At 40.4% G+C, this 72,089-nt stretch overlaps 1 non-coding gene across 1 annotated transcript; it reads left to right on the top strand.

Moving 5' to 3' along the window:
* The first annotated feature begins 38,966 nt into the window (after positions 1-38,966).
* Trnai-uau (transfer RNA isoleucine (anticodon UAU)) lies at positions 38,967-39,040 on the top strand. Its single transcript has one exon. It is a non-coding gene; the product is annotated as a tRNA-Ile (tRNA).
* Positions 39,041-72,089: the final 33,049 nt, after the last annotated feature.

Raw genomic sequence — 72,089 nt, 5'->3', positions numbered from 1 at the left:
ATAAAACAACTCTTTATACTGACAATATTACCAGGGTCCTATACATAATTGTTACTCAAATACATTTGTATCTTAATTACGTCATACTTCTCTATTGTTTATGTCACTGTTAGGTTTGTCACATTAGGTATTTTCTTCACTAATCGGTGGATAGAATGGTTACGGAACTCATGGCTTGATAGCCATGACGGAAAATTTTTGTATTGCAAAGAAGAGGTTGAAATTTCAGGTGGATAGAAAAGATGAAGAATGAGTGAGACCTGAAATGGAAAGAAGATTTCACACAGCTGGGACTGTACAGCTGCCACACTGTGTAGAGGTTACAGAACAACCTCCTCCCTACAGAATTCATTAGTTTATTAAAATTTTCGTATTGGAAGAAAGGGGTCAAAATTTTTGTAGATAGGAAAGATGAAGAATGAGTGAGACCTGAAATGGAAAGAAAATCTTACACAGCTGGGACTGCACAGCTGCCACACTGCGTAGAGGTTACAGAACAACCTCCTTCCTACAGAATTCATTAGCTTAATGCTGGCTTGATAGTCATAACGGGAAATTTAATGTGTTGGAAAGAAGAAGTCGAAATTTTAGGTGGATATAAAAGATGAAGAATGAGTGAGACCTGAAAAGGAAAGAAGATCTTACACATCTGGGACTGCACAGCTGCCACACTGTGTAAAGGTTACAGAACAACCCCCTCCCTACAGAATTCATTGGTTTCAGAAAATGTTCATATTGGAATGAAGGGGTCGAAATTTTTGTGGATAGGAAAGATGAAGAGTGAGTGAGACCTGAAATGTGAAAGAAGATCTCACACAGCTGGGACTGCGCAGCTGCCACACTGTGTAGAGGTTACAGAACGACCTCCTCCCTACAGAATTAATTCACTAGCTATGAACTTTTTTAGGTCGATCACGTTCCTGAACCTAATACCTTTTTTACACTTAGGGTACTCTAGCCTATATGCATTGGCATGTGATTTTCCTATGATCCTGAAAGGTCCTTGGTATACGAACATGAATTTCTTTGTTTCGGCATTTATTTTCTTTGATTTTTCCTTGGTTTTGGCAAGGACTAAATGACCTGTTTCAAAACTGGTGGGTACAGCTTTTGTGTCATGACGCTTCTTCCTTTCCAATGCTCTTTTTCTTATATTTGCCCTAGCCTTTCACTTCTTCTCGTCTGTGGATGTTTGCTTACTTTTACTAAGATTATCACCTTCGTCCCAATACCTCCTATTTTTCAGAACTCGTACAGGCAGCTCCCAAGTTTCATCATTAGTTACTACATGTTTATCAATAAAAGGTACCGTAATCATTCCGGTTATCGGCAAGACAAATCTTAACTGGCTTCTTTCAAAGTCAACAACACTCTGATATTTCGACAAGAAATCTATGCCAATTAAAACCTCAATACTGAGATTATTTACAATTAAGCATGGATGATCAATTAAATTACCATTAATGTTAAAGGGCAGCAAAGCTACTTGTTTTAGCGTTTTTGACACCTTGCCAGTAGCACCAATTATTTTTAGTCCTGATACCCTCATAACTGTAAGCTTGTCTTTACCGGGTAATGCATCAAAGAAGGTCTGAGATATCGCACTCACCTCACTTTCACTGTCTAAGAGACAACGTACATTGTTGCCCAACATATTCACTGTTATTATAGGGTGGCTTATTCTAGGTTGTACAGGTGGTTCCTCAAACTCATCCAAAAGTTCCTTTTGGATTTGTCTCCAACTAAAGTGATCGACATCTGTCTCATTACATTTAGGTCAAAGTGTGTAGTGGTTTCCTGAATTACATTTTCAGCTGCCTTTTCCAGTCGGTCTATTAATTTCAAATAGAAACACCGCACGACTTCATTACACTTAGTTTGCTGAACATGACCCAAATTACTGTAGTCTGAGCGATTCTGCACCTCCAGACCGGGCATAACACTAGTTACAGCTAAACCACTTTCACTATTATCGTCGGGTTCCTTCTCAAGTGACAAGTGGTCACAGCTACTGGGTTCATCGACCCCCAACAGGCTATCCTCTACATTCTCACTTACCTCCTGTCCTAAATCTATTAGTACAGTATCAACATCCTGCACAGGCACTTTAGATAAGAGCACATCATCCTCATCGTAAATATAAGCATGAATATCTTCTGCTTCTTCACCTGACAACTCAGTATTTTGTAGCTCTTCCCTACTGTTACACTGCTGTGCCTTCTCTTTCTCTTCCCACTAAGAAAGCGTCTCTAACACGGTATTTAACAAATACTGTGAGTAATCTAATACTTCTGCTGTATCCTTAAATGCTACCGACCGTTCATCCACATGTTCAGTTTGAGTATTCTGATCTGTCTTACAAATTACTGTAATTACTGGCTTAGGATAAGTAACCGCCTGGTGAGCGCTAGTGTCCTCATAGACGGGAACTAGTTTTCCTGCCTCGGCCTACTACTGTTTCCTTTATTTCCAGTATAATTAACTGGCACAGCATTGCTTTCCGCACTGTTGTTTACCTGCATAATTTTGTTTGGAACAAAATTACTATCATTTAGATGCCATTGTTGGTTCTGATAATTATTTATCCAATTCCTACCTCTCTTAGGATGGCGAACATCTACTGTTTTGATGTTTACGTTGCCATTCTGCTCGTTCTTAAAATTACTACTAGTGTTATTAGCATTTCTGTTATTATGTGCTTGCTCCTCATTGGCAGCCACACGCTCTACACGTTCCAAATATTCAATGAAACGATCCAGATTGTCTCCAGGGGCAGATGTAATTCTAGTTTGCCAATACCATGGCAGTTTGGCTTCAAGACCTAGTATTATCATTACAGGTTTTAGCTTTTCGGCCAAATGTGACAAACGTGAGATCCATCACCTATCAAAATCTTTAATAGATTCCTTGCCTACATTGAAGCGTTTTCCGCTCCAAAATCCTCTCAACACTTCATTTTGCTTATTACTAGACCAATACTCATTAATGAAAGCTGTTTTAAATTCCGCTAATGTTTTACACTTAAACATCAGCTGACCAACGCATGGCGTCACCTGCTAAATGGCTTCTAATAAATGAGATTTTCTCTCGTTCAGACCAAGTTGGTGGAATCACATCTTCAAAATCGTTCCAGAAATCTAGCGGGTGTATATTTTTATCTGGATCGAACTGCAAGAACTGCCGACACCCAATAAAAGCGGCGTGTGCAGCTACAATCTGTTGCATACCACCATCACCAGAAGTTACTAAAACTACTTCACTCTCAATGTTAGCAATGTTAGTACTAATATTTTCTACTCTCATTTCAACATTATCTTCTCTTTGCACAATATGAGTAGTTTTAGTTTTGATTGCATCTACTTCTGCTTGACATATATTTACTTTTATATTAACATCTTTAAACCTATCTGAGCACAGATTAGATTCCGCCTCGATCTTTTCTGTTAACTTGTGCTCCAGCTTCGCATCTTCCATTTGGAAGTCTCTGCGAACCTCAGCAACCTCGGTTTTTACTGTTTTATACATTTCAGAAAATTGTTGAGCAACCTTTTTCTTAATATCCTCATGATTGTAATCAATTTTATAATTTACACTGTCCAGATCCTCTTTCAACTTATTGCAACCAGCCTTTTTCTTAATATCCTCATGATTGTAATCATCTTTATAATTTAAACTGTCCAGATCCTCTTTCAACTTATTGCAACCAGCCTTGAAGGTATTGTCCATTTCCTCCAATCGTTCATTAGAATTAGATTGGCTGGCCACAATCTCATACTTTAATTCAGCATTACTGTTTTTCACCTCAGTTATTTCAGACTTTAATTCAGCATTACTGGTAGTTATTGCTTGTAATATAACATTTAAATCAATAGCCCCAGTATCTTTGGGTTGCTCACTAACTGGCTTTTTATCACACTCAGGCGATGAAAAACTAGCTCCAACACCAGAATCATCAAAACTAAATCAAACTTCTGATTGATTAGTCATATCTAACTTCTCCTTCTTGAACTCTACCACCTCTGATGAATGTTTCGTATTTAACTCATCAGATAAACGATCATTCAATAAATTAACCAATTCTGATTTCTGCTTTACTACAGGGGTCTCTATTATTGAATCATTGCGCCTTTTCACACTACTGTCAGGAGACAATAATTCACATTTCACTTTAACATTACTATTTTCATGCATATTTACACTTGAACTGTTGTCTGGATTTACAGTTCCCTCAACAGACATAGGTGCTGATTTAAGTTTAACCTCGGTTTCTTCTGGCAGTTCCATCGCCGACAGTCTTTTAGTGCACATTAAAAAAAATTTTAACAGCTTTTCACTTAACTTAGTTCCTTCTGCACGACGTATGGCGTTGCTGGCGCGGCGTACCAGGATTACTGATGCGTCACGGCGCGTTGAACTGCAGACAGCACTTCGACGGCTGCTGTGTGGCCCGCAACTGCAGGCGCAGCTCCGGTTGCTCCGGCGGACGACTGCGGTGAGGCGAAACTGGCTTCTCGCGATGCCGGCAGCGCCGCTAGACTCAGTGCCAGCTCCATCAATCCAGATGCATACTTAATCCAATGGCGTCGTCCACATGCACACGTAACACTATCACTGTTCTATTACTCAGTTGCGTGTCGCATTTCACTCCCGAATCCGAATATTTAAAAATCACTTTCACTTTTACTCAATTCCTTTCCCGGCCGATGCACCAATTGTGGGGCGACTGGTGGAATTTATGTTAATTGTTTAAATGTAGAATGTAATGTAGAAAAGATGCATTTCCCGGCCGATGCACCAATTGTGGGGCGGTGGGTGGATTTTATGTTGTTTTTTAAAACGTAGAGTGTAATGTAGAAAAGATGCATTTCCCTGCCGATGCACCATATGTGGGGCGGCGGGTGGAATTAATTGCTGTTTTAATGTTTTGTAATGTAGATGCACCATATGCGGGGCGGTGGGTGGAATTATTGTTATTTAAATGTTCCTATTATTTATGCTGCCTTTTGCCGTTCTAAACACTGGCTCTCTAACTACAATATTGGCAACCAGAAAGTGATCAGCAAAACGTCAAGCCTGTAATTAGAATTCCTAGTGCCCACTTCATCTGAGAAATACACTTATAGCTAAACCTTATAGCTCTGAGGAATTAGAAGATTGTCTGGGATTCATAATCAAAAAAGATTCTCTAAAACTGTTCATTATATTCTGAAAGTCACAGACCAAAAAGAATCCACACAATCCAACTAACAAAGCAGTTCAGAGTCTAATGCACTGATACAACGGTAACTGTTCAAATTAAATGTTTAAGTGAATGTTCGCCATAATTTGATGAAAATGTTCATCAAATGCTACGCTAAATAATGGTAGAATGTCTGTCCCGCGGCGGCACGTGAAAATCAACATACGCAAACTGAAGATAGATCATTAAAGTCATCCCAGAATTAACACTTCGCTCGAAAACGATTTCATTGTTATGCATATCCCAAGTAACTTATTATGGTATCGGAGGCTGTTTATAGCAATGATACCGATGCGACACGACTCCCAGCACAGATGGTGCGCTAATCAGCATCTGGAGAGAACTGGGGCCTTCTTCTCCTCACGCAGCGTTCTTATAGATAAAGCCGCGGTGCGGACGACTAAGGGAACGCCTGATCAAGTCGGCTCTCCCGACTAGCCGCTGGGCTAGTAATGCACCACTTTAAGTTATCGAATAAATCATTGCTTCCTTTGCTGATGGCCGATGAAGCTTTCAGTTTAAATGTGCAATCAGCACACAGGTAAGTAATCATAAAAAAAGTCGGACGTGGCTAAGTCCGGTATTTTGGGCGAGAGAATTAATTTAATTACATTACACGCAGTAGACGAGCTCAGAACTTGCCCTTTGGAGATACGCTAACGCTATAGTTTTATAGTTATTCAATTGAAACTTCTCACATCTTTATGATTATAGCGAAACTCCCTTCAAATTAAATTTAAACATCCTAGCCTTATTTATTCGCCTACTTAATCTATCTTGCTTCCTTAATTTCTAAGACAAAACTAGAAAATCAAGAATTTCAACAAAAATATTAATTTGTGAGATCCAGAATACTGTTTCTACTAAATTATTATGCAAAAGGAATCTAAATACACAGTTTTAAGTTTCTAGCTCTTTTCTGTTGCGCCAATGATTTTTACAGAAAAACGTACAAATTTCGAAAATGGTTAAAGTTATTGAACTGATATTCAACACATATTGATTTAGTATTACTCCTGACATGCTAGAAACGTTTCAGGTTATTTACTTGATTTTTAAAAGTATTGCGCTACATTTATGACGTCAGAGCTAGTTACAGCGGACTGACTGGCACACAATGGAAAGACTGATGTGAATTTTATACGGCGTGAGTAGGCTGCTTCCCTACATCACCCTCTACTCCAATGCTTATTCATGGTAAACACATGCGAACAGAACGTACCAGCATACGAGGCTCAATTCTTTCTCACAGGAGATGTTCAACATGCCCTCCGTGGGCCATGATAACACATAAACCAGCCGTCGTACTGAACCTCGGATGCGCTGATGTTTCCCGGAAGTATTGCATATAATTTCGAAGCCTTCCATATTACGGGCACGGACACTCTGAACATTTTGTACTGGGGATCCATACACAAGCTTTCAAACGCCCCAACAAATAAAAGTCCATTGAGGTTAGGTCCGAAGAGCGTGGAGGTCAGGCAAGCGGTCCTTCTCTACCTATCCATCCGTGAGCGAATCTGTTATCGCCTGGCCCCACGCCCTCTATACCTAAACCCCTCTGAGTTTTGTTTGTGCTAGCTTTTGAAACTTCTTGTGTGTGGAACACTAGTACAAGGTGTTCAGTCTCCGTGCCCTTATAATGGAAGGCTGCGAATCCATAAACAACAAGGATACGTCAGCGCATCTGAGATTCACTGCGAAGGTGGACTGATGCGTATGGAGGGCATATTGAACATTTCCTGTGAGAAAGAGTTGCATGTCGTATTCAGGTGCGTTCTGTACGTATATGTTTCCCATGATTAATGAGTTAGGGAAAATAAAGCGTTTCGAGGTCCATGTTCATATATTACAATTTCTTCGTCTATGTGCGAGAAATGTGTCCTGCATTTTCTGCCGTACGTTTCTATTAAACCCTGCATGTGGCCAGCCTCTGCCCACTCTCACTCCTTAATGAATTACCTCTTCCACTATTGTCTTTGCCAATTCTTTGCCGGTAATTCCACATTGCGGCTTTGCATAAACCCGAGTACTCTTGTTTGTTAGTCATGAAATCTGATGAAAACGTTCAATGTTTGGGGAACACTTTAAGTACTGTCGGCTAGTGTGTTGCGTGGCACACTGGTCCTTCAAACCATCACCATACCACGCCCATCAGTTATCGAGACGTATGTTCTCAGATTAGTAGTCGCTTTGTAACGTCCCACCGGTTAGTGAGTAGTTAAAACGGTATAAATACCTGTGAATATCTTGCCTTCGGTGTCCCTCGACGACTGCATGTATGAGCTAAAATATACTTGTTCAATAAATACAGGGTACCATAATGGTGTGGACTTCAATGATGGCTTCAATGATGTAGACCACAACTGAAGTATAGTAAGTACGTAGATTTGTTCACTTCGAAATCTGTATCTTATGAGCTCATTATCAATTTTAGGTGTAATAAACCTCGTTGTTACTACCACAGCTAACCGATATTAGCACATACGACACTGGCGATATTAAATAGTCCAGATGCAGTAATCTGATAGAAATGCGTGTGTGAGGTCCATTGCATTGTTTAATATTAATAATCAACAAAGTACGAATACAAAGTCACATGTCATTCTGCCTTTTGCAATATTGAATCAAACTATTTAACACTCCGAAATAATTCGTCGTTGCACTATTCTACTATGCTTTTTCTGACAATGTCCAACACAGAATTAGCTCTATAGTAAATCCAAACCTGAATCATGCACCAAGAACTTTTCTCAACTGTACACACAGATCTGTCCTCTAGTGCGTCCAACAATCACCTACCTAACAATACTCGAGGCCGAGTGTTTATACTCTTCCTACAATGTACTACTGGTTATAATAATTCTAAACGTAATTTACAATATTAAATTGTTTAACGACATTATCAAACACTTTGTAATATTCCCTACTTCGCTAGAACAAGTTTAATACATTTTCTAAACACATAAAAATTACATTAATATTGAAATTGCAGAAATAAGCATTCTAAGAATGCGGAATGATCAATTGTTTATATTTTGTTAATTAGGCTCGAGATTTATTTCCTACCATTTACAGATGATGAGAACGAAGTATATTAATTTTCATCTAATCATTTTCGATATATTATTTTCGAGAAACTGATTTTGATTTTTTATGGTACAAAGGATATTGTAACTTGTATTATTTCGTATTGCTCAAATTCTTCTAAAAGCCTTTTTTCTATTATCGAAAAGTAATTGAATTTAATTATAGCTGGAGATAGAAGAGTATTGATCTAGTAGTACATAAGCAGGGGTGGTAACCATAAGCCTCGAATGTTACAGATTGTCACTGACATTCAAATTTTAGATTTCGTAAACTCACATAACATTTCTAATAACTGGAACAACTGTTCGGCAAGAGTCTGTGAGGGATATTGTGGAAGCTAAAAAGCTTCTCTTCAGCTTCTCTGTCTGGCTACATCGGTCATAGAATAATTTTTTTATGACAGCATAGTCATGTTTAATACATTTGAACCTATTTCTTCCTGCTGTTTTTTGCTTGAGTGTTTATATAATTTTCTTTGGAAGAAAGTACAATACATAAAATAACTGCAACGACGAAGTGTCAGCATCTGCCTCATTCTTATTATTGATGCGGAAAAACAGCAAGTCTGAAGTGTCAACACGTCGAGAACGCTGGCAATGGAGTTGAAGTAGAGAATAACCGTAGTATCATTTATTGTGGGAAAAATTCATTTCTGACCATCGTTCATGTTCTTATTTACTTTCACGTCAGGAATTATATGCAGAATTTCATCATGAACTGAAGATATGACAACCGGGACAATTATCAACAGTTCACTTCATCATAACGCGCACACGTAGCACTACGTGTAATAATCCTACAAAATAAAGCCTTGATCACTGTTTGGATGTTTCGTATATAGTATTGTGCCATCGTAGTTTACTGGGTTCTAATGCAAGCACTCCTTGCTGATATCTAAATAAGACTTGGGTTACTGATCTTTAATTAATCTGGGCCTATAACAGTGAAAGTGACAGGGCAATTAACATGCCAAGGAGAACTTGGATACAGTTAATCCACTCCATGATTCAACAACCGTGGACGAAAGCAAATGACAAACCCGTTCGCGTGGTATCGTGAAATAAATATCGATAGTGGAGGCAGCGATACTATGTATCATTTATGGGTGGCTTAATGATTTTATTACGATTATTCCATAATTAGTAGCACATAATCAGTAATTTTTGGTCTGGTGAAGCCCATTTGCCCCATTCTAAAGCTGAACGTTAAATCGCGATATACGCATTGCTCTCAGTTTTGTAAATAATTAAGAGCTGCAGTTTTAGTATTTATTTATGTGTAATACTTTTACTGATTGTGCGTCCTGAACAAGCGGGTAAGTTAGTTTGACATGCACCGGAATGCCTCCTACATAGCTGTACGTGTTGCAGATAACAGTTTTCTGACTACGTCTTCTCTATGACGTACTTCTTAATTTCACTTTTCAGTTCATGTACTCTTCTCGCTACAAATGTATAGTTCATTACGTTCTACATTTCTCCCCCCCCCCCCTTTTGGATAGTCATTTCTTTACGCGTTGGTGAAAGCAACTGGTCAAGTCAAAAGAGAGGTCACCGTAAGCGCTGTCGCTTAAAAGGAAGACAAACGGCAGTCGGCCGCTATTCACACACAGCTGGCCTGCCTGTGCGCATGCGGAGGACCGCAACTTTACTGTGGAAATTCCTCTGCACCGTAGAAAAACAGAGCGTCGCGTAGCACATGTAAGGCGAGTGCACCCTTGTCTCTGGCGTGAATCCAGGGACTGGATCCAGTAAAACTGGCCGCACGCTCCGGCGGTAACACAGTGGGCGATTTGGCACCGTATCGGGGAGTTAACTCATATGTGAGACAGAACAATACTTGACACCAGTTTTTCTCATTCTGAGTGAGGTTTGCAGAGACTTTATAAATTAGCTACACGCTCTCCAAAAATTCAGGCTACGTCAAACATTAAAGAACGAAAACTGAAAAGATGATGACAAACCGTTGTGTTGTTTACATCGAACCAGAAAATTTTGGGAGATTATCTGTTATACAACAGTGGTGGTAGCGCGAGTGGTAGGACTAGGCTGAGCCGTGAGTGAACGTATACATTTAACCATATATTTAGGAACCACACAAAACTTCAGTTTACTAAATTTCTCTAGAAGTAGAACAAATTTTGAATCAGCCACCTGGGTAGCCAAATTGAGTACATGGGTTTTTATGACACGGCAATGCTTAGACAGTAGAAGCAAAATGCAAGAGCCAATAGTAAGTCATTCAGAACAGGATGACTGCGCAGCCCAACAGAACAAAAGGAGTAATAATCAAAATATTTAAATCAGGTAATGAATATACGCAATTAAAATAACTGAAAAAGTAAACAAAATTTCGCTATACAGAATATGCTATAAACAGAATAGATAAAAATAAAGTAAGGAGGGAATAACCTTACACTTTTACAGTGAACGTAAGTAAAAACAGTGTACGATATGAAATTACCATCATCATCATCATCATCATCATTTACGACTGATTATGCCTTTCAGCCTTCAGTCTGGAGCATAGCCCCTTTATAAAATTCCTCCATGGTCCTCTATTCAGTGCTAACATTGGTGCCTCTTCTGATGTTAAACCTATTACTTCAAAATCATTCTTAACCGAATCCAGGTACCTTCTCCTTGGTCTACCTCGACTCCTCCTACCCATGAGTCTCTTGGGTAACCTTGCTTCTCCCATGCGTGTAACATGACCCCACCATCTAAGCCTGTCCGCCCTGACTGCTACATATATAGAGTTCATTCCCAGTTTTTCTTTGATTTCCTCATTGTGGACACCCTCCTGCCATTGTTTCCATCTACTAGTACCTGCAATCATCCTAGCTACTTTCATATCCGTAACATCAACCTTGTTGATAAGGTAACCTGAATCCACCCAGCTTTCGCTCCTATACAGCCAGGTTGGTCGAAAGATTGAACGGTGCACAGATAACTTAGTCTTGGTACTGACTTCCTTCTTGCAGAAGAGAGTAGATCGTAGCTGAGCGCTCACTGCATTACCTTTGCTACACCTCGCTTGCAGTTCTTTCACTATGTTGCCATCCTGTGAGAATATGCATCCTAAGTACTTGAAACCGTCCACCTGTTCTTTGTTCCTCCTATTTGGCACTCAATCCGTTTATATTTCTTTCCCACTGACATTACTTTCGTTTTGGAGATGCTAATCTTCATACCATAGTCCTTACATTTCTGATCTAGCTCTGAAATATTACTCTGCAAACTTTCAATCGAATCTGCCATCACAACTAAGTCACCCGCATATGCAAGACTGCTTATTTTGTGTTCACATATCTTAATCTCACCCAGCCAGTCTATTGTTTTCAACATATGATCCATAAATAATATGAACAACAGTGGAGGCAGGTTGCAGCCTTGTCTTACCCCTGAAACTATTCTGAACCATGAACTCAATTTACCGTTAACTCTAACTGCTGCCTGACTATCCATGTAAAGACCTTTAATTGTTTGCAAAAGTTTGCCTCCTATTCCATAATCTCGTAGAACAGACCAGAACTTCCTCCTAGGAACCCGGTCATATGCCTTTTCTAAATCTATAAAGCATAGATACAATTCCCTGTTCCACGCATAACACTTCTCCATTATTTGCCGTAAGCTAAAGATCTGGTCCTGACAACCTCTATGAGGCCTAAACCCACACTGATTTTCATCCAATTGGTCCTCAACTAATACTCGCACTTTCCTTTCAACAATACCTGAGAATATTTTACCCACAACGCTGATTAAAGAGATACCTCTGTAGTTGTTACAAGCTTTTCTGTTTCCATGTTTAAAGATAGGTGTGATTACTGCTTTTGTCCAGTCTGATGGAACCTGTCCCGACTCCCAGGCCATTTCAATTATCCTGTGTAGCCATTTAAGACCTGACATTCCACTGTATTTGATGAGTTCCGACTTAATTTCATCCACCCCAGCTGCTTTATTGCACTGCAATCTATTGACCATTTTCTCCACTTCCTCAAATGTGATGCTATTTCCATCATCATTCCTATCCAGTTCTACCTCGAAATCTGAAACATTACTGATCGTATTTTCACCTACATTGAGCAACTCTTCAAAATATTCCCTCCATCTGCCCAAGGCATCCACAGGATTCACCAGCAGTTTTCCTGACCTGTCCAAAATACTTGTCATTTCCTTCTTACCTCCCTTTCGAAGACTGCTAATTACACTCCAGAATGGTTTTCCAGCAGCTTGACCCATAGTCTCCAACCTGTTTCCAAAGTCTTCCCAAGATTTGTTCTTGGTTGCTGCAATTATCTGTTTGGCTTTGTTTCTTTCTTCAACATCACTCTATGTGTCTACCTGAGTTCTAGTGTAGCCATTTTTGATACGCCTTCTTTTTCCTTTTACAGGCTGCCTTAACTGTGTCATTCCACCAAGCTGTTTGCTTCATCCTACTTTTACACACTACTGTTCCAAGACATTCTTTAACCACTTCTAGTACTGTGTCCCTGTACCTTGTCCATTCCTTTTCCAATGACTGTAATTGACTACATTCAACTAACTGGCTGTTATGTACTTGTGCCTGATTTCCTTATCCTGAAGTTTCTCCACTGTTATCCTCCTACATATGGACCTGCCCTCCTGCACTTTCGGCCTCACAATCCTAATTTCACTGCAGATTAAATAATGATCAGTGTCATCAAAGAATCCCCTGAATACACGTGCGTCCCTCACAGCCTTCCTGAATTCCTGATCTGTTATTATATAGTCAATGACAGATCTGGTTCCCCTGCCTTCCCAAGTATACCGGTGAATGTTCTTATGTTTAAAAAAGGAGTTTGTGATTACTAAGCCCATACTGGCACAGAAATCCAAGAGTTGTTTCCCGTTCCTGTTGGCCTCCATATCCTCTCCAAATTTACCCATAACCTTTTCATACCATTCTGTTCGATTTCCAATCCTGGCGTTAAAATCACCCACTAGCAGAACACTGTCCTTGTCCTTTACTCTACAACTACATCACTGAGTGCCTCATAAAAACTATCCATCTTATCTTGATCTGTCCCTTCACAATGCGAATATACTGACACAATCCTAATTTTCTTGCTAGACACTGTCAAATCTATCCACATCAGTCGTTCGTTTACATACTGCAACTACGCTGGGTTCCATTTCTTTCCTGATGTAAAGCCCTACACCCCATTGTGCTATTCCTGCTTTGACTCCTGACAGGTAGGCCTTGTATTCTCCCACTTCCTTTTCTTTCTCACCCCTTACCCGAATGTCACTAACAGCTAAAACGTCCAGCCCCATCTTACTTGCAGCCTCTGCCAGCTCTACCTTCTTCCCAGAGTAGCCCCCATTGATATTAATAGCTCCCCATCTCATTACCATTTGTTTGCCAAGTCGTATCTTAGGAGTCCCTGGTTTGTCAGTTAGAGGTAGGTCTCCGTCACCTCCAAAGGTCCGAGGCATTTTGCTCTGATTGTTGCCAGCATAAAATTATTATAACTTAAAAAAACTTCAAAGATCCTTAAAAAAGCATTTTATTGATTGACGCGTTTCGACATAGCTACGTTGTCACCCTTGGATCTTATGCTTCAAAGTCTTTTACAACACATTTTAAAGCACAAGATCAGATCATGACAGCACACCTCTGTCGAAATCGGTCATTCAATAAAATTCTTTTTAGCGATGTTGGCTTTGGAACTTTTCTTCAGGTATCATACATTGCAGATTGCCCCCAGGCTGAATGTCGGTAACATATAAGGAATAAAAGGAGCTTACAGAATACACAGGAAATTCAGCATCAGTTAACACATCCCGAAAAACGGATGAACTACAAAATGTGAATTAATCGAATTACCACAGTGCATGACACTTGGCGAACAGTCTGTAAGTCAGGTACGTACCGTAAAGAATCTAGTCCTTTCGGAACTTATCCTCGATTATTAACAAGTTCGACACCAGACTAAAGCTGATCTTCTTACATAAGTAATGGATTTCTTATCGGCGGATTTTCATATCGTTTGTTCATATCGTTTTCTAGCAGTCAATGCAATTATCCGTCAATGTATTTCGCTGTTTGTATTTCGATATATAATCAATTATCGAACGTACCCCACGAAAATTTGTAATCATAATTTTAAAGGTATACAATGTGAAAAGAAGTACAGGTACAATTTTTTTTCTTTAGTACTATATGCAGACATCCATCCCCATTCATAATGTTATTAATTTTACTGTCGACAATAAAATCGATTTCCATCAAATACAGGAAGTTCCTGTTTCTCATTTTTCCAAAATTTATAACCTTTGCTTCGAACCATTAGACTAGTAACAAATGTATAAACTGAAACTCAAAAAATTTCAATGATGAAAGCTATTTTAATGTTAATTTTATTTATCGCCTGTTCTCGAAGATTCTGGGACATGTTCATCATACACATACGAGTGTTTGGCGCCAAGTGCGTCAGGGCTAGAGATTAGTATTGGAGTTCGTAAGATTAGTCCAGATTAATCTTCGCTAACAGACAGCTTCCTGTGAATGTCATTAAAAGATATGAAAAAGATTTATTTTCTACATTGCTTATGTGAAAAAAGCATGAAGTAATTATGGAAGCATGTGTGCTCAAATGTGAAGGGAGAAATGAACACTGATTGTGAATTTAAATTGAGACAAAGTTAACGGTAACACCCAGGACCTCTCTGTATAGAATACTGTACAACAAGAGCAGAGACCTAGACACTGAAGTCATCTTGAAAAGATAAGTACAATTTCTCACGTTAATGTAATGCAACCGACCTTTAATCTAGGAAATCATCGTTACAACATTACGTACCAATGTTATTATGACGAAGTAATGAAACGTATTTACTGTGGAAAACGATGGATTCATTACAGTTGTGGGCCTCAAGCGACATAAGCATTTTAATTTCTAGCACTAGAGGAGGTGCATTACAGTTCGCAACAGGAAGACGAAAACAATTTAATTTAGCTGAAAAGCGTTATGTAAATCTACGAATCAACTAAATGCTTCTGCTGAAAATCAGACCCCCTAAACATTTCAAAAATGGTTCAAATGGCTCTGAGCACTATGGGACTTAACTTCTGACGTCATCAGTCCCCTAGAACTTTTAACTACTTAAACCTAACTAACCTAAGGACATCACACACATCCATGCCCGAGGCAGGATTCGAACCTGCGACCTTAGCGGTCGCGCGGTTCCAGTCTGTAGCGCCTAGAACCGCTTGACGCATAGAAACAGCATATATCCACCCCACAGTTCTGTCTACCGCTTCCTTCAAATACGACTCTATTGGTCCAACCGGCACAACGTGCTCTGGAGTCCGGAGAGAGCTGTATGCAATCTCTAACACACACACACACACACACACACACACACACACACATCTGAAAATCTTACCTCAGTTCACACTGCAGTAAGCACAATGCGCAGATTATTTTACTGAAACCAAGCCGGACGTGGCGTGCTTGGTTCCATCAAACAACACTCTCTTGTTTCCAGCCGTCCGCCACCCAGACGGTGTGATGGATATCTGTCAGTACTTAATGTAGACCATTCTTCTCTGCCTTCTGGTAGCCATCTGTCTTCTCTCTGCGGTACTCGGCCTTTGATCTCTATGGTACTCAGCTTTCTGTCTGCTGTAGACAGCAGCCTTCCACATAGGCTCCAGACGCTCTCTCTAGCATCGCCCTCGCACTGCAACGCTACTGCAACCGCAGCTCTATTCACGCGATCCTTTAAATTGATCGCACACCCAGTTGTGAAGACGATGAAATCCGTTACAGGGAACTGTTTCTGGAACCACCTGACCATTTCATATGACCTTTGTGGCAGAGAGGTCAAGCGAAACTTAATTTTGCAAAAATAACTTTGTAGCAACTGCGATAAATTTTGGACATTGCTTGATATTATGTACGCTGATAAGAGTAATTACGTCCACCTGGTTGGAGCGTGTTGATATAAATGTGATGAGGGACACAGAATCGGTTCTGCGTGGTGTGATTTCAACGAGTCGTCGGCAAGTTTCCGGATGTAAGCGCTCCAAATGTCTACTCACAGGTCACACAACTGTCGTAAATTATAGACAGTTGGTTGGTGGAAGCGGAGCTGTCAAACAGTAACGCTCCAGTTCTGTTCCATATGGCGCAGACCGTGCTGATTTGGAGGCCAAAATATTATCGGGAATATGCTATCATGCTCTTTGAGCCATTGTAGTATGAAACTTCCCCTTAGAACAATTATACATGACTGTGCTTAAACTGACACACAATATTTTTTAGCGCAACGCAATCCGACTTTCAGAAATCTCTACAAAAGAATGGCCCTGACTAACATTAACCTATACCTTTCACAAATCACTTACCTCACCAAAATCTTGGTTACTCGAACTACTGCAATACAGCGAGCGCCACTACTGCCAGCTAAATAAAAGATTCAGACTACTGAAGGCACTAACTACTAATAGGCATAGTTAGCAAATGAAAGATTTTGATAGAGAACAAACAATGTATTTACCTCAATAGTGTTCAAAAGTCATAATGTATATAGCAGTTCATGACATCCAGTCTTACAAATTTCAAAACTCCGCCATTTCTCTCCCCACATCCACCACGGCTGGCGGCTCACCTCCAACTGCGCAACGCTACGCGCTGTTAACATCCAGCTGCCGCTGCCCAACACTACAATGGCAGACAACAATGCAAACTAGCCACAGACTGGACACAGCACAGCCACTGATTCTCATACAGAGCGCTACGTAAAGTTGCCAATAAGAAAACATAAACAGCCTACTTACAGTAGCTCAATTATGGCCTTCTGCTTCGGACATGAATCCATGTGGAAGATGCCATCGCCGTCAGGGAAGGCATGCAGGGATGCAGGTGATCTGGAATCATGTTCACGGGGTTCACAGATGTCTCGATGTCTTAGATTACTGTCACAGGTCCAAATGAAGGCCAGATGAATTGTCCCTCACATCTCAATACTGTCCAGATAGGTTTGTGTCGGTGGCGCGGAGCATGTTACGAGCAGCTATTCGCCGGGATGCCGACGTATCCCTACACGACCCAACTACCTGTTGTAATAGGAAAAAGTGACTCACACCAGAAGGTGACTCGACCACATCGATCCACGGTCTAGTGACGATGACCTCGTGCGTTCTGCAGTTGTAACTGATGGCGTCGTCGGATTGACATGTGAACACGTTGGTGGCCGTCTTCTGTTTTTACGCTGTACTCGGTTCTTCCAAATGTTTCGGCCTATCCCGCTTTGCCGAGCGGGCAAGCATCAGACTCCCATGTTCTGTGTTGAAAGATATGGGTGAACTTCGGTTTCACTCGTACGACGAAGTGCAAGATTGGGTGCGGCTGCGGATCCGTCAGCGGTTGCCAACGTTCTACGAAACAGTGATCGATCGTCTCGTCTCCCAAAAGGATAAAAGTCTTAATGCACGTATTATTACTTTTGAATGTAACCATTCCATGGACCCATTGTGATGGTTGTTCGGTTTCAATATGGCTGCCCCTTCTAAAACTGCCTTTTACCAGGAAATCACCACTAGATGTACACAATTACAAACTCTTCTGTTGAAGTACAAATTCAACACTTACAACAGAACAGTTCCATCTCAGACTTGAATAGCACTATTATACTTCCTAGATGATGTTGGCTGCTTCATCGGTGACCACGAACGGCAAGAATGAGTCCATGCTTAGTTCTATATTGACTTCCACACGATGGTGTTACGTTTCTGAGACACAGGGCGGGTCTTCAGGGACACCTCGCATTCGTCGAAGCGGACTGCATTATGTGGTATTAATGTGCGTTACTGACTTTGGTTTGACACTGCGATCTTCGGACGATCCCACAACCATCATTCTGTTATATTCAGTATTACATCTACGTAGAAAATCCGCAAACCACCGTACGGTCGTGCAGAGGGTACCCTGTGCCAATACCAGCTATAGCTTTCCCTGTTCCAGTTGCAAAGAGAGCGAAGGAAAACGACTTTTTTTATGATTCCGCATCAGCACTAACTTCTCGTATCTTTGTGGTTCTTACAAGCAATGTATGTTGCCGGCAGCAGAATCACCCGGCAGTCAGTTTCAAATGTGGATTCTCTTAATTTCCTTAATATTCTCGAAAAGAACATCGTCTTCCCTGCAAGGGTTCCCATTTGAGTTTCTAAAGCATCTCCGAAACACGTGCTGTTGGATCCTGTCGGTAATAAATCTAGCAGCTCGCCTCTCAATCGTTTCGATGTGTTCTTTCAATCCGGCCCGGTATGGATCCAAAACACTCGAGCAGAACTCAAGTATAGGTCGCACCAGCAGTCTCCTTTACAGGCGAACCACTCTTTCCTAAAATTCTCCCAATAAACCGAAGTCGTCCATTCGTCTTCACTACCACATTTCTCACATATTCGTTCCATCTCATACTGCTTTGCAACGTTATGGCCAGGTATTTAAACAATATGGCTGTGTCAAGCACAAGACTAGTAACACTGTATCCGAACATTACAGGTTTGATCTTCCGACTCATTGCGCATGGACTTACATTTTCCTACATTTAGGGTTAACTGCCATTCATAAAACCAACTGGGTACTTTGTCTAGGTCGTCTTTTATCTTCCTACCGTCACTCAATTTCAAAAATGGTTCAAATAGCTCTGAGCACTCTGGGGCTTAACTTCTGAGGTCGTCAGCCCCTTAGAACTTAGAACTACTTAAACCTAACTAACCTAAGGACATCACACACATCCATGCCCGAGGCAGGTTTCGAACCTGCGACCGTAGCGGTCGCGCGGTTCCAGAGTGTGGCGCCTAGAACCGCCACTCAATTTCCAAACCTTACCGTACACCACGGCATCATCAGCAATTAACAGCAGATTGCTGCCCACGCTGTCTGCCAAGTCATTTATGCATAGAGAGAACAACAGTGGTCGTATTACACTTCCCTGAGGCACTCCTGACGCCACTCGCGGTAGCTGCGCAGTCTAGGGCGTCTTGTTACGCTCCGCGCGGCTCTCCCCATCGGAGGTTCAAGTCCTCCCTCGGGCATGGATGTGTGTGGTTCTTAGTGTATGTTGTTTTATGTCAGATTAAGTAGTGCGTAAGCTTAGGGATCGATGACCTCAGCAGGTTGGTCCCATGAGACGTAACGACAAATTTATAACTTTCTTGCACCCCTGACGACATACTGGGTTCTATTAGTGAAGAAGTCTTCGATCCACTCACATATCTGTGAACTTATTCCATATGCTCGTACCTTCGTCAATAGTCGGTAATGGAGCACCCTGTCAATTGCCTTCCGGAAATCTGGAAATATAGAATGTGCCTGTTGCCTTTAATTCATGGTTCTCAGTATATCCTGTGAAAAAAGGGGGCAAGCTGAGGTTTGCGCGTGCAATGCTTTCTAAAACCGTGCTGATTCGTGGACATAAGCTTCTCAGTCTCAAGAAAGTTTATTGTATTCGAACTGAGAGTATGTTCAAGGATTCTGCAGAAAGCCGAAGTTAGGGATATCGGTCATGGAATTTTCGGGTACGCTCTTTTACCCTTCCTACATAATGGAGTCACCTATGAATTTTTACAGTCGCTTGGGACATTGTACTGGGCATGAGTTTCACGATAACCGCAAGATAGGTAAGGGCCCAGTGCCGTAGAGTACTCTTTGTAAGATCGAAGTGGGTTTCTATCTGCACCTGGTGATTTATTTGCTTTCAAACCTTTCAGTTGTTCCTGTACGCTAGGGATACTGTCTGACGGTCAAATGGTATATTTGTAGGATTCTTCTGCGTGAACTATTTATTGAACGTGGAATTTAAAACTTCGGCTTTCGTTTTGCTAGCTTCAACTGCCACACGAGATTGATCAACTACGGACTGAATAGAAACATTAGATCTGATCAGTGATTTTACATAAGACCAAAATTCGGGTTCTCTGCCAGATCATTGGGTAAGGTGTGACGGTGGTAGCTGTTGTATGCTTCGCACATAGATCTTTTCATAGACGTGTGAATCTCTATTAACCTTCGCTTGGCGTCATTTGTGAGTTCGCTTTTGCAGCGAGAGTGCAACAGCCTCTGCTTCCTCAGCATTTTTATCACATTACTCTATTACTTACTTCCTTCGCTTTCTCTTATGATAGCAATGTCGTCAGAGAATCTTATCATTGATATCATTCATCCTGAATTTTAACCCCACTGTTTAGCCTTCCTTTTATTTCCGACGTACTTTCTTGAGTCTATAGCTTGAACAAGTGGGGTGGAAGACTGAATCACTATCCACAACACTTTTTATCCGAGCACTTCATACTTGGTCTTTTACAGTTATTGTTCTCTCTTATTCCTTTTACATATTGTATCACCTGTCTTTCCCTATAGCTTACTGATATTTTGCTCAGAATTTCCAACATCTTGCAACGTTTTACACTGTCGAACACTTTTTGTTGGTCTACAGACCTTATGTGCTTATTTTGATTTTTCTTCAGTCTTGCTTTCATTATGAAGGGCAACGACAGAACTTGCTCTGTGGTGCTTTTGCCTTTCCTACTCACAAATTATTCGTATTTTCTGCACCTGCAGCCATTTCTCCTTGGCTCTCCTGCACTTCCCAGCTAATTCATTTCTAACTTTTACCTGGTGCCGTATTCCTCTCTTTTTCTGACCGCTTTTGTACTTCCTCCTTTCTTCGACAAACTGAAGTTTTTCTTCTCTTACCACAGATTTCTTCGGATTTAACCTGCTTGTGCGTATATCTGTCGGTTCAACGTTTATGAGTGCCCTAATTAGGGGTGTCTGCTCCTCCTCAACTGAACTGGTTACTCTGGTATTCCTTAAGGGGCTCCGGAAAGGCTCAAAATCATGAAAAGTTCAATTTTAACTTTTTTGCGTTTTCTGAATCTGCAGACTATTAGCTTTTAATAGATATATAATTTATTCAATTCCGAAGACTAGAACTATTTTTAAATTTTTTTTGAAATGTGTTCTACATGGGCGTGACCCACTGTGGCGCTGTTAAACTGCTTTCAAATGGTGTTATTATTAACGTCCGTGTTCATCAGGTACATTTTAGTGATGTGAGATAAAGTATGTGTTGTGGCTAACCTGTGATGGTTCAATATATATCGCTGGTGTGATTGTCGATTGTTTCATGTTTATTTACTCTGTCGTTATCTCGAAACTATTCGTAATTAATTCTGTTTCTTGAGTCTCTGTTTTGTTGAAGTATAATAATGAGTAAAAGTAAAGTTATTAGAAATCCTCTGAAGGCTTTTAAGAAAAGGAGAAATGTTGGAAAGCCAAAGGTATGTGTTATTACTGTAAACAATAAAGACGATGAAAATCCCCAACATAGCTTGTGTCCCAAAGAAGAAGACAGTTGGTGTAAATATAACAAAGGATTGCTAACTGGTGAAGCGTACACTCATAAGCATAGTCTCCCTCATGCAATAATGGAGGTGATAAAACCTATTTTCAGAGACTTAGCAGCACCTGAACTGTTGAAAAAGTGTATTCACGGAAAAACTCAAAACCCCAATGAAAGTGTAAATAGTGTTATATGGTCGAGAATCCCCAAGACTGTATTTGTTGGAATAGAAACACTTCACTTTGGTGTGTATGATGCTGTTGCGACTTTCAATTATGGCAACATTGTAAGGTGCAAGGTATTTAGAAACATGGGAATGAAGATAGGTTCTAACATGGTACGAGCGATGCTTGCTTTAGACAAGGAACGCCTTCGGGCTGCAGACAGGGCTGAGTCTAGAAATACAAGCAAGAGTAAACAGGAGGAGGAACAAGAGGAAGCTGGAGGAGGAGTTTGCAGAGGATGAAATAATCCATCCTATGGACCTGGAATGCACTAAAAAGTTAATCCAATCTTTGTCGCTCGATTCCCAAAACTTTTATTTTCTCATACTAATTACATGTTTTCTCAGGATCTTCCAAACATATTTGTTTCAAACTTTCAGTAAATGTTACACAGTACCTTCTGCATAATTTAACACAGCCTTTTTCCAAAAAACTGTATATTTTTGAGTATATAAATAAAAAATTGCAAAAAAATGTTGTGAATTTTCATTACAATTGAAAAAAAAATCATCTTTAATAACTGAACTAAAATTTTGTAAAATCCCTGTGTTAAGTTGTAGCCCATATTCCAATAAATAATCTGTAAAAAGTTCAACTTCCTACCTCAAATACTTTGTGAGGAAAGATGTAATTTATAAGCGTTATTTTAACATTGCAAGTATAGGGCGTTCCGGAGCCCCTTAACGAAATATCCACAGTCTTAGCAAACTTCAATCGGCTCTAGTTATTAATCAGTACTTCAGTGTCTCACTTCCATCTGCACCGCTTCTTCCCAAACGATTATCTTGAGTCTTTTCTTGATCAATAGTAGTATGTCACCTGTTTTAAATCTGCTCCATACAACCCAATATCTGATGTCGGAAATTCTATCGGATCATGATTTAATCGCCGCGCCGGATTAGGCGAGCGATCTAGGGCGCTGCAGTCATGGACTGTGCGGCTGGTCCCCGCGGAAGTTTCGAGTCCTCCCTTGGGCATGTGTGTGTGTGTTTGTCCTTAGGATAATTTAGATTAAGTAGTGTGTAAGCTTAGGGTCGGATGACCTCAGCAGTTAAGTCCCATAAGACTTCACACACACGCACATGATGGAATCCAGAAAAAATAGTCTTGTGTCTCTTGGTCTTTTCGAAGTATACTTCCTCCTCTTTTGATTCACAAAAGTATTTATTCGCTCTTACCTTCTGAAATTTATTGCAGAACTCCGGCTGTATCCTCTCACATTCTTAATGCCAAGCTATATTTATCCGTGTCTTTTTCTTTTAGCCATTCCTCCACAACCGCGTGCCAATCCCTCATGATAAGTAGTTTCTCATCTCCCTTTAGGTAAAGACTTATTCAGTGTACTTATTTACTCTCTCTGTGACGTCACCTTCTGCTAGCGACATCGGTATGTAGTCGCTAAATGTTGATGTCAGCGTTGGCTTCCTGTCGATTCTAGTAAGAACAAACCTACCACTGAACTGTTCACAGTAACTCACTCCCTGGGCTACTTTCCTATTTATAACGAATCGTACGATCATGATACAATGTTTTGCTAGTGTTCATATTTGTGTGACTAGATATCCTCATCTTCATTTCATTTCACTTCACTAGACCCAGCATATCCAGAGACAACCTTCGCACTACCCTTTTCAGATCTCCTAGATTTTCTACATCGTTTTAGCTTCTCATAGACAACATGTCCCGTTGGTGTACTTTATGTGTCTTTAATTCAGTGTTTTATTTTCCATTATCATGTCGTTGATCTTTGTTGAGTCTTCTGCCTTTTGTGGGCAGCATCGCTCCACAAGGACAAGAAAGTGCTCTGAGCATCTGTCCGCTGCTCTACCCTATTTCACGATAACGGTGGCAGAACTTAGGTGACTTCTTGTGTCGTAAGTTTTAGGCCGACATTTTTGATGATTTTGTTTTCCGAATTTCAGCAGTGGCACTACACCATGATGTTTTGGTTTCTTTTTTTTCATTTTTTATTTTCAACATAACATACAATATGTATTTAGCATTAAAATTTTGTTATAATATCATAAAAGAGACAGAAAAGACCTGGAAGAGCAGTTGAATGGAATGGACAGCGTTTTGAAAGGAGGATGAACATTAACAAAAGCAAAACGAGGATAATCGAATGTAGTCGAATTAAATCGGGTGATGCTGAGGGAATTGGGTTAGGAAATGAGACACGTAAGGTAATATATGAGTTTTTCTATTTGGAGAGCCAAATAACTGATCAGGGTCGAAGTAGAGAGGATATAAAATGTAGACTGGCAACGGCAAGGAAAGCATTTCTAAGGAAGAGAAATTTGTTAACATCGAGTATAGAATTAAGTGTCAGGAAATCGTTTCTGAAAGTATTTGAATGGAGTGTAGTCTTGTATGAAAGTGAAACGTGGACGATAAATAGTTTAGACAAGAAGAGAATAGAAGCTTTCGGAATATGGTGCTACATAATAATGCTGAAGATTAGATGGGAAGATCACATAAGTAATGAGTAGATATTGAATAGAATTGGGGAGAAGAGAAATTTGTGTGACAACTTGACTAGAAGAAGGGATCGGTTGGTAGGGCTTGTTCTGAGGCATCAAGAGATAACCACTTTAGTATTGGAGGGCAGCGTGGAGGGTAAAAACCATAGAGGAAGACCAAGAGATGATTACACAACGCAGATTCAGAAGGATATAGGTTGCAGCAGGTACTGGGAGATGAAGAAGCTCGCACAGGACAGAGTGCATGGAGAGATAAAAAAAAACCAGGCTGGTGACACTTTGCACTCGCGTAAGAGTGCGGGGTGCTTTGAAATAATTGCATATCTTGCAGCATCGGAGGTCGACTACATCTCACTCCCTTCCCAAACGCTATTTCCATTTCATGCCCCTCGACTCTTATAACTGCCATCTGGTTTCTGTAAAAATTGTAAATAGCGTTCCGTTCCCTGTATTTGACCAAGTAGCGAAGCTCGATAAAACTTGGCACGTACATAGAAAGATCTGATACGGAATAGTACAGAAAGTAATTGAAAGAAAAACGCAATGAGACGAACATATATATCTCTTTCATGCAAAGCCAGCGATTATACAGAAATCTCCGCGGTTCCTGATGGTTCCAGGACATGGTTCTTAATAGGGTGTGTCATCACCACTGTATCCATGCAATCTCCCATTCCGGCCATAAGGTTGGTAACGAGTTATTGTGGTAGGATGTTCCATTCCTCCACCAGCGCTGTTGTCAAATGCGGGACGTGGACGTGCTGCATTACGCCTCCCCACTGCATCGCACAAGCACATATTGGTGAAGACGGAGGGAATGGCAAGCCAGTCCATTTCTCGAATATCCTCTCACTTCAAGAACTCCACTACCTGCACTGTTCGATGCGCTCCCAAATTGTCATCAACAAAAATGAAGTCAGGACCGAATGAAACTCTGAAAAGATGCATTTGGTGAAAGAGCACACTGCCACAATAAACAGACTCGTGACACCCCATGTTTGACGATATGGACGTCAGTACGTCCATGCAACACTATGTCTCCGAACACCTTTAAGCGTGGACCACCAAAACAATCATATTCGACAATGATCCCGCGTAAATTTTATGTTCACACCTTTCACCATATGAGGGTCGTGCAGAATCACTACTCAGACTAAACTTAGTCTCATCCAAGACGAACACTGCTCACTAATCCAGTCCATATGTTCTTGGAATCGTCGGAAGCGGTGCCGCCAATCTGTGGGTGGCAACGGAGTACCATGTACTGGTCGTGTGGCGAAGGGCCACACCAATGTAGTCGCGTTTCTCTGGTGCTTTAGTTAGCTTTTGATGTAAGTATGAATTTTAAAAGGAACAGAGTTTCCTTTATTTGTCATAAGTGTTTAATCACTTTCATATGAGGTTCTATTTCTTGTATTTGCTGGTAACTTATTTTCATCTGTTATAGTTCTCAGTTCCACGTAAAGCGTAGAGATGAAAGTCTCATGTTGATCGGCGGTGTGCTTGGTACGTTACACCGCCCAAGTTAATATTCTCAGACGCACGTAAATATACTTTGCTCTAACGTTTATTGGACTTAGTTGGAAAATGCACGTTCAATTTAAAGAACTGAATGATGAACGATAGAGTACTAATGGTGCCCGATCATTGCGTCACCCAACGCACCGTCTACAACTCAGTTAAAATGGCCAAAATATACTTTCGCAATCCTTTTGACCTGAAATAAATGGAAGAACGCTCATATATTGAAATAAAAATGGTTTGATGTTACACAAGAATTATTATTCATAAAGGCAACAGACTACAGTGAACATATGTGTGATCTACTCGGCTCCAGAAAGGGAAGGACAATGGCAACAACAACAACAACAACAAAATCCTATGAGCGCCGATCTGTATCACAATTAGATTTTACATAAAAGGGTTAACTCCACAGTATCGCTGCATTACTAGCCTAGCTTCGTTAAAAATTACATTACGCTGTGCATGTTTGATCTCGTGATGGATATGGAGTAGTTCACAATTAACATTTTAAATAGGAAAATTATTCTGAAATTGTATTATTGTTTGACGTGAGGGGAACTCCACAAAAAGTAATACTACAGTGCCTCTGTGGAGCGTGAGGTTGCGTATTTTTCAGCCCTGTTAAATGTGGTTGTATTTGTACCCACTGTCTGATGTCATACTTCGTCCTTCTTCCTGTTTCCCCAAGATTCTCCACCGTGTGAAGCTTCCCCATGTGAAGTCATCTCTTGGCCAAGTTCGAATGAAGAACACCATCACAGTGTACAGCAACTTATCGCCGTTTGACACACCCAGTATTTTTTCGGTTCCTTCAACTGCCACGTTTGCGGGGCCAGCACCCTTTGGCACTATAGTCCAAATTTCTGTGTATGACTAGAAAACCTCGGGGGACAAATATGTTCCCTCACTTTCATCCACTTACACAGAGTGGATATGTAAACATGAGTGTTCCTGTGCGTTATATTGTATTCTTTCCTATACCACTTGTCTGACTGCAATGAAATTTTGAGGAGTTGATGTATGCACGCTCCCAATGGTGTCTTTCCTATAGTGGACAACAGTGCACACATGACATAACTGAACTGAGTCAAATACGAACAGTGACATTTCATTTCGTGTTGGGCATACCAAGTGAGGTTGTTTACAAATACAAACACGGTTGTTTACAAATTACAACTGCTGGTCGACATCAGATGATAAACATCCTGCGCATTTTCTTATCTTCTTGGAAGTGGATTTTTCATATGTCTCACAGCGGCCTCAAATTTATGATGCTAACCGAACAACAAGCGATTGGTTGATCTACACTCCAATCTCGAAAGAAAAAAAAAAGTATCACGAGCTTCAGAAACACGCGAATAACGGGAAGGAAGACTGGAAATCGATCGAGTACGCACTTCCCTACCCAGACAAACACTACACGTTGAATGATACCTTGGTGCATTCCACTACGATAATACTAACCATTACAGTCTTCATCCAAGCTTCGTTTTTATAAAAAATATGAATTATTCGTTAGTTGTAGGGACCTCAAATGTAAGAGCGAAACACCAGGAATGTGCTGAATGGGCGGAAAGTAAATCTTCCAGAATGACGTTCACCATCCAAAGCTTCATCAACGTCGATTTCAGGTAACACATGGCGTTTGGAACAATTGGTAAATGTACAAAATCACAATTATTATTTCCATATGACGTCATTCAGTGCACAAAAAAAATAATAATGTGCGGGCCAATAAAATGATAACATTAAAACTGCAGGGGCAAATCTGTCATCGTGCGGGACCACTACTAACATTGACGAACGCAAATAACAAAATTCTCAAAATTTAATTCGTGGAAAACACGTATCATCATATAGATAAACGTTGTCAGTTTAATAAGGGCACTGAACGAGAAGTTGATTCTGTGTTAGACACTTCCTTCTATTAACACAACGAATTGATTCGATTGTTCAAAGCTGCTCTCAGATAAATGCCAGATGATGACTTCAAAATTGTAGTTAGGCTAAACACCTATCGACGAACTCGAAAGACAGTACAATGCACCAAAGATTGATAACGTGACGATCGATACAGTTGGAGAACAGTTTAATTCACGTGATATAACATTATATCTTTATAGCAAAAATGGTTGTGCCCAGCGAGTCTAAAAATCACATAGCTCATACGACGGAATACTATATCTGATTTAATTTTGGCAAGGAGTTGAAGAATATTATTTCAGCATCAAACTTATAAAGCCACGACCAGAAGAGCAAACGAATAAGAGTAACGATTCTTGAAAACGCTTAATATCGAGAACAGTTTAATCAATACCTCTATATGAAAATCGAAACAGAACAACTCTACATTCGCTTAAATCGAAACCAACTGCATTCTGAAGAGTATATCAATTTATGTCGTGCCGTTTATAACCATTTCAATCTGAACCTAAAGAAATTGCGGTAAATAGTTATATTACCGGCTTATCTACAGGGAGTCCACGGCAGGTGCGTGAATACGTAAAGGATACAATGAAGTACGTTCGCACAAATGCCCATCTCGATTTTTTTTAGTTTAATTCGCATGGAATCATACGCAGGATGAAATTTAATGGCTCTGAGCACTATGGGACTCAACTTCTGAGGTCATTAGTCCCCTAGAACTTAGAACTAGTTAAACCTAACTAACCTACGGACATCACAAACATCCATGCCCGAGGCAGGATTCGAACCTGCGACCGTAGCGGTCTTGCGGTTCCAGACTGCAGCGCCTTTAACCGCACGGCCGATGAAATTTAATAACTTTTGTTAGTTGAAGAATCATTATCGGAGAGTCATGATCTACGAGGGCGTGCTCAAAAGTAATGCCTTCGAATCTTCCATGTGAAAACTCCAAAAGCTCCCTCAATAAAACAAATGTTACTAACATTCTGCATCTTTATTTCTTCATCTTCACACACCTGCAGCCCTCGCCACTAGACAGTTCCGAATTGAAGCGTGTAACATGTTGGTGTGTAAAGTAACTTGCTCGCTGCGTGAGAAACAGCGTCCTGTAAACAAGTTTAGAATTCTAAGAGGTCGTCCACACATGAAGCTCCCTCCTCTTCAGCATGACAATGCCAGACCACACACGAGCGCTGCGACATCTCCAAGAATCCGACGCCTTGTGTTGCTGACATTGATAATCATCCATACTGTCCATATTTGGCCTCAACCGACATCCATATGTTACCCTAATTTAGAGAATAACTTAGAGGACGTCACTTTGGTAGTGATGAAGTGGTTCAAGCAGAGGTGTGCTTATAGCTCCGCCAAAAAAGTCAAAAATTCTACAGTGACGGCATGTACAAACAGGTCTAACGCTGGGAGAAATAAGTTCATCTCTAGCATAACTATGTTGAGAAATAAATACCTAGATATTAATAACAAGGAAGTAAAATGTTAATAACGTTTGTTTCATTTAAAAAACTTTAAGAGACTAAACATAAAAAATTCGAAGGCATTGCTTTTCAGTATGCCTTCCCACCAACGAAATCGACCAACATCAACACTGACCTAAAATCAACTTGACTCGTTATATCGCCGATCCAACTGGTCGCCATCTTCATGGAGAATGCTGCTTCTGCTGATGAGTCCCGCTGAGAACTGACGCTAGGCTGCAAATCGACGTCCTATATAGGCCACCGTATAGTACACGGCGCATGCGCCTCCCATCATGGATGCTGCCCTCCAAGACAGGGAGGTGGTGCTGCCTTTAGTAGAACACTGGCGGCAGCGATATGTCGCACTTACGGCCGCACCGAAGAGCGTTCAGTTTTGATGCGAGATAGTACAGGATTCCTCGCCCTGCTAAGAGAAAACCCATTGTCTCTGTTGATTAAATTGTCCGCCAACCTAAGTTCAACCCCCTCTTTATAGACACTGTTCTAAAAACCGGAAATGTTGGCAACTACCACAGTTTCATCTAATTTCATACCGTGTCCCTCATTTAAGCAGTGTTCTGCTACTGCCGATTTTTCCGGCTGTTGTAGCCTTGTATGACGATGATGCTCCACACACTTTTTATGAATGTGCGAATCCAACGGCCGATGTAAGCTTCCTCACACTGACACGGAATTTTGTATACACCGGGTTTCCTAAGCCGCAAATCATCTTTCACATAGCCGAGTAGTGCCCTAATCTTAGAATGTGGGCGGAACACACTCTTAATGTTAAAGTCCTCAAAATTCGAAACTCCATGAGTAGCCCTTCGCGGGGGAGATGGTGTCTGTCTTTAACCGTTTGTCAATTCACGTGTTTCAGCGTTTCCCTGACGATCGGAATTGGAACACTTGTGCACTGTGGCACATCTGCGGAGACTGGGCTCTTGCTGGGACAAACGGCTTTTCCAAACTCTCCACGAAGTAGATGACAAGGCGTGCCTTGATCGTCTGTGTTAGGAATTCATTAATGTGTTTGTCACAATCTAGCATGATTACTCTATCACCCGTTTAGGGGAAAGTTGCCTATATTGTACCGGTGCCTAATTTTTACCACTGCTGCGAAATTCGCACCTCTCTTGTACTAACCAACATTTAGTGAGGTCAACGTTTTGGACCCGTATTGTCGGCTATGAGCTCTGTGCGTTAAGGCACGGACAGCCAGTAGACAGCCAGTAGACGGCGTTGATATGGTTGCAGTTTTCACCTATATTTTTGTGTATGCGACGAAGTAAATTATTGTTATAAAGTAAGTGGCAACCAGTTGTTGTTGTTGTTGATGTGGTCTTCAGTCCTGAGACTGGTTTGATGCAGCTCTTCATGCTGCTCTATCCAGTGCAAACTTCTTCATCTCCCAGTACCTACTGCAGCCTACATCCTTCTGATCTGCTTAGTGTATTCATCTCTTGGTCTCCGATTTTATACCCTCCACGCTGCCGTCGAATGCTAAATTGGTGATCCCTTGATGCCTGAGAACATGTCCTATCAACCGATCCCTTCTTCGAGTCAAGTTGTGCCACAAACTCCTCTTCTCCCCAATTCCATTCAGTACCTCCTCGTTAAGTGGGCAGCGCCACTTCCTAAGCGAAACTAAGGGCAGCGCCACCTCCTTGTCTTGGAGGGCAATAGCCGTGATGGGAGGCGCATGCGCAATGTACTGTACGGTGGCCTATACAGGACGTCGATTTGCAGCCTAGCTATCACTTCTCAGCGGTACTCATCAGGAGAAGCAGCATTCTCCATGAAGATGGCGACCAGTTGGATCGCCGAAATATCGAGTCAAGTTGATTTTAGGATCCGGCTGCAAACCCGAATAGACTTTGAAGACTTATTACGCCGATAAAGCCTGCGAGGTCACATCAACAGTGACACTACATAAGCTAAGGAGCAGTGAAGCAGTATGGTGAATATTATCATTTACAGTTCGGGAACGACATCCAACAAGTATTTATTTGGCAGTGCACATTAAAAACTGACAGCGAGTGTACTTCATAACATGAAACGCATGTTCAAAGGTACTATCACCACAGCCTACCAAGTTAATTGCGTTTTACTCGTTGTGCGGAGATGACATTTTCCTAAGACCCTAGTTTTTCATGTGGTGCCAACATAATACACAAGGAATGTATCGGTGAAGAAGTTTCAAGTTACTAAAGAAACAAAATAGTAGCAAGGCATTGCTGTGTATATTCGACCAAAATGTTCGGCCCTCTGTACACTGTCCACAAACTTGACTTGCCTTGTGGCGTACGTGTTTTGTCGAACTGTGTGAAAGTATGAGTGCGAATGAGAGAGATTCCCACGCTGACTGAGAATTACATTTCGCATTTTATCGTCTGCTGCATACTTTTCACTCAGCAAAACCACTCTCGCCTCCCACCTGTTGAGTACTTTATTGATAACCTCGCTGTTGTGAGCCGTATATATACCACCACCAACACTAGTATTCATCGAAACAATGCAGTATGCTTTTACTTGCTGTACGACTTAATCAACGTACTAGGACCGATACCCTTCCAAGTACTCAGAACTGTAAACGGCCAAGAAAGTGTCAAGTATCATAAAGCTTGCCAAGAATTAAATCTTGTTGAAAACGGTGCCCATTGCCCCATTTCACTCGCAAATGCATTTCATGCTGCTCAGCAAGTAAGCACGTTCCTGCGGTTATAATGACAACGTGTTTGCCATTCAATCCAAAATACAAAGACTAGATGAGTGAAGACATCCTGATAGTTGGCGTGTTACGAATCAAAAGCCGGATATTGAGTTCACACCAAACAGTATAATGAAACATTGTTTCCAACTGAGTATATATATTTAGCAATCGTAAACAAAGTACTGGTAAAATTTGGTATGGGGTACTGTGCCGAATCGATTTGCAAATTACATTTTCGATCATGATGGCAACGAGAGAAACGCTTCGCTGTTGATGAATTGGATACATTTGCTGAAACGGAACTTCCTAAATGGGTTCCAGAAAATTCATAACATATAGCAGTATCACGCATGCAATTAAGAGCCAAAGCGGATGATTGTATTTCCTAAAAGCACCCGGAGGGATAAGAAAAGATTTTCTTATTTCAAGTGTTTTGCAATCAAATGATCACGAAAAAACTATAGTAATGGCGACTGCATCAGCTGCAATTAAGGTAACTCCTCTGGATGGTGGCCATTCAGCACTGAATTTGCCATTCAGTAGGCATGTCAGTCAGATACTAAAAATTCTGGAATGTGTAAAGTACCTCAATATCGTCAACTCGTAGCATGGGACGTGTGTGCTATTGCGCACTAAAAAGGATTGGAAGCGCTTCGTCGTACAATTAAATAACTGAGAGGAAATGAATAGTTGTTTTACGGTGAACTCATCACTTGGTACGGCGATTTTCGACAAGCTCTACCAGCTATGCCGCGCTCGATTGCTGCTGATGAACTTAATACATGTCACAATGGTGACACCAACCGAAAATTGACTTTGAAGACCAGTATCCGTTTAGAACAACGACATGATGTTTTTGTATATTCATCATATAGATGTAGATTAGAGACTGAGGCTGAGCAATAATTTTTAGGAAAAGGATAGTAACAATAGTAATTCTTCCTAAAACTTAATTATTTAAGCAACCAGTTTCGACATTCCATCAGCGTCATCTTCAGTCCCCTGCACGAGAAACGAACAGGGAGAAAATAACAGGCCTGAAGACGACGCTAATGAAGCAATGAAACTCTTCGCTTAAATAATAAAATTTCTTGGAAGAATTACGGTTGTTGTTATCCTTAATCTATGAGGAGAACATGATGCATCCGCTGAATATTTCACAAGAGAGTTGTTGGATGTTGGGAATGGGAAGAAAGCAATCGTTGAATCTACTCACAGCTCTACTTTACCAACAAACTTTTGTTAAATTACAGCAACTGCAGTCGAACTGATTCGCAAAACTCTCCCAAATATCGCACAGAATTACAAAAAGCTTCATCGCCTTAGAGCACTGGCATTACTAGTGGTCACAGACAACGATCTCAGTCCCAACAATTTCAGCGTTGAAACGCAGCTCCAGACGTCGTTACTGTAATGAATCAAGATAAAGTCGCCAGATATCCAACTGAACTCTTGAATCACTTTATTTGCCAGGCACGCTGCCGCACGTTTCAACAACGAAAATTGGTGCACCTAACATTTTTCTCCTAAAAAAAAGAAGAAAAAAATAACATAAATCCACAAATGCTTTGCCACTGTACCAGGATATAGCGAAAAAGATTATTAAAAATATTGTCGGAGTAGTAGTTTTAAATGAAAAATATACAGGAGATGATATACTGTTGCCATGGATTCCATAGATCCGAAAGCCTTCAACCGTGAGTGGTTAGCGTAGCTCGGCTTGCATTTCTTGCATTTCTGTCTTCGATCCTCTTCTTGAGAGCAATATGAGTGGTGGAGCTAATATTCTTCGTGATCTGGTTGATGTATTCTAGTCTCGTTCAGCCTCTTCTGCTGTCCCCTCAATGATACTTTCAGTAGTACCATCACGTCACAAGAGGCGGGCGACTCACCTGCCCCTCTTGTGTTCGCTTTTTTTCAAGAGACAAGGCTTCCTTCACTCTTTGGAGCACCTCTTCATTTGATATGTTGTCTATCCTGGACATTTTCAGCATTCTGCGGTACCGCAACATATTCTTCTCCGAGTGTCCAGGGTTCGCCTCCGTACAGTAACACACTCCAATGAACGTCTTTACGAAGTCTTCCTGAGGTGTCTGTTAATGCTGCTTGATATCGAAAGGTTTCTTCTTTTGTTAAAGATTTAGCCTGTTGGATTCTGTTTGCAATATCCTGTCTTGACCTTAAGGAGGCATATAATTTTACTTCCTACCTGGATACAGGATTCGACGGACTCCAGTCTCTTATTGTTAAATGAGCAAATTTTGTCTGCTCGTCACTAAGACTTTTGTTTTACCATTATTAATTTTAGTATTATAAGAAGAGCCGAGGGTGGTTTCCATCTGGACCAGCATCACTCTTAATTTTTATGCATCTTAAGTTAATATTACTGCATCATTGGCAATTCTCAACACGTGTTTTTCCTTTCTTTGAAGTTTAATTCCTCCTACAGCTCCTAGTCTCTCCCTCGCTTCAGCGAGTCACTTCTGAATGTACTATTTTTAGTATAAAACTGTTCACTGTTTTTTTAGAAACGTTATTGTAAATATTTATGCAGATTACACTTGGTCAAGGTGCACTGTCAACATTTTGTCTACATGCCAACCATAACTACACTCCGCAAACAACATAACGATGTGTGACGTAGGGTACTTCCGGTACTACTATGTTACCGAGTCCTTTCCTGTTTTGTTCACACCGAGCGAGTTGGCGCAGTGGTTAGCACAATCGATTCGTATTCGGGAGGACGACGGTTCGAATGCGCTTCGGGAAGTCGAGATTTAGGTTTTCCGTGATTTCCCTCAATCGCTCCAGGAAAATGCCGGCATGGTTCCCTTGAAAGGGCACGGTCGATTTCCTCCCCAATCCTTCACACAGTCTAGGATTGAGCTTCGCCTATAATTACCTCAGCGTCCACGGGACGTTACACCTAATCTTTCTTCCTTCATATTTGCTCATTCACGAAAGGCGAGTGGGAAAATTTACTGTCGATAAAACTCCGCATTACATCTTCCTGTCAGGAAGGTCGCAGTTCGTAGTAATAGACTGCAAATCATCGAGTAAAACTGAAGTGATATCAGGTGTTACCCAGGAAAGCGTCCTGGGACCTCTGCTGTTCCTGATCTATATAAATGACCTGGGTGACAATCTGAGCAGTTCTCTTAGGTTGCTCGCAGATGATGCTGTAATTTACCGCCTAGTAAGGTCATCCGAAGACCAGTATCAGTTGCAATGCGATTTAGAAAAGATTGCTGTATGGTGTGGCAGGTGGCAGGTGGCGCTAAATAACGAAAAGTGTGAGGTGATCCACATGAGTTCCAAAAGAAATCCGTTGGAATTCCATTACTATATACATAGTACAATTCTCAAGGCTGTCAATTCAACTTAGTACCGGGGTGTTAAAATTACGAACAACTTCAGTTGGAAAGACCACATAGACAATATTGTGGCGAAGGCGAGCCAAAGGTTGCGTTTCATTGGCAGGACACTTAGAAGATGCAACAAGTCCACTAAAGAGACAGCTTACACTACACTCGTTCGTCCTGTGTTAGAATATTGCTGTGCGGTGTGGGTTCCTTACCAGGACCTGACGGAGGACATCGAAAGGGTGCAAAAAAGGGCAGCTCGTTTTGTATTATCACGTAATAGGGGAGAGAGTGGGGCAGATATGATACGCGAGTTGGGATGGAAGTCATTAAAGCAAAAACGTTTTTAGTCACGGCGAGATCTATTTACGAAATTTCAGTCACCAACTTTCTCCTCCGAATACGAAAATATTTTGTTGAGCCCAACCTACACAGGTAGGAATGATCATCAAAATAAAATTAGAGAAATCAGAGCTCGAACAGAAAGGTTTAGTTGTTCGTTTTTCCCTCGCGACGTTCGGGAGTGGAATGGTAGAGAGATAGTATGATTGTAGTTCGATGAACCCTCTGCCAAGAACTTAAATGTGAATTGCAGAGTAATCAAGTAGATGTAGATGTAGATGTAGATGTAATTTCTCCAATTCTCTTGTCGCGATCATTTCTCGAGATGCATTTGGGAGGAAGTAATATGTACCCCGATTCTTCTTGACACGTAAGTTCTCAAAATTTAAACTGAAACCTCTCTGTGATGGACAACGCCCCCCTTGTAGCGTCTGCCACTGGAGTATGCTAGGCATATTTTTATCGATCTCCCATCGATTAAATGATCCCATGGTTGCTAAACAAGCCGCTCGTCGTTGGATTTCTCCTCCTCTTCTATTAACCCTTCTTAGTAAGAGTCCCTCACTGAAAAAAAATTCAAGAATCTTCCCAACGAAAGTTCTATAAGGCAGGTAATCAGTGTGCGATTTATATTTGCTTGAGATTCTCCCCTTTCCTGTTGCTTGTTTCATGTAGTCATTCCACTTTAGGTCGCAACGGATGTTTATTCTTAGGTATTTTATGATGGTTACTATTTCTAGTGATTTGCTCCAGTAGTGTAATCCACCTGTAGTTACTTTTTTATAGGGTAATCACTAATAAAACCTATAAACTTCAGGGACAGAGTCCTGACTGGAAATAAAAGGCAAAAAGGTCCCATGAACGTATGTCCGAATTGCGCAGACGAATGACCGTTCCTCTGAGTATGTGCCGTTCGTTCCTCGTCTGTTGCGGGCTGTGTGATTGACGCAGCGTACTGTAGGTAGCAGAGTGGTCCGGTATTTATGATGGGAAATGGCCGAGATGGTGTTTGTACATAGCCAAGGATATGGAAACGGTCGAGAGGCAGCACGACTATATCTTAACAAGTACCCTCACAGACACCAACCATATCACACAACATTTCAACCCCTTTTAGGGCGTTTGTGTGATCACTGGTTCTTTCAGACAGACGAGCGTGTAGGTAGGCGGCTGACTGCGCACACACCAGATTTGGAAGACAGTGGTCTGCAGGATATTGAAGCGAACCTAGTACAAACTCGAGGCAAGTAGGCCGCCAACATGGTGTAAGGCAAACTAGGATTATATGTATCCTGCATGACAACAACTACTATCCCTATCACCTGCAACCCCATGGCGGCCAGTTTAACATGTGTTGTGACGTGGATATGAGGCAGTTCTGTACTGTGTTCCGGGACGATTTGTTGTCATTGCACGCACACCGTCCATTTTCGAACACATGTTCATAGAATCATTTTTCTTTCGTTTCCACTCAGGAATACGTCGCTGCAGTTTGTCGATCGTATTAATGTTCACCTTGCATTGTTTCAGAGTCAATTGCCAGTGTTTCCACCAGTCGTTGCCCTTGTGCAGGCCTTCGTGCATTTCGCTGAAGTCTTCTAGCGTTTTAACCTTCCTACAAACAGCATCGTCCGTGAGTAGTACTACGGAGCCTCCAACACTATCCATTAGATTGTTACAATAAATTGAAAACAGGAGTATACACTAACACTCCCTTTGGATAGTCGCGATATTATATTTGTCGTATTTCTTCCGTTAAGTACGACGTGTCTAGTTTCATCTGCTATGAAGTCTTGTATCCAGCCACAATCCTGGTGCTATACTCGGTAAGCAGTTACCTGTTTCACTAGGCGTCCGTGCGCGATCGTGTCAAATGCCTGACCAAAGTCAAGGAACACTGCATCAACCTGAACGCCGTTGTCTACAGCGGTGTGGATTTCATTGACGATGAGAGCGAGTTGAGTTTCGCAAGTTCTCTGTTTATGGATTCCGTGTTCATTTTGATAGAGGAGATAAGCGTTGTTCAAAAATGTCAGAAGACTTAAGCGTTAAACTCGTTCCATAATTCTAATAATTTACGTCAGCGATATAGGTCTATCATTATGTGAACCTGTCCCACGGCCTTTATTGCAAACGGGAATGACCTGCGCTTTTCTTCAGTCGCAAGGTACCCTTCGTTGCAAGAGCGATGTACGATAAACTGCTGCAAGGAGCGAGCAAGTTCTTTCGCACAATGTTTTTGGAATCTTATAGGTGTGTCATCTGGTCCTCCTGCCTTTCCACTACTACGTTATTGTTGTTTGCTTTTCTAATCCGTGATCGGTTATCTCAATATCTTCCAGTTCGAGGTTCGCACAGCGATTAAAATAAAGGTCTGTGTTATGATATTCCTCGGCGAAACTATTTCGGAAGACCGCGAATTCAGTATTGAAGCCTCCTTCATATTACCTGTTACCTGTTTCGCTCCAGTAAGGTCTCTAAACGAATGACTAGATGATTTCTAACTGATTACTAATTTCATGTTAGACCAGCATTTCTTAGGTCTTTTACTCAGATCGGTAGACGGAATTTTACTTCCAAAAGCATCGAACGCTTCTCTCATGGCTCTCCTTACGCTCGTTTTCACTTCTCTCGGCTCTTGTTTGGCAGCTAAGTTTTGACTTTTCTTGAATCTGAAATGAAGCCCTCTCCCTCTCTTTACGCAGCAATTTTATAACTCGGCTATTAAACCTCGGTGGGTCTTGATAATCCCACAAGGTCTTTGTCCGGACCGGTATAAGACATATAGAACTACATTTGTACTCCAAACCTTCGACCTCATATCTGAATATTTAACGCTGATAACACATACTCTGCAGTTTGTGTCCTGCCACTCTCGTTAAGCGAAAATGTCTTCCTATTTGTATATGAAGATCGTATCTGTCCCGAAAGAACAGCGTACATATATAAATGGTATCATTTCTTTCGGAACAGACACCATCTTCATATACATATGTATATAGTTTAGGCTCACCGGCCATTTGACCATCTTCTTCTGTGCAGATGCACAAACAGTGCCAGAACTCTTATGGGAATCGTCAGTAAAGCCGAGTGTAATGAATATAATGGGCAGGGGCACTATGAATATAGTGCGGGACAATAAGTTGCGAATGTGGGTCTCACGGGAGGCGTGCCAAAGATAAATCCCTGCAGTCGCACTATGCTCTGTGTCCTCGGTGGCTCAGATGGATAGAGCGTCTGCCATATAAGCAGGAGATGCCGGGTTCGAGTCCCGGTCGGGGCACATAGTTTCAACTGTTCCCGTTGACTTCTATCAACGCCCGTATGCATCCAGGGCTATTCATTTTATTGTCTTCCTAACTTTTTTTAATGTTCCTTGGAAAAACCCTTATTATAGTTTGCTATCACAGCCTTATGATCATTGAAACCTTCCTCTACGTTACCTGATTCGATAAGCACCGATCTGTTTGTTGCAAGGTGGTCTAAGACGTTAAAGTTTTTTTCGAACATTGTTTAGAACCCACGTCCTAGGTCTGCTCTTTTTAATTTGCATTTCATCAGCCTGGATAACCAAACTCCCCCCACCCACACCCACACACACACGAAACAATGGTAACGAAATTTGAACGTTCCATACACAACACTTGCTTAACACTACCGAATAATTTCCAACATACAACTTAGCGTCATGCATTCAATTGTTATCATAGTAGAGGCTGGTCTACAGTCGGTAAGCTAGATAGGACATTCCATGAGACCGAATTCTTTGAAGACAGCAAATCATCGTTGTGAATGGTTCTGTAGAGGAATAAATAAATTACCATTACGACAAATGGTGGTGTAGTGCAATGGGTAAGATGCGGTCCTGACCTGTAGAAGATTATGGGTCTCAAAGTCGACATCATTTTTTTTTAATTTTTAAATCTTTTCAATAAACTGTTTACTATTTTATTGAATTATTTGCTTTAAATGTTTTTTTTTTAATTTTTAATCATTTGTCGGGTCATTTTCTTGACCACATAAAATTTTTATTTGCTAGTTATTCTTCTTCTTCCTCTCATTCCTTCTTCATTTTGAATTTGTCTTCGTTGCCTATAACCTGTAGCTGAGTGTCAACCAGGATCGTTCGTCGGCTGGTATCACGTCCGTTCGAGTAGCCAGTCTGACGGTAATTACAGGTAACCAAAGTAAGGAAGAATTTGCTTTTTGTGCTGAAACTGGATTTTTCCTGTCTTGATTTAGTTCGTAGCACTCAGCATTAATCACCGTTAACAACGCGTGGGTGTTTAATAGTTCTGCCACAAATTGTTGGCCGCCATTTTCTCGGACGCGTTGCACATGTCGGTGTTGTGGTTATGTAAGGGCATAAGTGTAAATTCAGTGCTACAAAACGCGCCGTCTGTTGCATTTTAGTCATCGGTCACTAAATTCAGCCCTCGACTTACAGTCTCGCATTCCCCTCATACCTGGTGGCAGCCGCTTCCCACATTGCACCTCATTACATGTAACAGCACTTCAGCACTAGTGAAGTGGTCCACTGTGTTTTCTGTCGCTTTTAACAGAGCGGAAGCCAATGTGACATAACGATAGTGGCAAGTGATAGACGTCAACTTGCAAATGGTTTTAATCGGACTATATTGGAAAACACGGCCTGAGATAGTTATTGTTGACTGCTGTATAGCTAGGCTCTACTTTACTCCGTTTCGTACTGTTTCCTTCCTTGGTGATAAGTGTATGTAATTGTTACAGTTAGGATCTCTATCGCCGGCCGCAGTGGCCGAGCGGTCCTAGGCGCTATAGTCTGGAACCGCGTGACCGCTACGGTCGCAGGTTCGAATCCTGCCTCGGGCATGGATATGTGTGATATCCTTAGGTTAGTTAGGTTTAAGTAGTTTTAAGTTCCAGGGGACTGATGATCTCAGAAGTTAAGTCCCGTAGTGTTCAGAGCCATTTGATTTTTATCAAATATGTCAACACATAGGGCGATATCGATCTTGAATCCAAACACCATTTAAGGGACACACCTTCGCAAAAGCATGTGCTAAATATTAAGGTGCCTCTACTTCGGGAGGGAGGCGCGGTTTGTTCTCCTCATCCCGTGGCTGTCAATGTTGGGCCCGGGCTTGCTTCATCCACTCCCTTAATCCCTCCTCTGTCATCTTCCAGTTTGCAGTTAACACACTGTATCTGCCATTTCGACGTTCGTCACAGGGTTAAAAGGAGGAACTATGATACGGTATTCCCCAGTGAAAGAATTTCTGAAGCGCGAATGCAGTGTTTCGGCTTTCTGTGTCGTCTTCCCTTTCGGCGATTGAAGAAATGATTTCATCCCACTTAGGGATTCTACGTAAGACCAAATCCTGTTAAGATTTTAGGTCTGACTTTGGAAAAATTTTACTTTCAAATTCAAGTAATGCTCCTCGAATCGCCGTGTTGACACTCATTTTGGCATCATTCGGCTGTGTAACTATAGGTTTTGACTTCGAATAAATAGAGTCGAAACGATCTTTGCTTTCGCAGCAGCCTTCTAGCATAGTCAACGGTGAGTTTTTTCACTTCTTCACAACCTTGCTTGGCACGTACTTGTTTAACGCATATCGTACAAAGTTTTAGGGATTTATCATGCTGCATATCTTCGTCCTCAGAACAACATTTGATTATGACTGCTTAGACACTCTGCAATTCGTCTCCTGTCACTATTGCAAATCAAAGAAAATTTCTTACTTTTTTAAAAACATTCTTCGTAATACTCGTAGTCATTCATACTGTAATAGCCTTATAGTCACTGATTCTTTCCTCGGCGTTTACTGGTTCGAGAACTCCGGTTCTGTTAGTTACTTGGACGTCGAAGGCATTGCCTTGGTTATTGACTGTCTGCTAGAAGTACAGACAGAACATTTAGTACAGTATCACAAGAATACCTTTCTCTGGCGCGCTTTAATTGCGTGACTTCCCAATTATATACATGGGAAGTGTACCTCCCCTTTTCTTAAAACAGCGTGGTCAGGTAATTTGCTCGTAATATTCTCCAAGTTGTCTCGGAATTACAATACCTTTATAGATCGTGACGCAGGTTGTCTATAGAGCATTAGACTACTATATATGACTCATCTTTGGTGCTTGATATTCCCCAGTCTACTTCACATCAGGGAAAAATCGCTAGCAAATATCAGTTTACTGCAATAATCCCAAGTAAAGGCTCCTAAGCTAATAAATCCCGTTTGAAAACCATAATTGCTTCAGAACCAAAAAAGAAGAAAATGGTTCAAATGGCTCTAAGCACCATGGGACTTAACATGTGAGGTCATCAGTCCCCTAGACTAGAACCACTTAAACATACGGCTACGAAGGCTTTCCCAGCGTAATAATTAATAATATTCTTCTCGGGTATGCAGCCGGATCATAACGTCTTCATGACACAATATTTCCGCGGTCCAACTGGCCGCCATCTTCAGGTGAGAGTGCTGGTGCCAGAGCACCTGCGAACGTAGCAGCAACGCGGTTCCGGACTGAAGCGCCTAGAACCGCTCGGCCACAGCGTCCGGTGCTTCAGAAACCTTGTAGCCGCTAACTCGATGTGGAGATCGAGAAATTTGCGTCCATTATCACTGAAGAATCGTCTGAGCCTCCATTTAGGACCTACAACTTTGCTCCAAACCAGGGGACCGCAATCGACTCAGGCTACTACGCTACAGATAGCTGAGCCCTCACACCGACAGCGTTTTCACTAGTTCAAACTACTGCCAAAAGGATAGGAAAGTGCACTTAGAATCCATTTGTTGTACTTGCCGACATGAGCTACTATCCACAACCGGTCGCAACCAACTCGTTCAATAGCCACCGCCAGAGCCTCCTCCACAAATCGTAGCAGACTTTCAGGCAGTCGTAACGAACGCTCACTGGCATTCTTCACGACATCCTGCTATTTCCCTGATGGTATTAATTACCTGGATGATGGAGGAACCCCCAGTAATCAATAAACTCATCTTTAGTGATTCTCCGTACTTAGAAGGGAAATCGACTTCTGGCCCAACACACGTGGCATTTCTTGTTGTCAGATGTGTTGTTAACAATGGGCAGCACCTCGTACCTGTTTCACAGGCGTAAGGCAGCAGTTACCGCATCTGCCTTCCGCCCAGAGACATGCGGACCCACCACAGCCGGCCACTCACACAAATGATGCAAGCCAGATGATGAGCTTCAAAATATACAGTAACATGTTGGCTCTCACGGGACTCCAGCGGCGCCAGAGGAGATATAATTTTTGCCACTGGTACAAGAATTTCGCCGCAGCTTAACACGTCGGACCGAGCTTTCGGACGTCAACATTGAGTGTGCCGAGCTCATAGCGCCGCTGAATGTTTAGAAACGAGGCGATCTGTGCGCACGTAGTCCAGCCAATGAATGCATAACAGAGTGCATGGAACGTGCGAGAAGTTTTAACTTCAGAACTTTGTTAGGAATAAATGATAATTAATTGAAACCCTCAGCTGCCGACGGGTGTTGTTGATATACTTCAATGGGGACAGATGAAAATGTGTGCCCCTACCGGGACTCGAGCACAGGATGTCCTGCTTAAATGCCAGACGCTCTATCCATCCGAACCACCGAGGACACAGATGAATAGCGCGCCTGTAGGGACTTATCCGTAGCACGCTTCTCGTGGGACCCACATTCTTAACTGTCACAATCCATATACTTAATGTACCTAATATAATTGAAGTATATCAACAACACCTGTGGGTAGGTAGGGTTTCAATTGATTATCATTTATTCTAGAGAAGCGGCACGGACATCAATGGTATCTGTTCTTTCGATAACAGTTACTACCTTCATATATATTGTGAGGAATAGTTAGGAGGTAAACATACTAAAAGCGTCCGCCCACGAGAGGTGAGCTAAAGGAGCGAGAGGGAGGGGAGGGTGTTGTAAAGGTCCCATTTTTTTTTCTCTGATAACTCTGAAACAGTACAATGTAGAAAAATTTTCTCAATAGAAATGAAAGCTAGTTAAATTTCCCGTAAAACTGTCTCTGTACATACTTGTCGAATTCATAATAGTTTTCAAGACGTACATTATTGAAAACCGGCAATTTTAGAGCAAAATCATTTTTATCTCACTGTATTGTCAAAAATTTACATCAGTTGCCTCCAGCAATCGTTTGTCAGAGGAACTATTGAAGACGAAGCTATAGAGCATTAAATTTTCCAGAATTTGATATCAACTTTTGCCAATTTTTCCCCCAAGCAATCAAAACTTATAGACTTTCTCTGATGTACGATCTATTTTACGTAGCTGTAGAAATGAACGTACTGACAGCCTGCTGCTATCATAATGAATAACAGCACTTCAACAACATTTATAGCTTTCATTATATTATTAAGAATCATATAATGAAAGCATTACAAGCACTGACGGGAATTCTGAAAAGAAAGAAAAGCGAATGCAAGTCAACATCTAGGTTTTCTTTAGGTGGAAGGGTTGAGGTTCATTCACCTTCTTCAGCATAATGAGGACTTCATCATGGCCACCGGTAACTCACCCCCTGGAATGAGTTAACAACAAAGGACAGACATCTGGCTTCTTCCAAAGACCGGGTGCAGAGGGATGGGGTTCAAATAAACTTCCTTTCCTTGCACTGAGGTGTCAAAAGTCATGAGATACTTCCTAATATTGTTATGGACCGTCTTCTGGCTGGCGTAGTACAGCAACTTGCTGTGACATGGACTCAACAAGTCGTAGGAAGTCCGTGACAGAAATATTGAGCCTTACTGCCCCTATACGCATCCATTATTTTGAAGCTGATACTGGTGGAGGATTTTGTACACGAAGTTACCTCTCGATTATGTCACATAAATATTCGATGGGATTCATATGAGATGGTCTCAGTGGCCAAGTCATTCTCTCAAATTACCCTAAATGTTCTTCAAACCAATCTGGAACAACTTGGCACAGAGAGGTGGTGCATTGTCAACCACAAAAATTCCACCGTTGTATGGAAACATGAAGTCCATGAATGGCTGCAAATGGTTGAGAAAATGTAGGGCACTCCCACTTTCGATACAGTGTCATGCCGCTTAATGTTCTTAGGGAAGATGACATTTTTTACCTGATACGATCTGACATCATTCATCTCATGAAATTGTTGTTAGTAATTAACGCTCTTGCTTGTGTGCTGTAGTGAATGTATAGCGGTAATATCTACCTGCATTCAAAGGAAGGGGATGACGAGCTAAATGACTGCAGTAAAAGAGTACAGCTGCTCAAGGCCGAAGGGAGCGTCTTTTTCTGCGGAACCTAAGTGAAAACGTTTGCAGACAACCAAATCCCTCAGTCTCATTGTGCAGACACATTGGGTGGCGTCAGTCAGTTGGCGGCCACAAACAGGTAGGCTGACTAGCACCGAGGAGTCACTACACTTACGAGCAGAGCTTTGTAGGAACTGATGACCAGCAATAAAGTATTATTAGGAAGCCGATGAGACGACTGTGACTTTCTGCGAATTTTCGTGAGGCAGAGCAATGGCGCCCAGGCATCCAGACTCCGCTACAAAACATATTAGTGAAGGCACGAGGCCTTTAGCAAGTTTATGGCAGTTCTGTGAAAAGTTCAAAATGGACGCAACAGGACAGATGATGATATCTTTTCAGAGGGCTGTGGTTCCATCCAAGTCATGGTTTTAGCAAATACACGGCATAAACACGTGTGAATGAGGCCACAAAGATGAATCTTTCTTCCTTCTCTGCCAATTAACTGTTAAAGTCGCTGGTTGTTTAAATCTGTGTATGTAAAGCAGGAGGTGGTCTCCCAGCTTGGAATGCTGCGCTCCAGCTCTTGAACGGCTTGTGCTAAGGTGGGAGTAGTATAAGCCAGTATATGTGCTATGCTACTGAGCTGTGGAGGAAAGCTGTAGAGAAAGAAAACACTCTGGTACTGGGGCTTCACTAGTGAAAAGTGGCAGGTCTTTACCTAAACGGTGAGACTTGTGTCCTTTGCTAATGTGCCACTTATATCCTTTGCCAGTCACCATTTGAACCGTCAGAGGTACTGCTTCTAGCAAAAAATGTTCAAATGTGTGTGAAATCTTATGCGACTCAACTGCTAAGGTTATCATTCCCTAAGCTTACACATTACTTAATCTAAATTATCCTGAGGACAAACACACACACCCATGCCAGAGGGAGGACTCGAACCTCCGCCAGGACAAGGCGCACAGTCCATGACTGCAGCGCCTAAGACCGCTCGGCTAAACCCGCGCGGCCTGCTTCTAGCATCACATACACAACAACTGATGTGTGGGTGTACTTATTTGTTTTCAGTTGGCCGTCTAAATGTCTAAAGTATTCTATCACGCATAGTCGTGTCATGGAGTCAAATTGGTTTGGCAGCCAAGCAAATGGGTCCAACTGCACTCTGGAATCCGCCGGGGTTTCAGAGGCTCATAGGGAAGTACCTTCATTGTCAATCATCCGAATGCGAGACCCGTATTTGCATATTTTCCGTGTTTGCTGTGCATAACAGATTGTCGCTGTCCATGACTCCAGTTAGCGAACCCGCCGTGCTGTGCCACCCTCACCTGCAGAAGAGCAAAGTTTTCGTTGCTACAGCGTAGGGCTCCAATATATGCTTCTCAACACCCTGTTCTCTGGAACCATATTTTTCTTTATGGACTGGTAGAGTATAGATGATTGATACTAGCATAGGTTTGGCACCATACCACGGATTCACATTTATGTAGTCAGATATAGTGATTATTTCTGGTTAGTGTGTGGTTCAGCATAGACTGCGTATCATTGAAGGAGTTTGTCAGTTGAAAATGTTTGTGTGGCGTTTCTTTAGCCATTTTTTGTCATGTGATGTTAAGAATGTATAAATCTACTATTATTTGGACTACAACTCCTCCCAATGTTCAGATTAACATTACCTTTGCCATTTTATTAAAGCCTTGATTGCGACTGAAAGAGCTGGAAGCTTGCAGTGTATTCAAGTTGCCGAACATAACCATACTTAGTCAAGAGTAGTTCAGATTGATCAGAGGAACCTATACATTTCGTATAAACAGAACACACCATTAAGTAGCCATCACCACCTTCCACAGTGCCTTATTGTCAACTTGGGTCCATATCATCATATGGTGTGAGCCCCACTCCAACACTACCATCAGCTCTTACCAACTAAAACTGGGACTCATCCGACCAGTCGAGTGTTTTCCTGTCGTTGGGTGCTATCGACATTCTCACAGCCCAGGACAGGTGCTCAGACGATGTCGTGCTGTTACAAAGGCTCTCGCATCGATCGTCTCCTGCCACAGACCATTAACCCCGTATTTCGCCGCTCATGCCCTCATGTATACCTTCATTGTACGTCCCACACAAATTTGTGCATTTATTTCACGCAGTGAGGCTTGTCTGCTGGCACAGACGTCCCTATGCAAACGCCACTGCTCTTTGTCGTTGTCCGTGGTGAGAGGTAATGCCCGATATTTGTTATTTTTCACACACACTTTGACCCTGTGGATTTCGGAATATTGAGTTCCGTAACTATTTGCCGAATGGAATTTCCCATACGCCTACCTATCCGCGTTCAAAAAAGTCGGTTAATTCGCGTCATGCGGCCGTAATACGCCGGAAACCTTTTATAGTCAATCGCCTGAGTAAAAATGACAGTTCCGCCAACGCACAGCCATTTTACGCTTTGTGTACGCGATACTGCCGCCATCTGTATCTGTACATATGGCTATCCAATGACTTTTGTCACCTCAGTGGATCTTCACTTCAAACGTGCGTCGACCATTGTAGACACAGTTTTTGTGCCTATGTTACGATCTGGTTTTTCGTACATTTTTTTAACTTACTCGACCATCGACAATGTAGCATGAACAATGGCTACTCAGTGTTATGCGTGTGATGAAACATCGGTGGACGAGGTGATGGCATTTCTGGGTGTTTCCACAGTAACAAAGAAAGTAATATTATCACTCGTGAAAGCAAGTAGAGAAAGAGTATTTGGCAATAGCTCTTCTTTAGAGGATTCGGTCACCATTCTCATTCGTCCCATATCTCGAAAAAATTACACCAGACCACAGTCCATCAATACGTGAAGTGGACATCAGTACCAGTCTCCAAAGTGAAACTGAAGTCAAACAACAGGATTTTCAACTTTCTTAATAAGAGTGAGTTGGTAAACTCGTTGATGATGCAGTTGCAGAAAAATTCTGACGTTCATACTGTGAAGACAGCTGTCAACAAACCACAGAATTCCTTTGCTGATCTTATTGGAGAGGACATCGACCTGGCTGTACTCTTCGTAGCTAAAACTCCAATTGATCATGACATTCTGCTGGTAAGATCTGGAAGGGGAATGTCAAGACGAGTATATATTTCCCACAACTGCAGCAGGATCTTAAAATGAAGGAGAGTACTTTACAAGCGTTCACAGTCTGTGACACAATAAGTGGGTTATGTCAGAATGTACCAGATGTCCCAGTCATTCAACGTGCAGCTGAGGTGTTTCCCAGCGGTTCTTCTTCCCCTGACTCCACTGAGATAGCTGGTATCACGAGTATTCTCTCATGGCATGGTGCTCCATCCACATAAAAGTTCTTGAACAATTTTCGTTAACAGTCATTAGCCAAAGCATTTGCAAATATAAAGCCTGATCTCTCAACCTTCCCACCAACTGAAGGAGTTGTTAAGCAGCGTGCATTCAAGACGTAGCACCAAGCTTATCTGTAGTTAGGAGAGCAACCTAAGGGTGTGGCATCGAATTACGGTTGGAAGAGGAGGATTAACCAAGTAGTTCCGGAACTCTCAGACTTGGATGCTGTTCCTGACGAAATCTGAAACATTATTTTTTGCCCGTGTATGAAAGGATATGAAAAACACATGCTCGAATTGCAAGGGCAGTAGCAACAACAGAGTCGCATTATAAATAATGTTGTGTAGAAACTGAAATTTGTTGAATCTGAGTATGCCTGGTTAGGTGTAAGAGAGGGCCTGAAGGCCCTAATCTTGCCAGGTAAAATAAACGCATAAATAAATAAATAAATTCTGGAAGATGACGACGACGTCGATACTATACTAATCTCGACAGTCCCACGCCTCCACTGCTGACGAAGTAGAATGAGCCTCGACCCTTCCACCTCAAAAAGATAAAAAATAAGAAACAAAAAACATTATGTTGCTTTGAACGCATATCTTTTTCATTTTTGAGTTGCTATCAGTCCACCTAAATACTATGATTATATAACTCGTAATAATATAAAAAACTATAATTATGAAATAATGATTGTGTTTCAATTACAGCTACCTTATTTACGTTGTCAATATGTTGTTATTCATCATGATAGCAAGTTACAGTAGTTAAAACGCAAAAGGATCTCAACAAACTTATATCTAGAGGAGCATCGAAACTGAGTGTAGGCCTAGTTCTTATATCAAATTGAAGAAACTTTTATGTTCTAGAACTTCAGCTGCGATAGTTTATCTGAGAAACTATCGTGGGAGGCACTAAAAGCAATTGTTTGACGAACGTAGACAGGTCAAAATGATTTTTTTTTCGAAAATTATCGTTTTCCAAACACTTTTATCTTTAAAACCGTTAGCAATTCGTCAAATATATATGGAGACAGTTTTATAGCTTTCTTTTTTGTTTGAAACATTTTTCCAGTAGTTCAGTGCTTCCGAGATGTAAGTGAAAAACCGAAAGAATGGGACGTTTTCGCCTTTAGCCTCCCTTCCAGTCCATTAACGTTTAGTATATTTACCTCCTAACTATTCCTGACAAAGTTCTGAAGTGAAAAATAGTGTATATTCAAAGCAACGTACATCCCTCTTTTGGCATGGTACAGGTGCCTATCAACGTGGTATGAGCCATCGCAGCGCACTCGAACGACATTTCTCGCCTGTATATGGCTCGAATATGACGCACGTTAGCTATATTAAAACGCGTATTTCCTCCACTTTCCATACCTCTGTAATATACATACACAAAAACGTCAACATCTATGAACATGTTTTAAGGTGAAAAGAAAAATCATTTCCAGTAATTAAGGATATCGGCATATAAAATTCTATTACAAATGGCTGACAAGGAGGCCTGCAGAGGACAGGATGCGGTACAGTGTCCTATTCCCTTGCAGGCTAGCGTTTCTGCACTACACAGGAAGTGCATGCAGTTGTGGAATGAGGGATGGTTGCCAGCGGCGGCCAATAAGCTGCGGATTATGAAGTCGAAACCCGACCGTGGCGTTCCTCCTGCCAGTTGCTCAGCCGAGATAAGATGACCCTCAATCGTCTTGGAATTGGGCACTGCCCTCTCACACACAGCTGTTTCCTCTGGTAATAGGATTCCCCGTTTTGTGATGCATGTGGCGTGCACATCTCTATTCGCCAATTTTAATAGTACGCATTTTATATCGCGATGCAAGGGCTGAAGCAAATATTGGTGAGGATCTGTCCTCTATTTTAGCTGATGATGAGACGAGTATGAATAAGGTTTGAAACTTTTGTGATGGGTCTGGACTCTAGCCTAAACTTTTAAGCTGTAGGTTTTAGTGTGTTGCAGAGTGGCAGGCACCTCTTTTATTTTTTACTTTTTTATTCTTGTGGTCAGCCAGCCACGTCCATGTGCTATATAGTTTTAGCTCCTTATAACACTTTCTTCCTGTATCGTTAATGTCTTACTACTGACGCAGTACTTCGTTCCGCGGTTCTGTGCGGGTACGCAAAAAGTTTTCCAGCATTTGTTAACTGTTTTTTACACGTTGTTTTATCTTCCTGTTTTGTGTATTTCACTGACACTCGTCTCAATCTGTTTTCGCGCGGGCGGCTGAAGACCTTGCTGTCATGCGCCCATAGAAACATGTCCATGTGCATGTCTCGTACAAAAAGCGCGATACAAATTAATAATATTTCTCGATAAGATAAGAATTATTTCATTGTTATCACTTTTTATTAGTCCCTAAGGTCATTCTTAATTGATCAATGGTCACCTGCAATAGCGGAATATACACTGAAGCGCCAAAGACACCGGTACAAGCCATGCGTATAATACGGTTTTGCGGTCGGAAACGCCTCTATAAGACAATAAGTGTCTGGCGCAGTTGGTAGATCGATTACTGATGCTACATTGATGGGTATCAAGATTTAAGTGAGTTTGAACGTAGTGCTATAGTCGGCGCACGAACGATGGGACACAGCATCGCTGAGTTAGTGATAAATTTGGGATTTTCCCGTACGACCATTTCACGAATGTACGTGAATATCAAGAATTCGGCAAAACATCAAATCTCCGACAGCGCTGTGGCCATAAAAGGACCCTGCAAGAACGGGACCAACAACGACTGAAGAGAATCGTTCAGCGTGACAGAATTGCAAACCTTCCGCAGATTACTGCAAATTTCAATGCTGGCATATCAACAATTGTCAGCGTGCGACCCATTTCAACACTATATCATCGATATCGGCTTTCGGAGCCGAAGGCTCACTCGTGTACCTTTGATGACTGTACGAAACAAAGCTTTATGCCCGTCTGTGCCCGTCAACACCGACATTTGGCTGTTGGTGACAGGAAAAAAGTTGCGTGGTCGGAGGAGCCTCGTTTGAAACTATATCGGGCGGGTAACAGCATAATGAATCCATGGGACCTGCGTGATAGCAAGGGACTGTTCAAGCTGGTGGAGGTTCTGTAATGGTGTGGGGCGTGTGCAGTTTAAGTGATGTGCGACACCTGATACATCTAGATACGACTCTCGCAGGTGAAAAATGTCTTTCAGATAATGCCAATGGAACAAACTCACTCAACAGAGAGAACACGTTTATACACTGTCCAGCTACTTAAATGTGATCGCTCGTCAAAATCCTCAATAAACACCTTTTGCAGAGGGGACCGCTGCGAGATGTGTAAGAAAAAAAGTAGTGAGGTTCCAGAAGGTGTAAATAGGCTGTTTATGTTTTCTTATTGGCAACGTTACGTAGCGATCTGTTTGAAAATCACTGGCTGTGCTGTGTGCAGTCTGTGGCTAGTTTGCATTGTTGTCTGCCATTGTACTGTTGGGCAGCTGGATGTGAACAGCGCGTAGCGTTGCGCAGTTGGAGGTGAGCCGCCAGCAGTGGTGGATGTGGGGAGAGAAATGGCGGAGTTTTGAAATTTGTAAGACTGGATGTCATGAACTGCTATGTATATTATGATTTTTCAACACTATAAAGGTAAATACATTGTTTGTTCTCTACTAAAATCTTTCATTTGCTAACTATGCCTATCAGTAGTTACTGCCCTCCGTAGTTTGAATCTTTTATTTAGCTGGCAGTAGTGGCGCTTGCTGTATTGCAGTAGTTCGAGTAACCAAGATTTTTGTGAGGTAAGTGATTTGTGAAACGTATAGGTTAATGTTAGTCAGGGCCATTCTTTTGAAGGGATTTTTGAAAGTCAGATTGCGTGGCACTAAAAATATTGTGTGTCAGTTTAAGGACAGTCATGTAATATTTTTCTAAGGGGACGTTTCATATGTCGACCCTTAGCCGAGGATACCTCACTGGAATCTTCTGATTTTTTCTTGTAGTTTGTGTAATTAGTGTAGATTTTGTTTATGGCCAGCGCGTAAATGTAGAGAGTATCTCCTTTGTAGTTGCAGTCTTTCATTGTTGTACAGTAAAACAGGTGTGGCACGCATGTAAATTTGCACCAAGTATTTCGCAGCTGCGCTTGCAATTGACTAGATATTATTTTCTACGCTATGTTAATGTGTTCTCTTATTTTTGCTCTTCAAATTGAGCTTTAATGTGTTATCCTGTGAAATATTGTGACAATAATGGCGTGTGAAAAACGTAAAACTAGGCTCCAAAGTAAACTGAGAAATAATAGTGACGACGAGCGTAGCTTACCAGCACCACTGTGTAATGAATTAACAGACATTCAAAGTAGTAATTTGGTAACTGTGCATAGGGAAATGGAGTGGGCGTCAAATAATGGTGTAGACAGTGAAACAGGTAGTGAACAGGGAAGCATTATCGATCGATCGGTCGGCAACAGCTCGCCTCAGGAATCGGGAATGACAGAACACAATTTTGCAAATACTGTAGAGTCAGGTTTTGGGTTCTCACCGTTTTCTCAAATGAGTCAAGACACATTTTCCGCTTGTCAAAATGTGAATGTTGCCGGTGCAAATTCACTGCCGAAAAGCATAGAGGAACAGATTCCAGACACAAATACATTATTATTGCAATTAATGCAACAAATGAAACAAAATCAGAGACAAACACAGCAACAGTTAGACACAATGGAACATATCTTCAAACTTTAGACACAATGGAACAAAATCTTCAAAAGTTAGACACGATGGAAGAAAATCTTCGAAAGTTAGATACCACACTTGAACAAACACGTGAAGGTTTAACTGCTGAATTACTTAAAATCGAATAGAAATGTCAAAAAGTCTGTAATGACGTACAAACACAAATTTGTGAGCATTTCCAACCTATTTTTTCACGTCATGAAAATGCGTTACAGAATCACGAAGCAGCCATAAAGGAACTGCAAACTATTGTTCATGAAAATCACGACACCTTGCAAGCTAAAATTGACTCAGTTGCATCTACCGATTCGGTTACGCAACTTGCAAAAACTCAGGAAAACTTAAAGGACACAGTAGATACGATTTCAACACAAATGGACACTCTGGAACTTGGTTCAGAAAAACTCACAGAAGAAATAATTTCACTATCGGATAAAGTAGCCGAACTTTCAGATCAGTTCACTAACTTATCTACAAAGGTAGATGATGGTCTGAATGACACAAGACCTGTAGCCTTCACGGACACTGAAGAGTATGCACAAATTAGAAAATTCAAACAAAATCAAAATCAAATCAATACGCAATACAAAAGAGAAATCCGGGAAGTACAAGATCAGTTGGCACAAGTAATACAAGAATTACATATTTCAGAGGACACTCGCATTCCAGTACGGGAAGAGGGACATAGAAATACGGAACAACCACAAAATAATAACACAGGACATTTCGGAAATTATGAAAGAAATTGGCAAGGTCCACCGAATTTTGAAATGGAACCGCCGAAACGACGTAACAATGACCGACATGCGACTCGCCAACATGATGATTTTGACTATAAGCTGTTTATTACTACACGTAAATTCAAAACATTTAAGAATTCCGGCAACGACATTCATCCACAAGCATGGCTTCATCTATTCTCTCATTGTTTTCCTCCAAACTGGTCATTGGAGCACAGGTTAGAATTTATGTGTGGCTACTTGGAGAATGAACCAGCTGTAAGAATGCGATCGGTCATTCACGATTGTCACAGTGAAGGAGAATTTTATCATGCCTGAGGAAGGCAATTGCCAATTTGATTAAGCAAATGCGGATGGGTTCTGAGGGGCTGTATGGGTTTGAAAGATACTGATTCTTGTGCAACATGTCTTCAAAATATTTCACAAGACTGGAAAATTCAGATTGTTCAAAGTGTTTCATCATCACGATGCTATGTTTTACTCGGTCTTGTGTAGCTTGAGACCAATATGCTGAATGATGTATCTGGTATGGGATCATGGTTTTTAAAGTAGGTTTGAGGTAGATGACACTATTGAAATCAGCAGAGAATTTTCTTTAGGTTTTGATATCATTGGAGGAAGCCACGACGATTTTGAGATTTGACTGAGGTGTTATGATGTTATTATTATGACGACCATGTGTATTTTGCTGTTGAGGTATGTTTATGATCAATAAGCTGATGCTATATGAGGAATTTGATTATGCTATGTATTTATTATGATGAAATATTGAAGTGTCGACGAATATGTATATGTGTAATAAGGTAAGGAATAATGAGTAGTGTTTAGGGACTCTGACTTGTGAAAAAGGATGTTGGAAACAAAGAATCGTACTTTAAGAGTTATGAAATGTGTGTAAATGCGTGAATGTATCACAATGCCGGCGAAAATTTTTTGGACATTGTTATATTCATAACATTTTGTTTCTACACATTTGCAATGCAAATTCTCGACCCATGAAATTTTGTATATGAGACTGCCACTGTAGTGCAAACTGGTGTTGTAAATATTTCAGTAAGAAAGTTAAGTGACCTACACGTAATGCGTCGTGGGCACGACGCATCACGTGGGCAGCTGCGTGACAGTCGCCTGGAAAGAAGCAATTAGTGTGTGCCTTTCAGAGGCACAGGTGGAGAAAAAAGGAGGCCATTATCCTCGCTATTGACATTTCTTTGTAGAAAGCATCGCAAATACGACACGCTCAAACTTGAAAACATATGATTACACTGTGGAGTTCGTAATTTATGATGTTTACTAAAACGCCTAATGAAATGATGAGAAACATTTCACATCTATTGCCTTGCTAGTTGAAAGATTATTTACTGCATTATGAAATGCCATATGGCTAGTGAATGACGTTTCACGCCTTGCTTTGCCTATTTTGTTTGATATCTAGTTTCTAGCTGCACTACAACATTGGTTAAAATAAAATTTAATAGATTTACTAATATAAATGTTTTATGCCTACAGATCCAGTAAATAATTTTATGATCTATTCAACAAAACGAAGGAGCATAAAAAGACATTTCCCTTCACAGGAATTGCATACGGAATTTTCTTTTCAACTACTTGGTACGTTTTTTGGTAGAATAACTTCTTGTGGTGCTCCACTTTAATGACATAGATATTAAGATGTGAACAGACATTTCCCTTATCTGCATTGTTGTCTTTAGTGTACTATTTTTTCTGCTTGAGCTTTGTCATGTTTAGATATAAGTTATTGCATTTGCTGCTGCTGTTTGCCAGGCATAGCGCTACTAAATTTCACTTTGTATTACTCTGTTAAGCTAGTTTTACTACTGATTTATTTTTCTTGTTGCTGCACATTGGCTCATATTAGTTGTAATGTTGCATTGCTTGGTAATTTAGATTTATGTTTTGTGCTGCTGCATTGCCTCGTCCCTTAGTTTAGCATCTGAGCTCAGTATATTTAAGTTAGCTTAAGATGGGGTAGGCCATATAAGAGAACAAGTTGTGATGAATTGGAAGAAATTCATTGAGAAGCTATAAGAAAATGGTTTGGCCAAAACAGTATTTTGAAAGAGGATATGAACCAAAGAAGTAGGGTTTAGGGACAACAGGTTTAGGTAGGATTTTCTTGGAAATAAATGATGAGGTAAGATAATGGAAAATAAATATTGAGGTAAGAAATGTGTGAACATATACATACAGAAAGCATGCTTGGATAGATTTTTTTTGGTCGAAACAAATGTTGAAATAAGAGGAAAGATATATGGAATGAAGTTTTGGGGTGGACTGCAGTACCCAAATGTCACACTGAAAACAAACCCTGCCCTATATTTTTGTGTTATTACACTATGTGAATTTGTGTTTTTCCTGTCTTAATGTGTTTAGCTAGTAAGAGTTATGTTGTAGAATTTTTCTGATAATATGTTATTTACATTGTAAAGATGTTTAGACATTATTTATTCAGTTTTGTTTTAATGATCATGTGTGAAATTAATGTTTCAAGAACTATTCTCATTATTTTATTTATTTACTTATGTCATAATTCCTGTAACGCTGATGTATATGTCTATTTCTATTCTTTTGTAAAGCCTGTATTACTACAAATGTTATCTGTATTGTTATGTTCTTTAATGATGTATTTTGTACCTTTGTAATTGGATTCTTATGTTATAACATTGTAATTGACACCAGTTCATCACATTATTAACTTGTAAGTTCCATTTCACTGCACACGTTTCTGTTGGTCATAGTATATGGACAATACGTGAGAAGTAGGGACTGTTAGTGTTAGCAAGTGTGTTAATAATTCAGCAAGGGACTGGATAACAGCATTGCTGGTTCTAATGACAATTCCAGAAACTTTGTGAGTGCACAAGTGGTGGTTTATGGACTTGCTATACTGTCCGCAAGACTCTTCGATGGTGATTGTGCACCTGCACAGTTGCAACAGATGGCTGCTGGCCGTCTCTACAAGGACTACAGTGGGTCTGCATCTTTGATGGCCCACCAATACCATTATCTCTACAAGGACTACAGTGGGTCTGCATCTTTGATGGTCCACCAGTGCCATTATTTCTACAAGGACTACAGTGGGTCTGCACGTTTGATGGACCACCAATCCCATACTCTCTACCAAGACTATAGTGGGTCTGCTCTGTGATGACCTACCTACCAGTATTCTTAAAACTTCGACTGACTCTGCTGTGGGTCTGCTCTGTTGTGGCCCATTACCTGTCTGCATGTCAAGAGTCAGCTCTGTCTTTCCGTTGGAAGGACAACACTACTTCTTCAAGACTGCATGGAAATCCACTACTTCCATGTGCATTTTCTCTTACTGCTCAGACTTTGAAAAAAAATCTGCAATTTTACTGTGATGAATGATCAGGACAGTCTTTATGGACTGTGAGAAAATTTTAGCTTTTGACCAACATTGTATCAATAAGTGTGTGCATTTTGTTATTGGAATTATGAAAAATTTTATCAAATCATTATTGGCCAATGCCCAAAACAATTTGTAAAATTTTTTGTGGGGTGCATGGGGGCTATGTAAGTAGGCTGTTTATATTTTCTTATTGGCAACGTTACGTAGCGCTCTGTATGAAAATCACTGTCTGTGCTGTGTGCAGTCTGTGGCTAGTTTGCATTGTTGTCTGTCATTGTAGTGTTGGGCAGCTGGATGTGAACAGCGCGTAGCGTTGCGCAGTTGGAGGTGAGCCACCAGCAGTGGTGGATGTGGGAAGAGAAATGGCAGAGTTTTGAAATTTTTAAGACTGGATGTCATGAACTGCTATGTATATTATGTTTTTTCAACACTATTAAGGTAAATACATTGTTTGTTCTCTATTAAAATCTTTCATTTGCTAACTATGCCTATCAGTAGTTAGTGCCTTCCGTAGTTTGAATCTTTTATTTAGCTGGCAGTAGTGGCGCTCGCTGGTGTGCAGTAGTTCGAGTAACCAAGGTTTTTGTGAGGTAAGTGATTTGTGAAACGTATAGGTTAATGTTAGTCAGGGCCATTCTTTTGTAGGGATTTTTGAAAGTCAGATTGCGTTGCGCTAAAAATATTGTGTGTCAGTTGAAGCACAGTCATTTATAATTTTTCTAAGGGACGTTTCAAAGGTACCAACAGGGATGTACAACCATGCCGACTCGAGTGCTGTAGCCAGGTGCTCTAGGTTTATCGGCTAAGGATCCATGGCGCGAAAAGGCTGACCGAGGTGGTATTATAGATTCTCCATTGGCTTAATATCCTGGGATTTTGGTAGCGAGTTTAGCAGAGTAAAATCTTCCTGGTGTCTTATATCTATACATGCACAGTGTGAGATGATTCATTGCTCTGCTGGTGGATGCCACCTCGCCGAGGAAGAACAGACTGCATGCAACGCTGGTCCCTTGAGATACATGAATACTTGTGTTCATTTATTGTACCTTCCACAACGACAAGATCATCGAGGGAATGCCACGGAAACATGTCCCTATCATACCACTCCTTCCACCAGCTGTAATCTTCCGATGGTTGTTGCGGGAGGTTTGCTTCCAGACGTTTCACTTCGTAGGAGCGTAGAACGTGATTCATCTGAAAAGTCTACACGTCGCCAACTGTGTCTCAACTACTCTATACATTTCCTACTATGTAAAGGCGCTATAAAATCCCTAATACCTTTACTAATCATTTAGTCAGGGACTGAATTAGAAAGATAAAGCAGGCCGCAAAGGTCAAAGAAATAGAAAAACTGAAGTGATACTGACAGTTACGCTACAAAGTCATCTCGCTCCACATAAAGAACCAAAAAATACGCGAACGCTTACAACCATTAAAACAAATGGTTCAAATGTCTCTGAGCACTATGGGGGTTAACATCTGAGGTCATCAGTCCCCTTGAGTTATTGCTACTTAAACCTAAGGACATCATACACATCCATGCCCGAGGCAGGTTTCGAACCTGTGACCGTAGCAGCAGCGCGGTCCCGGGCTGAAGCGCCTAGAACGGCTCGTCCACAGCGGCCAGCACAAATAAAACAGTACAGCTAAACACAAATAATGTGTGCCCTGTTGTACACCTAATTTGGATTCGGCCATGGCAAATATTGTTTTGTACTTGCAACGCATTTGCGTAATGGTGACAGCGCGTGTGTGACTTCGTTGCTCTTGAAATAAGTGATTAGTTATGGAAGGAAAATTTCCATAGTGCGCTTAAGAAACTTTTTCCTTTGTTTCAAATTTGTCAAATAGTAAGTACATTTCCCGTATCACATCCTGATTTGCACAATATTTATTAGAAGTGCAAAGCGTTTTTACCTAAAGTTAAGTGGGGCTGCTATTATTCGCAGTAGCTGTACATTTCCTCATCTCGTTTTGGTGACGTGGGAACCAATTACCTTACTGAAGAACTGTTACGCTAACGATCGCGCCGTCATGGCAAATCAACTGTGGGTGTTAGAAAGGGCTGTTTGCGATACCCATTTCATGAGCAATTGTTCGCATGCTCGGTTAAATTTGTCATTCAGACCAGCAAACACAACTTATTTCTAAATTTTACTCAGTACATTCTGTTCACTTTATAAGACGTATGCTTTGCCGGCGATGGGTGAGGCATGACAGAATCTTTGACCAGAGAGTAGTTTATCGTTAGTTGTTGCTTGTCCCTAGTCTGCGCTTGTCTGCGCGAGTCGACAGTAGTAGTCTGTAGTAGTCTGGTGGAGTCGGCATGTGTCGGCGGTGTGCTCTGCTCGCGACTCTGGTCAGGACTCTGGAGGATGAGCATTGTTGTAGAAGGTAAAGAAGCAGCCTTGCGCATAATTAATAATTTATGTTAATTGTAATTTAATTTGTTCAAAAAAATGCCCCAATAATAATTTTTATAATATATAGTAACTTTTTAAAGAAAAGCATTCATTTCAAGTTAAAGAATTTTTCCAATGCATTATCATTGCTTCCAAGAATGAAAAAAAAATATACGCCAGCATTGCACGAAGCTGTGTCGAAAAATGACTAATTAAGAGCAGATATAATTGCAGTTTTATTGAGGTAAGAATTTTTGCTTTTTTTATTCAGAATACAGGGCTTAAGGGCAGAGCTGCTGTCCTCATAAAATTCATCAGGTTACAAAACTTTTTTACTATTTTGGTGTTTAGGAATGTTTCTGTTTCGAACTTGACATTAAATGAGAAAATAATTTTGTGGTAACATTAAATGTGAATGCATTTCTGCACACAGACAATAAATCGGAGCCAATTTTGTTCAGAGGTCAAAATATTTTAAATTCATTTAATTATTATTCTTTGGGTAGGTTACACCCATTTCCATTTTTTATTTAACATTTTTGTGGGGAGGTTACACTTGGCGACATCCGACCAGGATCGTATTTCTTTGTGAATCTTCTGAGAAGTAGTCTTATATCTGCTCTTATTTACTTAAACGTAGTTTGCATCTGGCGCAACGCATTTACTAATTTGTCACTCCTTTCACAGATCATCGGCAATTTGTTGCTCTTTGTTGTAATAGTGTTTGTTGCATCTTGCATTTCTTTGTTTCATTTATGAATAATTTTGAATTGTGAAAAATGCCGCGGAAAACTGTTAACAGTACATCGCGATGTACAATGAGTGAAATAACCGACTCTAATAATTTGACCGATAATACTTGCGACAGTTAGTGTCTTAATGATAGTCCTCCATTTACAGAGAATCAGTGCGTACTGATCACCGGTAATGATTTTAATGCTAATGATGAGCAAACAAATTCAATTGTGTCCTCTGTTAATTTAATGATAATTGATGACGCGGCACGTTCTGTTACAATGAACGCTGCCCAGCTTGACACACCTGATTTGCAAAATTTAAGTAATGAACAGACAAATTTTTCTAATCAAAATGAACAGTGTAATCAGAGTACGACAAATTTATTTAATTCCGGTGTAGTGACCAACAGTGCACATCCGATTGCCAACCCTTTTCAAAAATTACAGAATGACCAAATGGTTAAAACGTGACAAATGCATATACACCATCACACAGCACAGAGAATGCAGCAGCAATTTTTGGCTTGGATCAAATTATGGCAGTATTGATACAGTTTAAGAAGGAACAAAACGAGAATCTCAAACAACAATTTAGTGCAAATTTCAAACAACTTACTGAAAAACAGGACAACAATTATAAACAACGTAATGCAGAACTCAGACAGTCGAGTGAAAAACAAGACAACAATCACAAACAACTTAGTGAAAATCTCAAACGCCGAATTAATTAAACTAATGAAAAACAAGACAACAGTTCCAAATAGTTGAATGAAAAATTAGACAACAATTCCAGACAGCTTAGTGGACAGATTACAGCCGTTGCCGCGCCATGTCATGATACTAAAGAACAATTACGTGAGGAAATTAAGGCTTGTGCTAGGAAAAGTAGTGAAGAAATTAGATCTGTTGCACAAGAATTAAGGGATATGCCAACAGCTGCAACAGAATCACTTAGAGACGAAATTAGTGCAGTCGGTAAACAATGATCTGAAAAAGCAACACAGTTACGCGACGAGTTTAAATTAATGACAGCAGAACTTTCGCGCACACTGGATGCAAAAGTGGACGCGAAATTCGACCAACAGAACAGTCAAATTGACGAACGTTTTAATCACCACCTACAAAACAGTGAAATGCGTTACCATAAGTTCATACAGGAACAAAATAAAGTAAAACGACAAGTCATGGAAACAATTACTGCACAGAGACAGGAAGATAAACGTAAATTGTTTACGAAAGCAAAAACATACGTAGACAACAATATTGCTACACTATCAGACGAAATTAACACTATCAAACAGTTGAACACCGAATTGCTTGATGAAATTTCCTATCTTAAATCGAAAACAGACACCCACACAGTAGACTTTCAGACAGTGACCGACAGACTTGAACAAGTAGAACTAATTCAGGATCCCGAAGTCATCAAAGCTGACGTAAAAAAGTTGAACGAAACCACACGTAAAATACAAAAACAGATTAATGCTTGTGACACTAAAAACGATGATCAGGTAAAAATACTGATTGAAAAATATGATGAATTGGCCAGTCGTATTGACGTTATTGAAAGTAATAATGACAGCAAATCAGACGATACTTCGTTTAATCAAACACCTGAATTCCAAAATTTACAGCAGACGATCAGTGAGATAGATTCGTCCAATAATACATTACGTAGAAAATTGTCAACTTTACAGCAAGAAGTGACAGAGATAAAAAATATTTCAGTTAATAACACGTCACAGCATACGGCACATTCCGATCATTTGTCACACTCACACAGCCAGTGTAACTTTGGTAATTTACAGAGACTACGGGAGTTAAAATCCGAAAAGATACAGACAACCAGATTCTTATGTAATCGTGAACCTGTTCACACATTCAGTGACGAGAATGTTGATTATGAGCAATTTTTATCTGTAAAAAAATCTAAGGTATTTGAAAATGACAGAACACATGTACACGCATTGAACTGGATACGTCGATTTATTTTTGTACTTTCACCGCCATTACCTGTAATGCAGAAACTAGAATTAGCATGGATACAACAATTTAGTGTTGAATTTTCACCGGTATTGCCTGTAACGCAAAAGCTAAAATTTATTTGCAGCGCGTAATTGACCTCAGGGGATTCATTACGCTTTAATGAATATGTGCTGTAGAGTGCACAGGGCCCCGAGCCGTAGTAGTGCTGTTTCATCTTTAGTTTTCTGCACTGCTGCCTTCTCTTCTACTATCCTTTATATCTATTAAAACAGCTCTTCAACTATTGATCTATCTAGAATTTTAAAAAAATGAGTAAAGAAAACCCGATAAGACAAGTTTTACCGAAAGTGACAATTTTTCATTAGACGCTCCAGAAATGATAACCACGAGAACTTTAATAACAGATAAAATTTAATCATCAGTATGTGCAAAATTTACAGCAGTCGCAAACACATTTTGGTAACAATAGACTTTTTAACCGCAACAGCAAGAAAGCCAACCGGTTAGCATACCTAACCAACAATGCAGTCTACAAGGTCAACCAAGCTTTAATGTTTCGCCGCGTACACGTATAGCATCGGCCCCAACAAATAGTAACGCACAGCAACAAGGGAATCAGTACGTAAAGAAAAACTATTTCAATTCCTATCGCAATGCGCCGTATAGAAATGACTATCATGACAGACGTAAAAATAATGAGCACAATTTTCAGCGTACATTTAATAACAGTCTATCTTATCAGCAGCAAGAACATCAGCAACAACATATTATCAGAAAGGAACCAGACAGTAGGTATCATACAGAACGTAATACGTCAGGAAGAAATAACAGAACAGTACAAATAGTGGAAATGCCACAGCATCCTCCAGAAAATAATGACACGTCAGATGGCATTTGACTAGATACAGTACAGGTTGCATATTCCAATAACGCAAGCAATACTTTTGACACGCAGAATCTTGTTCACAAGAATGTTATTTGAAACATGCTTTGTTGAATGCACCACTTTTATCGCACCCAGATCTTACCATAAATTTTTCCATTGCCACCGACAGTTCTAACACCGCTTTAGGCATACATATTTTTCAGGAAATTGAAGAAGATGGGTGTATAGTAATTAAAAACATCGCTTTTGCAAGTCGCATTCTGTCACCTGCTGAACGAAATTATTCTGTTACAGAAGTTGAAACATTATGTGTTGTATGGGATTTTACGAGATTTAATCGTTTTCTTTATGGAAGACATACTACCGTTTACACAGACCACAGAGCGATACAATTTTTACTTTCGGCTAAATTTACACACGACAGATTAAGCAGATGGAAACTTTATTTGCAGGAACTTAATTTTACAATTGTTCACATTCCTGGTACACAAAATATTGTAGCAGATGCACTATCCCGTTCTCTTAACAACAATCAGCAAGACATCGCAACCAACTTCTGCAAAGCAAATTTCAGCGTCATGTACATTCAACAAGTTGCATTTGAAAATTTCATTTCGTCGTCATTACAAGACATATCACAAGAGCAGAGTAAAGACAACGTGTGGAAAGAAATTAAACACCTTGGGCAAGATAGGAATAATGTTACCATTAGAAACCATTACACTGTACGCAATGACATTCTGTTTCGCCGCTCTCATCCTGACAGCAACAATTGGTTATTATGCATTCCTGACGAACTTGTTAACAAATTGATCTGGTATCCTCATTTAAGTTACGCACATTACGAAGCCAGAAAATGTTTTCTTATACTGAGAGAGAACTGTTATTTTACCAACATGGATAAACGTATACGACGAGTTTTAGCGTCATGTAAAATCTGCCAGAAAGCTAAATCAGACACGACTTCACATGTTCCTCCATTAAATCCCATTGCACCTGTTAAATTGAGACATATGGCCGCTGTAGACATTTTTCGTCCGATTCCCAGAACTAATAGAGGTTTTTGCTACATCTTTGTCGCTGTTGAACTCACTTCAAAATTTGTTACCTTCACTCTGTTACGCAAAGCTACTGCTAAAACTGATTCGAAAGCATTTGTAAGACATTTTCTATTTCAAGTAGGGCATGTGTTGAAAGTAATTTCCGACAATGGACCACAGTTTCGATCTGCTATATGGACACGTATGTTACGAGCTAGAAACATTTCTCCGATATATATATCCAGGTACCATGCTTCTTCGAACCCTTGTGAACGATTAATGAAAGAAATTGGTAAACTGTGTAGAATATACTGCCATAAAAAACATATTGATTGGGACACACACATACTCTCATTCCAAGATGTAATTAATTCCATACCAAATTAATCTAGTATGCTATCTCCGTCTGTTATACTGAAAAATGTTGAACCACCTAACAAAATTATAGAATTAGTAATCTTTCCTACATCTCGTCGACTACGACACCATGTAATTGACATTGCGCTGAAAAACATCAAACGTGCCGCAGAGCGCCGGAGAAGACAGCAAAAACAGGTTTGTACACGCCGTGACTTTCGCAGTGGACAGAAGATATTAGTACGTACACACTATTTATCCAATAGAGGAAAAGGTAGGTGTAGTAAATTTGAACTTCTATACGCAGGTCCATATCGGATTCGCAGCATTCCTCACCCCAATGTAGTACACGTCGAAACTTTGAGAACCAGAAAAACCAAAGGGAACCACCACATATCCAACATCAAACCTTTTATTGAATGAAGATATTTTATGATTTATCACACTGTAATGCCATTTTCCAATTTTTTTATGACCACTTATGCAATCATATTCACATGAACACTTACTGATGATTATCGTATTTTTTCTTGGTAAGTGCCCGGCAAGGTAACGTTAGCAGGTCGCTCTTCTTGTCGTTACACATAAGACCGTGCACATTTTCCATTTTTCATGTATGTATGATTGTTTTCCTATTTTCTTTGTATGCACTATGAAATATTTAAGAATATAACAAACACCAGTTGACTTTGACATTTTTGCCTTATGATATCTCAACATCGTGACTATTTTACATATTTTTTTTTGCTGCTACATTGTGATACACTGTGTACATTTTTGCTTCTGAATACTGTCGATGTTGGACATATTACGTTTTCTGTCATGCTATGCTGTATGCTCAATTATGTTACTATAAACCAGTTTTAATTTAATAGGTATATGAATTAAATGCAAGACATTAATCTTTGTTCATCATTTTCAGAAAGAAATAACGTGTAAACGAAATAAATTAAACAGAAATGGGAATTTCACCTTCGGAATGAACGAATGAGGATGCAATACCTCGTGACGAAGAGTAAATGGATCAGAATTAACAAGCATTACCAAGAATATACTATACGCATCGTATGATAGCAATCTTAACTAAATTTTTCTTTCAGAATACGAGGCGATTGATGCAGGCTGTCAAACTACACATCTTAGTTTTAGTGATGAAATATGGTAGAAATAAGGAATTGTTGTATAATGAATAATGAAGTGACTTTTTTGCACATGATAATGAATGGTGATGAATAATGATGAAGAATATGCTACTGTGGATAATGAAGTTTTTCTTTACAAGTGATGATAATAATGGAGTTATGATAATATGGATAATGAAGTTTTTTCTTTGCAGATGAAAATAATGATGAAGTTTATATATTTACTGTTAGTTAAGAGATGCTATGTAGTTATTTAAGTATTTGTTGCATTTCGTTTTGACAGTATGTCTTATATCGCATGGTATGATGACTGAAACTTTTGGAAAGGACAGCTAGAGAACGTATATATTTTTTATACACATTTCACTACCTGTTAATTCGAAGTTCACTACTTTTCAGCATAATATGCGTTTCTTCTTTCAGTTTAATAATCCATTTTGTATATTTTGCAGGAGAAATTATTCATGAAATTAATGTGATATAAGCAGTTGTTCATTAAACCTATGTCATTTATGAATGTGATCACATATACTCTACTTGTTTCATAACCTTGCTACAGCTGACTCATGACGAATGACGTTACACATCTTCATTTGCAGCAATAACTCAAAAGCAAATATTGTTATCCCCCAGTAATTAACTATCGATCCCAACGCAATGCATTGCTAGCACAAAAAAAATGTATAACCAGTCCCAAATAATGCTACCAGTTTAAGAGAGTTCTGAGTAATACTGATCAGCTCTGAATAGTATGTCACTTCAATAATGACTTCTGAATAATACTGAATGATGCTTGTAATAATGCATAAATACAATACGCATAATTTCTGTAAATAATATTTTTGTTATACTCTATAAATGCTATGCCAATAATTAACGCTTGTTTTGAATGATCACTTCTGAATAATGCATAAAAAAATGCTTTGTAGCTGGCCAATGAATGCCACTGATTACTGTAATAAGATGACCTATGATGCCAATGATTACAATAATTAGATTAATTATCGATAAATGCTATGCCAATAATTAACGCTTGTTTTGAATGATCACTTCTGAATAATGCATAGAAAATGGTTTGTAGATGGCCAATGAATGCCACTGATTACCGTAATAAGATGAACTATGATGCCAATGATTACTATAATTAGATTAATTATGTATAAGTGATATGCCAATAATTAACTCATTTTGAATGATAACTTCTGAATAATGCGTACAAAAAATAAAGTAAAAAATGCTTGGTAACTGGCCAGTGAGTGCCAATGACTACTATAACTAAGTGAATTATGTTAATACTATGCCATTCATTAGCTCCTATTTTGAATGATGACTTCTGAATAATGCATAAAACAATGCTTTGTATCTGGCCAATGAGTGCCAATAATTACTATATTTAGATAATTTATGAACATTATTCTGTAATACTACATACATGGTACAGAAATGTTCAGTAACTGGGCGATGAGTGCCACCAATTACTCAAATCAGTTGTTAGACTAGTGTAATTCTCAGTGAAGACTACTATGTGACTTAATGTCCTTCACCTTCTGACCTAATTACCAGAAAATACTGCAATATCCGTTTGTCCTGTCTATCCTCATGATCATGGAGCACTATATTTGGTTTTTGCACTAATTCTACGTTGGTGTACTCAACAAGAACATGGTGTTGACACGACATGCTGTCCACCACCTTGAGCGATGGAGATGTTATTATGGTCCCACTGTTTGGTGTACCTAGTGTACTACCAAAATGATAGCATGGAATATTATTACGACATTTCAGTGTCTTGGCTACACTGAGTAATACTTCCAGGAAAAGAACTTCAGATTGTCTCACTTGGTTTTGTGCTTCTATAGAAAGATATAGACTTTCAGTGCAGCTGCGTGCAACCTAAAATGCTACAACCATGACGCAATCCTTCCCATTCCTTTCCTAATACTTGTAAAATGATAAAGACATATACAGTTTGTGTGCACTTCATTTCATTTGTTAACAAGATCAGTTGTCCTAAAAATGCTAAAGACTTCTACAATGCGTGTGCACTTTATTTTACTCCATGATATGTTACGTAAAAATGCTAAAGACTACTACAGTGCGCGTGCACTTTATTTCACTCCTTGATATGTTTATTGGTTGTAAAAATGCTAAAGAGTTTTACAGTGCGTGTGCACTTCTGCCATTTGTTAATATGTTTTGTACCCATTGTGTATACATTTGTCATTACCTGATATGTTCTGTACTCAGTGCATGTGCACTATATTTTATTTCATGTTCTGCACCTATGTATATGTACATATTCCGTGATTGTAAAATTAGTTAATTAAGAAAAATTTGTTGCTCATGGCAAGTCCAATTGACTCACCATCGCTGCCAAATTTTTGCCCTCCCATTGGAGGGTTATGTAAGACGTATGCTTTACCGGCGATGGGCGAGGCATGACAGAATCTCTGACCAGAGAGTAGTTTATCGTTAGTTGTTGCTTGTCGCTAGTCTGCGTTTGTCTGCGCGAGTCGACAGTAGTAGCCTGTAGTAGTCTGGTGGAGTCGGCATGTGTCGGCGGTGTGCTCTGCTCGCGACTCTGGTCAGGACTCTGGGGGATGAGCATTGTTGTAGAAGGTAAAGAAGCAGCCTTGCGCATATTTAATAACGTATGTTAATTGTAATTTAATTCGTTCAAAAAAATGCCCCAATAATAATTTTTATAATATAAAGTAACTTTTTTAAAGAAAAGCATTCATTTCAATTTAAAGAATTTTTCCAATGCATTATCATTGCTTCCAAGAATAAAAAAAAAATATACGCCAGCATTGCACGAAGCTGTGTCGAAAAATGACTAATTAAGAGCAGATATAATTGCAGTTTTATTGAGGTAAGATTGTTTGCTTTTTTTATTCAGAATACAGGGCCGAATGGCAGCGCTGGTGTCCTCATAAAATTCATCAGGTTAAAAAACTTTTTTATTATTTTGGTGTTAGGAATGTTTCTGTTTCGAACTTGACATTAAATGAGAAAATAATTTTGTGGTAACATTAAATGTGAATGCATTTCTGCACACAGACAATAAATCGGAGCCAATTTTGTTCAGAGGTCAAAATATTTAAAATTCATTTAATTGTTATTTTGTGGGGAGTTTACGCTTGGCATATTCTCATTATTATTTTTGTGGGAAGGTTACACTTGGCTCATTTTCATTTTTCAATTTTTAAAAATATTTTGTGTGGGGTGGTTACAACTTCCACGGTCGTATTACAGTGAACTCACTTTCCATTTCAAACGCTGAAAAAGTCTTGGCGATGGGTTATGCATGGGATGTCTCATACGTGAAATTACTTCTGTACAGTTTTCACTTACCAGTCCGTACACGAAAATCAAGCCTTACAAATTCATAACTAGGTTCAGCAATATATCTTTGGACGGGATCAAATTTACAGTTCACCTCGTAGAAGTATATTACAGTTTTACAGTTACTGAGCTGTAGTTCTTTACATCAAACACGACAATGTCAGTGTCCAGACCATAATATCATTTCTAAATGTGTAACGTTACTTGTTTCCGCTCTTCGTGCTGTACGCTTGTGTGTTGGCTGGATTTAGCTACGCTTCAGTTTTAGCAGTATCATATATACGTTTTAAATCAGTTTCTTTATTTCAAGAAACAGCGTTTATTAGATTCCGTACTGCACTGGCAGCTTTACGGAGCAGTGCCTTTGGCTTCGTTGTTTGCGACTCATCTGTCTCCAGGTCAGTGTCTTCCGTCTCAGATTCACACATTAGACCTTTCTCGACATGGAAATTTATGGTGTCACCATGAAAACAACAGACAACAGTTAACCACCTTTAGAATGCTTCGGCCCACTTTTTCTCTGGATTTATCGTTGTTCCTCGATATCAACGAGAAGCAATTTGTCTTCCTTGGAATTGCAATTTCCTCCTTTTACTGTTGTAAATATTTCACAGTATTAAATTCTATTTATTTCATGTCACTTTCATGTTTAACTTAAACAATGGCGGTGATGCTCTGCATACTTTCAAAACGTAAATCTGTCTTTATTGAAAAAGCACTTTCATTATTTCCATGTGCTAACGACTATTCACCTGTGTCTGTACTTAATTCCCACTAGTCATAGGATTCTAAACCACGTATCTCCCCGTAAAGTAAAGAAATATGTCTCTACATTAAGAAATGCTAATAATATCTGAAGATTTTACTTCATTCTTTCACTCAGTCAGTACGAAAAAAGTTTGATTTTTACTACTTCCTCGTGTGAACTGAAACCGAACTTCGTCGAACTCTTAATAAAACTTTATTTTTGTTCTTCTCGTTAGTAATAGGGCAATGATTACAAAAGTGATATATCACACTACCTCATCTGATTCTACAGCCTCTTGTGCATTCTTTGACCTTTACCTTGGGTCATACGTCTTTTGCGTGGTTTGATGCGGCACAACACCATTACACCATGTCCTAATCACTTAATGACAGAGTATCACTTATACATTACTTCTTTGGAGTACCACATGCTAAAAGCTTCGATTCACTTTTTGATTTCCATAGCCAATGCAATGCTCTAGTCTACTATCTAGATATACACTATGTGATCAAAAGTATCCGGACACCTGGATGAAAATTACTTACAAGTTCGTGGCGCCCTCCATCAGTAATTATGGAATTCAATATGGTATTGGCCCACCCTTAGCCTTGATAACAGCTTCCACTCTCGCAGGCGTACGTTAAATCAGATGCTGGATAGTTTCTTGGGGAATGGCAGCCCATTCTTCACGGAGTGCTGCACTGGGCAGAGGTATCGATGTCGGTTGGTGAGGCATGGCACGAAGTCAGCGGTCCAAAAAGCCCCAAAGGCGTTCTATACGAATCAGGTCAGGACTCTGTGAAGGCCAGTCCATTACAAGGATGTTATTGTCGTGCAAACACAATAAAATATCCGTGTAGGCCTGTCCTGTGCAAAAACAGACATAATGTCTGATAGGATAGCTGCAATCAGTGATTTTACAATGTTACTTATAATCCCTCTTGATTGCAAAATGTTTATTCATATGACCGGTCATATGACTAAACATTTTGCAATCAAGACGGATTATAAGTAACAATGGCCTACGCTGTGATAGTTCCACGCAAATCAACAAGTGATGCAAGCCCTCTCCATGAAAAAGACGACCACATCGTAACACCACACCCTCCGAATTTTACTGTTGCCGCTACTCACGTTGACAGATGACGTTCACCGGGTATTCGCCATACCCACATCCTGCCATAGGATCGCGACATTGTGTACTGTGATTCGTCACCCCACACAGCGTTATTCACTGTTAAATCGTCCAATGATTACGCTCCTTACACAAAGCGAGGAGTCGTCTGCGGTGCCGTTTGGGATTTACCGGCGTGATGTGTGGCTTATGAGCAGCCGCTCGACCATGAAATCCAAGTTTTCTCGTCTCCCGCCTAATTGTCACAGTACTTGCTGTGGATCCTGATGCAGTTAGGAATTCCTGTGTGATGGTCTGGACAGATGTCTGCCTATTACACATTACAACCTTCTTTAACTGTTGGCTGTCTCTATCAGTAAACAGACGAGGTCGTGCTGTACGTGTCCCTTCAGGTTTCTACTTCACTATCACATTGGTAACAGTGGAACGGCCGACCGGAGTGGCTGAGCGGTTCTAGGCGCTTCAGTTTGGAACCGCGCGACCGCTACGGTCCCAGGTTAGAATCCTGCCTTGGGCATGGATGTGTGAGATGTCCTTAGGATAGTTACGTTTAAGTAGTTCTAAGTTCTAGGGGAGTGATGGCCTCCGATGTTAAGTCTCATAGTGCTCAGAGTCATTCTTGGAACAGTGGAACTATGGACGTTTAGGAGTGTGGAAATCTCGCATAGTGACGTAAGACACAAGTGACACCCTATCACCTGACCACGTTCGAAGTCCGTGAGTTCCACGGAGCGCCCCGTTCTGCTCTCTCACGATATCTAATGACTGTTGAGGTCGGTGATATGGAGTAACTGGCAGTAGGTGACAGCCCAATGCACCTAATATGAAGAACGTATGTTTTGGGGGTGTTCTGATACTTTTGATCACATAGTGTACGAATTCATTAATTTTTTCTGATTAAGTGATTGATACCAAAAATCTTCTTTTCAAGACTAATGTTTTCTTTGCCTGTTGTGGTATTTTTGGCTTTAAACCCCTTTGGTTCCTTCTTGATTAGTTGTTTGGTTTTCTAGGTTGGTTCAAATGGCTCTGAGCACTATGGGGCTTAACATCTTAGGTCATCAGTCCCCTAGAACATAGAACCACTTAAACCTAACTAACCTAAGGACATCACACACATCCATGCCCGA

This window comes from Schistocerca nitens, chromosome 8 (genome assembly GCF_023898315.1).
Source record: "Schistocerca nitens isolate TAMUIC-IGC-003100 chromosome 8, iqSchNite1.1, whole genome shotgun sequence".
In the NCBI taxonomy this organism is placed as follows: Eukaryota; Metazoa; Arthropoda; class Insecta; order Orthoptera; family Acrididae; genus Schistocerca; species Schistocerca nitens.
This window is presented reverse-complemented; position numbering and strand designations above follow the sequence as displayed.